Source organism: Coffea eugenioides, chromosome 7 (assembly GCF_003713205.1).
Source record: "Coffea eugenioides isolate CCC68of chromosome 7, Ceug_1.0, whole genome shotgun sequence".
In the NCBI taxonomy this organism is placed as follows: Eukaryota; Viridiplantae; Streptophyta; class Magnoliopsida; order Gentianales; family Rubiaceae; genus Coffea; species Coffea eugenioides.
The window spans coordinates 12,824,038-12,896,126 of NC_040041.1; the positions used below are offsets into that span (position 1 = coordinate 12,824,038).

The following is a 72,089-nucleotide window of genomic DNA, read 5'->3' on the forward strand; positions in this document are numbered from 1 at the left end:
GTGATAGTCAAAGTGCCATACACTTGACTAAAGATCAGATGTATCATGAGAGGACGAAACACATTGATGTGAAGTATCACTTCATTCGGGATATCATTGCTGAGGGAAAAGTCCTTATTCAGAAAATCAATACCAAGGACAATCCAGCCGATATGTTTACGAAACCTCTTCCAGTCTACAAGTTCAAGCAGTGCTTGGATTTGGTTGGTGTTCGTTGTTTGTGATTTTAAGCCCATTGGGGCTTATGTGAAGAAGGTGGAGCAGTTTTTGGGTGGAATCCAAAATTATACCAAGGTGGAGATTTGTTGACTTTTCAACGCCCACCACGGTTGAATTGGTGGCAAAATTTTGCATCCCACATCGACAAAGGCTTGAGGAAAGCCTTCTCTGGTTTCCTATAAATAAGGAAGCTTATTGAAGGAATTAACTCGCACCACTTAAGAGAGTTATATGGGCTATTAGCTTCTTGAGTCATTTAGCCCATTCAGTTAAATATTTTAGGCTCTCTTATTTTGAGTTTAGGAATATTTTCTAAACTCTTTTGTAAGTGCCTATTGGCCTAGGAACCACTTTCCTACGGTCTTTTGTATTTCTTCTTCATAGTAGAAATATTGCTCCTCCCTCGCCCGTGGACGTAGGTCAATTTGACCGAACCACGTAAATCTTCTGTGTCTTTTATTTGCTTTGTTATCCGTCTTTATATGGTCGGTTTTACCGCCTAATTATTATATGGCTGGTATCTACCGCCTATCTATTATATGGTCGGTTATACCGCCTACTTTGTGCTAACTTGAGTTTGTCTATTCCTGGCCCGGTCCTAACACTTTGTTGGTTCCACTTTCAGTGAATACACTGTGGTACATATTGGCCGTGTTGCAAAGATCAACCCTGAAGCTTCCCAGAAGTAAACATCAGTATGGCAAAGGGAAGTGAAGAGGATCTTCAGGCGAACTTCCATTGCCTGGGGTGGTGCAACCTCCACTTCCTCAATTACCAGACTGCCAGTGGCTTCCCTGGTCCCCATGCCACAGCAGCTGCAAATTGCAACAACAAAATTAGGCAAAAATATTTTAAAAAACCAATCAGTAGATGTAAACCAAACAATTGTTCACAACTCAATCAAGTTGGTTAAGGCATGTTAAGATTACTTTCCGCATTCATTAGCCAACAAAATATCGGAGTTTTATGGTGTTCGATTTTTTACTCAGCTAAAACAGAGGAAGGAAATGATTTGAAGGGAAGTACCTTTGCAGCGTATCACTTGACCTTCAGTACTGGAGGAAGTAGACATCTTGAATATTCTGAAAACTTTCCTTGTGACCAAATTGAAACTTAGGCAGATGGTTTTGTTGTGGAGAAAGTCGTTGAAGGTGGATAGATATAGCAGTAGTAATACAAGTTAAATGCAATAGGCTTCATTTTTTTCCCTCTTGGCTTCAGAAGAAAACCAGGATTGCTTCTGCAGTATTGGGAAGCAGAGAGAAAGCTGCAAACAGATGTTGCCTTGGTTTACAATATCCGGTTTCTGACTTTTTCCTTAAACCATCCAAAAAAAAAGAACAAAAAAAATTTGAGACCAATTAGGAAAAACTTGAGGTTTGGCATACAGTTTATCCAATTAGGAAAAAGAAACCATGAAAACGATGTAGAGTCCAAATCCGTTATTAAAAACTATAAAAAGTTTGAGAAAAAAAGCAAGCTGTTTTAGAGAAAAGAAACCACGGTCTCGAGTTGTTATATTTTATTACTGGTATCAATAAATAATTCTTGGTTGATTTGACCAGAAATGAAGATGCTAAATCCATGGTTTTAGGAAATGGGAAACCAGATTTGATTAGTTGGTTTAGTTTTGCAAATCCAAGTTCCTAGGAGTCTTTTCTGTGGCAAAGGAAAAAAAAATGGAAAAGAAGTAACTAACATTTGTCTATTTGTTCTTTATCAACTGTATCTGATTGGTTGATTTATGAACAAATGGACCAAATCATTTAGCACTGTTTGTAACATAAGCTTTGGCATCTATTTCAAGAGATGTCGACAAATAATAATGTAGGTAAGAGTGGCAATGGGGCGGGGACCCCTCCCCCATCCCCCGCCCCGTTGCCTATTAATTCCTCCCGCCCCGCTCCGTACTCATTCCCCTGCCCCCGACTTTCCCCGCCCTGCCCCGCTTCCTCCGCGGGAGCATCATGGGGTTAAAAAAATTTTATTATATAATTTTATTATAATTAAATTTTAGCAAATAATCAAATATTAAAATATTAATACATCACCAAATTATTATTCATTGTAACTTTACAATTGAAACTCATAAAAATAATTAAATAAAAATTATTTGAATACAACTTGATATGATAAAACAAATATAAATAAAATAATCAAGTTTTCACTTTTAATACAAATACAATCACTAAATTATTATTGTATTTTTTTTAGGAAAAAGTGTTATTGTATTAAGTGCAGTTAAGAATTTAATATAAATTTATTAATAAATTTAGTATAAATAATTAATAGTTTTTATTAATAGACATGTATAATTAGTAGTATAATTGATAATATCAATTATATTACATATACTAATATACATTAAATGATACATATAACTAATAATATCATTATTATAAATTTATAACTAATTAAATTAAATATTATATATATAATTATGTACATATATATATATCTTTATTTTTTTTAAGTGAGTGGCAGGCCCCCGCCCCATTTCTAAATTGGGGGGGGGGGGGGGGGGAAAATTCTCCCTCGCATCCTACCCCAACCCCAGCCCCAATAGCCCCCGCGCTGCCATCCTTAATTGTAGGCTTTGGTATCATTCGCTTTTATTTCCAAAGGTTTCAAAGGTTACAAATGAGGCTTATAAGTGATACAAGACCAAAGGTATATATACCAACATTAATATAGATACATGGATTGAATACTTTGAGTACATGAATTTAATAGTTTTATATGAATGAACTACGAGAAAATACGTAAGAGTATTAATCAACCTTATAAAGGAATGAATATTCTAATATATCTCTTAGAGAATGAGTAGACAGTCATACTTATCATTTTATTAATTTCATAACAGAATGTTCATATTATTTTAATTTTTATTATATGTGGTGATCTAAAAGATATTTTCCCAAATGTGATGAATTGGCTCTTGTTTTCTTCTAGTTGAATATTTATAACTTGCAGTCATTCTTTTTTCATTAGACTTTTATGGAACTAAATTTGAAGACTTGTTATTTGATTTTCTCAATTTCATATTGTAAATAAATCATTTGTATTATAGGGTATGTCCATTCTAGTAATGTGCGAATTCAAAATATATGGAATTGAACCGGACAAAAGATAAAAACTAGAGGTGGCAATATGGATAAATGGTTCATAATTGGTTTTGACTTAATGGATGGTGGATGAAATTTATCCAATCCATTTAGATCCATTTATTAAATGGATCTAAATGGATGGATCTAAATGGATTAAATAAAAACCAATTATCCATTTATAATCCATTTAAATATTTTGGTTACTTTTTTTTTATTACCATTTCTTATAATATGAAAATACTTTTTTATGTACTTGTAAATTTTAGGTGTTGAAAATGACAAAAATCAATAAATGACAAAAATAATTGGAACTAACCATGAAGATTGTTGTACAAATAGCCATATGGTAATTAATGAGGGATTAATGGGGACTAAATCACATCATAATCTAAGGAGAGAGGTTCAACTGGGCTTACGGAGGACTAAACCACACCCGTATGAATTTTTTTAAAAAATCACATATTGTGACAATTAATAGGAGGTAATATTTAAACTCTTGATCTCCCACCCATCAAGGCTTAATCCTTAAGTTGGCTTAAAACCAGAATGCAACACAAGCATTTGGTCATACTGGAAAGGTAAAGGCTGTCTTTCTGTATTTGTCACTTCTGAGCACAGACTTAAGCAGGCAAGGCACTAGTTGCTTTCTTTATTTTCTGTCCAAAATTAAACATTTTCACTGCGGTAAAAGAGTTAAAAGGTCGGAACTATTATATCATTGAATTAGCAGAAATTGAGACACCACGTTTATGATTTGATGGCGGCTGCTAGTTGCCATCATCATCAACGTGTTCATAAGGCCGGTGGAATAAACGCGGAGGAGGCCAACACTAAAGAACAGAGGAATGAGATAGAGTTGAAAAACATGCAACAGGTTTCTTTTATTTGGTTTTTAAGTAAATGGATATATATGGTTTTTGTGGATAATCCATATAAATCCATTTAATTTAATGGTTTTACTTTGGTCATCCATTTAAAACCAACATTATAAATGGATAATCCAAATCCATTTAATTATGGATTATATGGATGGATAAATGGATTTCAATCCAAATTGCCGCCTCTAATAAAAACTATGGAATTAATCAATTAAACGGTTAGTTCTAAACTTTTCAGCATATAAAAATGTTTGGGATTTCTTGTATTTTTCTTTAAAAGAATTCTTGTATCATTCAGACGGTTGTTTTTTTTTTTTTTTCATCGTCCTTGAATTAGGTTGAGGTAATTCCACTTTTCACCCAGTTGAAGGTCAAAATTAAGCAAATTAGAAAAATAAAAATGTTCTTAGTTTGTGAATTTTGGCACTTCAACGCTTGCTTTAGTTTTTGTATATAAATTAGGGGAAAAGAATGACAGTTCTTATACATTTACTTAAGTTTTGATAGTTTTTAATAACATAAAAATTAAACAAACTTTACCAAAAAATTTTGTACCTTTTGTCCTACCTAGAATTTCCTAATACATTTGATCCTACCCAGATATGATTCAAAACCTCCAATAAAATGATTCCTTATACATCCAAAGCCTCTATATGATTCAATGTATCAATTTTAATGCATATCTTAAGAAATTTATAAGACAATGAAATGGAACTTCTATACGTCTATGTGCATTCTAAACTCTGAGGCACAAATAAAAATAGAGTGTATTTTTTATACACTATCAGTTGATAATTTTTTTACACTAATAAAGACCTTCATAAACACCTTCCATAAAGACCTCACATTTTTGCTAACTTGGCTCAAGAGTGAGAAGCACTTCAAAACTGTGCAGCACCAGTTTTATAACATTCATGGACTTATCACTGGTAGCAGGTAAGATAAACAGATCGATCATGTCTAAAACATATATTATAACATTTAAGGTGAAAATCAAAACTACATTCCTCAATTTTGAAATCCGACAAAGCAGCAATATTGAGAGTTCGAAGTCTTGAACTTCTCGGATAGGAGAAGCTGCAAAGTCTGTTATTGTCACAGATCGGGTTGTGGTGCCGGAGCATGGAGCAGATGTTGGGCTGCAGACTTCGACTTTGAATCCACTTGAGGATGGGGAATTCACTGATCCAGAGTCTGAGAATGACCATTCCATTCAACCAACTAATGGCGCATTCACAGAGGCTGCATCAGAAGAGAAGGCGATGGAGGCTGGCGACTCCTCACAGCAAGGTAATGGAATTACGTCTGATGTGGCAAACGGTGCGCTCGCGAAGGTAGACCAAGTTCATGACTCACGTGATATGGTGTCAGTTGGAGACACACCCTTGTGGATACAAGTACAAGAACAGGAACGAAATCCTCTATGCCTCAAAATACATGGTTTAAAGATGTGTCACAATTTAAAGATGTGTTCGAAGAGTTTAAATGGGAGAGATTACATGGTAAGATCCCCCTCGTATATCAAAAGCCATTTCTTCATTCAAGTACAACATGCAATGATGACAAAAATGAAGAAGAAGAAGATGATTCACAACGCGATAAAGACAAAGACCAAGACCAGAAACTAGTTCACGAGCAATTTACCCAAGTGATTTCAAAGAAAGCGAGGAAGCAGCTTTCAAAAAAGGTAAAACAATGCAAACACGTCAAGATGTTAAATCAAACTCTCACGTTCACTCACAATCCCACAAATGTGGGGCACCCTCATGTGGATGATTTCGTTCGATTCATTTGTTATGTGTTTAGATTCGCAGATTTTTCTATATGTGCGTATTATTGTTGTCTTTAGCTCTTCCTTTTACTTTAACAGAGGTCAGGTTTGGTCCCCTCTAATTCGCTGTACTCTTTTCGGATATTAATAAATTAAGGGATGACATCCCTTAAAAAAAAAAAAAAAGCTCATTTTTTATCATTGTAATCAGCTTAAGACTACATCTGTGAGATGTTAAAAGCATAGAATCTAGTTCCATCATGAAGAAAAATGAATCTATCAAAGAGGTAAGATGCAGAGTAATGTTCTAAACTGTAAACGCAGTTGATGATATATGTGCTATTTAAGATGATTTAAAGGTCTTTATTTATGTATACAAAACTGGAAATAAAGTTGAGTTACAAGGTACTTTTCTGGTACAGGTGAAAACATGATGATTCCAACGTATCAAATTTAGCTAATTATTTGATTCGTCTACTTTGCCAGGGATGCTGCACTATGCTCCCATGTGAATAATGCAGCGCAGGCCCGCTCCTTTGAGCATGTACTCAAATGCCTTGTTGATCTCTGAGAAAGGCACTTCATGGGTGATAAACTTCTCAAGTTCAAGCTCCTGTATTTATTAAAAACCACCATTCTGTTAGGAACATAGACTCTCTATGGCAATTTGATGCAATTCATATTCCCATCAATTCACACAAAAACTAATCTTATCTGCTGCAGTAACAGACTCAAGAATTAGTTCAATGAAGAGAAGATAGTCTAAGAGGTTTCTAAAGAATGAAGTGCAAACAGATTATTATGCCAATTCCTTGTATATAAGACTAGAAGCATATACTGCTTGTCGAAGGATGAAGTACATATTTGGGGGAATGTCGTGTCAGTGCAACTGGCTAATTGATGTACACAAATCGGTACATAACTTCCTTCTCCATAAAGATGCTTCACATAACAGCCTATCAGTTTTGGACCCAAGAGAAATCAGCTTACCTTATTCATGTACTTCTCAACCACCGAAGGAAGGTCAGTGCGCGGTTTATAATTGCCAAAAAATGTTCCCTTGAGTGTCTTCTCATTCAGGACATTGATTGGATGAGTTCTGAATGCGTCATCCTTATTTGGTACTCCAACAAGTACAGCAACACCCCATCCCTGCAACGTCATTATTCAGTATATTCAGACTTTAAAATGACTAATTATCGCATTCAAATCTCATATTAGGTTAGCCACTACGTTTCTTAAAACAAAGTAAAGAGTAAGGAGATTACATCATGAACACACTCAAATGCAGAGATCATTGCATTGATACTTCCAGTACATTCAATACTGCGGTCTACACCCCCATCTGTTATCTCTGCAAGAACCTGAAGACAAATTGTTCAAGGCATCATGAGCTGAATATCTATTGTCAGGTATAAATTGCCTCAGAAACAAGAAATACCTCTTGCACAGGCTTGTTGTAGTCCTTTGGGTTCACAAACTCCGTTACACCAAATTTCTTGGCTGGTTACAGAAAAATGAGAACAGACAGAAAGCAATTAAAAGTAAGCCTAGTTTTCTTTCTTATTTAGTTTCTTTTGTGATTTAGGAACTCTATAGCAGAAGAAAGTATGAACATATGGAAATGTGTATTATAAGGGCTTGTTGTGTACCTTCTTCAAATCGGTTGGAGTTCAAATCAACCCCAATGATTCTTGATGCACCAGCAATTCGAGCTCCTTCAGCAGCCTATCATAGAAAAGTAATAGCATGAAATTTCCTGGAAGCAGCAGCCATAGTACAATAGTACTCGGTATAAAATTCATATGCAGAACAGATTCTTACAGCAAGACCAACAGCTCCTAGTCCAAAAATTGCAACTGTTGAGCCCTTCGGTGGCTTTGCAACATTCAAGGTAGCACCAAGACCTGTGCCCATAATATACGATGCCCATGTTATTGTAGGAATGAAAAGTTGAATCTAAAAGGACATCAAGTTATGGATTTTCAAACAAATTTCCAACCCGTGGAGATTCCACAGCTGAGAACACAAACTTTATCAAGTGGAGCTTCAGGATTGATCTTTGCAACACAGCCAACATGTACCACAGTGTATTCACTGAAAGTGGAAGTTCCAACAAAATGATAAATTGGTTTCCCGTTTATTGAAAATCTTGATTTCCCATCATTAAGCATCACTCCTCTATCAGTGTTGATCCTGAGGAGGTCACACATATTGCTCTCCTCTGACTTGCAGTGTCTGCATTCCTTACACTCTCCTGTGAATACAGGAAGCACATGATCACCAGGTTTGAGTTCCGTCACACCCTCACCAACACTTTCCACTATCCTGAAAAAAAAAAAATTCGTAAAGCACAAGTTGATTTGGCTTATGCCATCCAAGAACATTCTAAATTAGCAGTCAATCCAAGACAAATTATTCTCATACCCTGCAGCCTCATGACCAAATATTCTAGGAAACACTGGGGTCTGCCCCTGCACATTGACAACAATAATCTTGTTAAAACTGGCAAATATTTGTTTTTAGGTGCATGTACAACAAATTATTCTCATGTCATTAGAACCTTTGCTTCCCAGAAGTAAACATCAGTATGGCAAAGGGAAGTGAAGAGGATCTTCAGGCGAACTTCCATTGCCTGGGGTGGTGCAACCTCAACTTCCTCAATTACCAGTGGCTTCCCTGGTCCCCATGCCACAGCAGCTGCAAATTGCAACAACAAAGTTAGACAAAAATTTTTTCAAAACCAAACAGTTGTTCACAACTCAGTCAAGTTGGTTAAGGCATGTTAAGATTACTTTCCGCATTCATTAGCCAACGAAAAATCAGAGTTTTATGGTGTTCAATGTCGACACATCTAAAACAAGGGAAATGATTTGAAATGGAAGTACCTTTGCAGCGTATCACTTGACCTTCAGTACTGGAGCAAGTAGACATCTTGAATATTCTGAAAACTTTTCTCGTGATCAAATTGAAACTTAGGCAGATGGTTTTGTTGTGGAGAAAGAGTTTGTTGAAGGTGGATATATATAGCAGTGGTAGTACAAGTTAAATGCAAGAGGTTTCATTTTTATTTTTAAACTTAGGCAGATGGTTTTGTTGTGGAGAAAGAGTTTGTTGAAGGTGGATATATATAGCAGTGGTAGTACAAGTTAAATGCAAGAGGTTTCATTTTTATTTTTATCCTTTTTCCCCTTGGCTTCTAAAGAAAACCAGGATTGCTTCTGCAGTATTGGAAAGCAGAAGAGAAAGCTGCAAACAGATGCTGCCTTGGTTTATATTTTCCGGTTTCTGAAACCAGTTGACTTTTTCCCTTAAACCATCCAAAAAGAAAAGATTAAAAAAAAATAGTAGTTGACATTGCCAGGTACAGATTCTGAAAAAACAATATTTTTGAGACTAGCAAAACTTGAGGTTTGGCATACAGTTTGTCCAATTAGGAAAAAGAAACCAAGAAAACGATGTAGTGTCCAAATCCGTTATTAAAAACTATAAAAAGTTAAGAGAAAAGAAAGCAAGCTGGTCTCAAGTTGTTATATTTTATTACTGGCATCAATAAATAATTCTTGGTTGATTTGACGAGAAATGAAGATGCTAAATCCATGGTTTTAGGAAATGGGAAACCAGATTTGATCAGTTGTTTTAGTTTTGCAAATCCAAGTTCCCAGGATTCTTTTCTGTGGCAAAGAAAAAAAAATGGAAAAGAAGTAACTAACAGTTGTCTATTAGTTCTTTATCAACTGTATCTGATTGGTTGATTTATGAACAAATGGACCAAATCATTTAGCACTGATCGACAAATAATATTGTAGGCTTTGGTAAGAGCCCTTGATGGACAAATACCTGATTCCAATTGGTGGTGAGAACATATTTTTCATTCGCTTTTATTTCCAAAGGTATCAAAGGCTACAAATAAGACTTATAAAATTAATATAGATACATGAATTGAGTACTTTGGATACATGAATTTAATAGTTTTATATGAACGAACTACGAGAAGATACATGAATATATCAATCAACCTTATAAGGGAATGAATATTCTAATATATCTCTTAGAGAATGAATAGACATCCATACTTATCATTTCATTAATTTTATAACAGAATGTTCATATTATTTTAATTTTTATCATATGTGGTGAACTAAAAGATATTTTCCCAAATGTGACGAATTGGCTCTTGTTTTCTTCTAGTTGAATTTTTATAACTTGCAGTCATTTTTCTCATTAGACTTTTATGAAACTAAATTTGAAGACTTGGTATTTGATTTTCTCAATTTCATATTGTAAATAAATCATTTGTAATATAGGGAATGTCCATTCTAGTAATGTTCGAATTCAAAATAGGGATAATTTTAGAAACCTCCCCTGAGGTTCCTAACAATTTCACTGAGCTCCCTTGAGATTTAAAAAATTACACATACCTCCCTTGTCATTTAAAATAACAATTTTACCCTTAAATATTTTAATGAAATTCCTTTATTTGGTATGCTTATACTTAAAACGAGTTTTAAAATTATTTTTTCATTCTTTTTTCTTCTTATTCCTTTTTTTTTTTAATTTTTTGTCAATAAAACTGTAGAACTACCACTATTGCTTCTAGTTTCTATTGTAACCAAATGCCGAACTAGTGATTTTTTTTTTGACAAGTTAATTTTATATGTAATCCAATGTTTTTGTTTATATTTGTTTTCTATTTTTTGGTACTAAAATTAACAATAAATCAAAAATAAATGGCTCCAAATCACTACCAAATTATGATAATCCCACTACCCAAAAAATTCATAAAATTTAAATAAATTATTTCAACATTTTCTTTTCTATCTTATAAATATAAATCAATAATAAAGCATCATCAAAAGTATCTTATCATAGTGATAAATTTATTATTATAGTTGTTTATCAAATAGTAGATATGAACATAAAAAATTTGGCACCCTTTTCATTTATAATTATACTAGATAATCTTATAATTGTATAGAAAAATAAATTAAAACTCATTACATAAGGACATTTTTAGGTATTTATTTAAAAAATTGACCAAGTCAATATTATTTTAAGATTTTATTACTAAAACTATCAAATCAAGAGAGGTAAGTGTAATTTTTCAAACCTCAGGGGAGCTCAGTGAAATTATCAAAAACCTCAGGGGAGGTTTCTGAAATTATCCCTTCAAAATATATGGAATTGAACCGGACAAAAGATGAAAACTATGGAATTGATCAATTAAACGTTTAGTTCTAAACTTTTCAGCATATAAAAATGTTTGGGGTTTCTTGTATTTTTCTTTAAAAGTATTCTTGTATTATTCAGACGGTTGTTTTTTTTTTTAATCATCATTGAATTAGGTTGAGGTAATTCCACTTTTCACCCAATTGAAGGCCAAAATTAAGCAAATTAGAAAAATAAAAATGTTCTTAGTTTGTGCATTTTGGCACTTCAACGCTTGCTTTAGTTTTTGTATATAAATTAGGGGAAAAGAATGACAGTTCTTATACATTTACTTAAGTTTTGATCGTTTTTAACAACATAAAAAATAAACAAATTTTACCAAAAACTTTTGTAATTATTAACCTACCTAGAAATTCCTAATACATTTGATCCTACATAGATATGATTCAAAACCTCTAATAAAATGATTCCTAATATAACCCAAACCTCTATATGATTCAATGTATCAATTTTAATGCATATCTTAAGAAATTTACAAGACAATGAAATGGAACATCTATACATACATTATAAACTCTTAGGCACAAATGAAAATAGAATAGATTTTATTATACACTGTCAGCAAATAATTTTTTATTTTTATTTTTACACAAGTTGAGTTAGATAACGCCATGTAACATAAATTCAAATTTGACATTTAATCATACACGTGGCATACATCCAAAGTTGCTTGTGTAAAAAAAATTACTATACTGTCAGTGCATAAAATATTAATTCATAAAAATATATGTATGTGCATGTATTGTAAACTTTATGTACGATATAGCTGCACATAATTAATTTTTTCAAATTAGCATTGGTTAAAAAAAAAAAAAGCCACTTGTGGTGAAGTGAATATACAGGAAATCTCCCATGATTTCTAAACATACAATTCGACATCTCATGGTTTGAACTAAACTGAAAAGGCGACAAAAATTGTCAAGACTAACATGGGTAAACAAAATGACAAAAATACCCTAATACATATAAGGATAAAATGCAGAAAACCTCCCAATTGTTAAGCCAACTTACTGGAAAGTCCCTTGTGGTTTCAAAAAATATAATATTCATCCTTTCATGCATAAAACAGTTGCTCTAGTTTGGTTAATATCTATATATGGGATAATACCATGATCACAAAAAAAAATCCACAATCATCCATTGCATACGTAAAGTACATCCCTTTTGATGGTTTTTTCGACCTGGACAATTTTTACTTTCGCGTTTTGTGAACACTCATAAATCTTGTACTAGTATTGTAAGGTCTAGTTTTGCAACCCACTCGAGAGCTTGAGAAAGATATAAGCAACTATTTTGCAAAATTTTCCTTCACTTTATACAAAGAAAAAGTATTGAAATTTTTACTTTAAATTCTTAAAAAAAAGCCTCGAAACAATATTATAATAGCAAAAATCCAAAATTTAAACCTTTTCCCATACCCCAAATGTAGTGTACATAAGACCGATGGTTGATTTCTCTCAAGAAGCTTTACTCCTTTTTCAATATTTTCCTAAAAGTTTTGGATTAAATCGAACTTGTATGTTTCAAAACTACAAAGGGCATTTCTGTAGGTTAAGTTGACCATAGGGGCTCTTTTGTAAGGGGTAAAACGGGTATATCAAATGAAAATTAATTATAAAAAAACTGTTTTTAGGTACCACTTCCAACTTGTACGTTTCAAAACTACAAAGAGCTTTTCTATAGGTTAAGTTGACCATAGGGGGCTTTTTTGTAAGAGGAAAAATGGGTATTTCAAATTAAAATTAATTATAAAAAAACTGCTTTTAGGTACCACTAGTTGCAAAACAAGTGCGTGTGTTTCAAACACGTTAGTTTTGATGATTTCCGTTGTTTTTTCAGTTTAATTCAAATCATGAGGTGTTAGATTGTATGTTTTGAGATCACAGGAGGCTTTTCAGTTCGCTAAACAACAAGAGGCTTTTTTTTTTTTTTACCCAATTAGCATTTAATAAAGTAAGGCATCACTCGAGAATTGATCAGTGTAGTTCTAAATCACAAAGAAAGAGGTTTGAGCAATTGTGTATGTTGTCATTCTAAATCAATAACATTTACAAAAAAAATATTACGACGAAATAGTAATATCTTAGAAATGCTCAAATTTTAGTCATTTTAGAAATTCCATGCTTGGTTTATTTTCTTTTGCAAATGAATTAAGATCCTTTTGCAAAAAGAAGATTTTAGGAGTAGAATTGTTTATGACTAAAAATTGTATTACATATACATGTCTTGATTTTTCTCCTACGAAACAGAGGTTGATTTGATGTTTCCAGAGATTGATCATGACTTAAAAGGGCACTACTTCCTCGTCGAGACCAACAAGGAGCAACACATGGTGGTTTTCCAAGAAAAAGAAGTCCAAACAGGTTGAAAGCAAAGTAGCAAACTCGATTGCTAGTTAATCTGATAACCAACTCATGAGGGATATTGAACACATTGATCGTGAAATTCAAGAGATGCAAAGGAAAACCATTTTTTTTTTTAAATAGGGATCCATCCCTTAATTTATTTATATCCGAAAAGAGTACAGCGAATTAGAGGGGGGCCAAACCTGACCTCTGTTAAAGTAAAAGGGACAGCTAAGGAACAACAATAATACGCACATACGAAAAAATCTGCGAATCTAAACACATAACAGATGAATCGAACGAAATCATCCATATGATGGTGCCCCACATTTGTGGGCTTGTGAGTGAGCATGGGAATTTGATTTAACATCTTGACATGTTTGCATTGTTTTACCTTTTTTTGAAAGCTGCTTCCTCGCTTTCTTTGAAATCACTTGGGTAAATTGCTCGTGAACTAGTTTCTGGTCTTGGTCTTTGTCTTTATCGCGTTGTGAATCATCTTTAAAAGGTTTTGATATACGAGGGATCCTACCATGTAATTTCTCCCATTTAAGCTCTTCGAACACATCTTTAAATTGTGGCACATTTTTAAATCGTGGATTTTAAGGCATAGAGGATTTCGTGTCTGTTCTTATACTTGTACTTGTACTCACAAGGGGGTGTCTCCAACTGACACCATATCACGTGGGTCGTGAACTTGGTCTACCTTCACGAGCGCACCATTTGCCACATCAGACGTAATTCCATTACCTTGCTGTGAGGAGTCGCCAGCCTCCATCGCCTTCTCTTCCGATGAAGAAAACCATTGAAGAAATTCGAAGACGTCTGATTTTTGCGGACGAATCAGAGGTTGATTCAGGGGAAGATACTCACGGTTACTGGAGTTCTTCACTAATCTATGATCACTATGAAGAAGATGATGATAACAGAGTTTTTGATTTTAACACGATGCAAGAATCATATTCATATGAATCATATATGAATATGATGCATCCATCAACTAAATTCTGTTTAGACAATTATCTTAACGGCGACAAAAGTCCTGAGGTTGATAGAATAGTTGATAATATTCACTACAACAAAAATCCAGAGGTTGATGCAATAGTTGGTAATCTCGAGTCTGACAGAAGTCCAGGGGCTGATGCAATAGTTAATAATCGTCACTGCTACAAAGGTCCAGGAGTTGATGGAATTGATGCAATAGTTGAATGTAGTAATAATCCCTTTGTTGTGTTGGACAAAGGATCAGATGCTGATTTATGGGAGAATAAAGGAGTGGATTGTAAATCTGCACCAACTTATGATCTATACAAAAGGGTGAAGGAAGTTATGCATTTTAGTATGATGCAACCATAATCAGGATCCCTTTTAGATAATGAATTCAATGAGAACAAAAGTCCAGCGGTTGATACAGTAGCTGAAAGAAAGAATGCCTTTGTTTTTATGTCTTACTATGATGGTTTGAAGACCAGTTGGGGTTCAAAATTATTCCGAAAAGGGACAGCCGGGATTGTATTTCTTGTTTCCTTGCCTTTGCTGTTCGGTTTGATGGTTATGGTTTTTAGAATGTTATATTTTTCATTTGTAGCATAAACACTTTCGTGATGTTGCTTTCTTTTGTTCCGTAGTCGACTGCATCTTGGTTTTGTTTCGCAGAACATTCAGTATCCTGTATTGCAAGAAATCAGGGGTAGACTTGAGTTTTCTTTTCTCGTGCATATTGTAAAGGATACCCTGAGTTGTTCTTAGGTGAGTTTCATAGAACATTGTTTGGATCTAACTGCAAAGCATATTTGTTCCAGGGACCGCTGTCTAATCTTAATTCAGTGCCCGAATTCTCGATTTGGTTTCGGGTATATAATGTTTTTATATTTTCTTGTACTCCGTTGCCTCCTATATTGGCAATCCATATTCTCCTCTATTTCCATCAGGCCTTGCTCATATTTTTCTGCCTGTTGAATCCCTCCGCAGTTTAGGACCCAAAAAAGTTGGAAACTTCTCACAATTCAATTTTAAAATGTCAAGAAGAAAGCACTTAAATAAATTACCTACCCTAATTTTACTAAGTTGCAGAACTGGTAGCAAATAAGATTCTGTTTTGTTCCTTTGCCAGAAAATCTGAGCCTCCGGAGTATCAAGTCTTCTTCATCACAAGTAGTTTAGAATGGCATAATTGGTAGTTGGTTGTTTAAAGTTGCCACCACAACACCGCAGGATTAGCTAACGAGTAATGGGACTCTGATCTTTATTGTCCATTAGATACATTTTAATGTTTTCATGGAGGACGGGGAATTTTTGGCGTCATTGCTTGATTAATGTGAGAATCAGTCAAGCTGCTTTTCATGCCAAGAATGTTGCTAGATTGTTGAGTTCTTGGAAGTATCTTTGCTTTTATTGGTCTAATTCCAGCTGCACCGCCCTTAATTCCCAAAGAGTAGTCATTAAATCTAGAGAAGCACGATGGCGGAAGAAAAAATGTACTAATTGCTATCTGCCTTGAATATCAACTGTCCATTAGACAGAAAAGAAACTTTTAGAGACAGGTTCTTTCCACAGTTTCCTTTCATGCAATGTTCCCTTCTCATCTTTTTTCTGAATTCGATTCCAGCAGGATATCACGTTGTTCCTGCGTTCATAACTAATACTGTCTTGAGCTTTTATTACTCTCAATGCATGTTGATTAAAGATACTGATTGTGAAGATCAGAAATTCTAGTCGACATTTACAAATTGATCTAGTGCCAAAGGAAAATTCCAGTAGCATTACAGTGCTTTAAACATCTTGAACAAAAGTGATCAAGCTACCGAAGAATGAGAAACTTTTGTTGTCATTTTATTACATTTGTAGAGTGAAGGATAGTAAAGGAAAGTTACATGCCCTACATTTTCTGGAGAAAAGATAACTAATAATCATAACATCAAGCTCAGGACAATAGGTATTCATCGGATAAGCATTGATGGCCCTCTCCGTTTTATTCCAAAATACCTTGTTGCAGCTCTTGAAACTGGAACTTCATTGGTGACAAACTTTCAAGTTCAGGTTCCCGCAAGCATGAGTTTACTGAGGATAAGAAATCAGTGCCACATAATTGCCGTAGTTTATATGGCAAAATGAATGTATACGTTTTGCTGCTGGTCAGAAAGCAAATGGCACGACTCTGCTCAGCTTTGCTAGATTATCTTACTAGTTCAACAGAACCAGAATGAATTAGAGAAACTTAGTAATTCTTGCTGTCTTGAAGTTTCAGTTTGCCACGGGATAGCAGTACTTTCTCTTAACTTAACTCGCTTTGGGAAGCCAATATGGTAATATTACTATGTCTGAACCAGCTATTGTCATTACAATCCTGTTGAAGTCAAGAAGTTTCATTGTCTTAATAAAACTACCTTGTTCATGTACTTTGCAACCACTGGAGGAAGGTCAGACCGCGGTTTTTAGTTACCGTGGTTTAGAGTTGAAGTTGGCTTTTGCTGTGCAAACATCAGACCAAATAATATTTTGTCCAGGAGGAAAATAGAATGTGGAAATTTCATTATGAGCACATACAAATGCAGAGATCATTGCGTTGATGCTTCCAGCACATTCAACACTTCTATCTATGCTACCATCATCTCAGCAATTACCTAAAGATAAAACACTATTTTCACTGTGACCAGGAAGTTTAATTTTAGATTTTTTGTCTAAACACATTAAGCAAAAACAACAATTACCTCTTGAACAGGCTTGTCAAAGTCCTTTGGGTTTACAAACTCAGTGACACCAAATTTTTTAGCTGTCAGCAGATGAAAGGAAATAGATTATCAGATATAAATCAATAAGCATGTTTTCTTCCAGCTGTCTATATTTTCTTTGATTGATTTCGACATTTCCAAACCCAAACTCAGCGACACCAAATTTTTTAGCTCTCAACAGATCAAAGGTAATAGATTATCAGATTTCAATCAATTAGTGTGTTTTCTTCTAGCTGTCAATCTTTTCTTTTATTGATTTGGACAATTCCTTGAAGAATGTGAAATGGAAAGAGATGCAGCTGAAAGACTAATTTAGTCATCTTCATGAATCGTTCAGAGTTTAGATCAACCCCTATTATCCTTGAAGCACCTGCAACTCGCCCGTCTTCAGCCGCCTGATAACAAAAAGTGGTAGGCATGAGCAGCTGCCAGCAGTAACATGCATGATGAAACCAGCTTTCACTGTCAATTGAAGTTTTAAAGTACAGTAATGATTCTCACGGCAAACTCAACAGCTCTGAGTCCAAAAATTGCAACATTGGAACCCTTGGGCGGGTTAGCAACATTCAGAGTAGCACCAAGACCTGCACCAAATATACTTTCTCCATATTAAATTTTGCAAGAAAGATACATAAAGAAAAAAAGCATTCATTAACAGTTTTGAGCTTGCCAAAAATCTCCAACTTGTGGATATTCCACAGCTAAGAACACAAACTTCATCAAATGGACCTTCAGGGTTGATCTTTGCAACAAATCCCACGTACCATAGTATATACACTGAAAAGGGAAGTTCCAACAAAATGATAAATTGTTTTCCCATGTATTGAGAATCTTGACTTCCCATCACTAAGCAATGCATCACTCCTCTGTCACTGTTGATGCTCTGACTTGCAGTGCTTGCATTTCTTGCACTCTCCGGTAAATACAAGAAGCACATAATCTCCAGCTTTGAGTTCTGTCACATGCTTACTGACACTAATTTGATTTTATATATTGGGGCACAATAATCTTTATTGAAAAGCTCATCACTTCTTCGTACACCACCAGATGAGACAGTGGCGATAGATTCTAACGAAGATTTTGAAATTGCCACAGCCATTCACACCTCTACTGCTGTCTATTGAGTAGAATCATCTGAACATGACAGCAAAAAGATGACAGATGTCCATATAATAGAACCCGCTCAGCTTGATAACAGAGAAGAATCTACAATCAATATGTGATAGAATCTGCTGAAACTGATAAGAAGGAAGACATTAGTCTGCCTAGAGTAAATGTCATTGAACATGAGATCAAAGAGGAGATACCATGCAATGATGTGCCTGTTCAATGGTCGGAAGGTGCTTTTTTCACAGGCTTGACTTGAGAAACAAGAATGGTTGAATAGGATCGAGAGTGGAAAAAGTTGAGCCAGAATGTGGGAATGTGAGAAGTGTTGGAAACTTTTTAAAATTTGTATGATGTACATACATGTAATTAATGTATATTCATGTTTTTTGGTACATGTATAGTATTGTGAATGTTTCTATTATGTACATTCATTTATGAATGTGTTCATGTATATGGAATCCTTGAATGAAAGGATAGATTCATGTTTTGATCTTAAGATCATGAGATGCATGAATTAAAGTGCATGAATTTGTACACAATACTTTGAATCTATTCATACAAGTATTTAATGAGTTCTTTTGTTTCTCAAACAATCTTCCTATATAAAGAGGTCAAGTAGAGAGTGGTTTGCTGCAGAAAATCACTTTCCTACTATTGTATACTCTCCCAAAAGCACTCCTTAGTTCAAAAGGGTTTGTCTTGCTTTGTGCAAGAGTGTAAGACAAACAAACTTCATCTTATCATAAAGGATATTTGTCCAAGGTCTTTGCACATCATATCGGACAAATAAAGCCTAAAGGAAAGTGATCTTCTATCACGATTTGAAGCCAATTCTTGTCACGATATTCGCCAGTTCATTGCAAAATTCTAACAATCTTTAGGCTTTATTTCATACTTTACAATGGCTGGTACCTTGAAAGAATTGACATCCAACATTGTCAAGCTCGAGAGGTTTGATGGAGGAAATATCATTCGTTGGCAAAAACGTGTTCGTTTCCTTCTCACTGCACTCAAAGTGGTCTATGTTTTAACCACACCAAAATCATTGATCAATCCCGAGGAAGAAACTCTTGAAGACATCCGGAAACGTCAGGAATGGGAGAACGACGATGAAATATGCCGTGATCACATCCTCAATACCATGAGCGACAGCCTGTTTGATGTCTACCATTCAATTACCACCGCCAAGGAACTTTGAGATCGTTTGGAGTCCAAGTACATGCAAGAAGATGCTACAAGTAAGAAGTTTCTTGTCTCGTCTTTTAATAATTATAAGATGGTGGATAGTAAGTCTGTTATGGAGCAATTTAGTGAGATGAAAGGTTTCTTAATCACTTCACACAACACAATCTACACATGGACGAAACCATTATTGTTTGCTCTATAATAGATAAGTTACCACCTTCTTGGAAAGATTTCAAGAGAGACCTCAAACATAAGAAAGAGGATATCTCTCTTCAGGTTCTTGCTAAATCTCTTCGAGTAGAAGAGGAAATTCGCATGCAAGAAAAGAAGGATACTCAAATCCTTGAAGAGAATAAAGATTCTACTTCAAAAGTGCATGTGATTGAGGAGAGACAAACTGAAAAGTCTCAAGGAAGCAAGAAGGGCCAACAACCCAAGATCCAGTCCAAGAAAAGGAAGAAGGGACAATGCTTCTATTGCAAGAAAGAGGGACATTACAAGTCCGAGTGCAAGATTTTTCAAAACAAGAAGAAGAAGCAAGAGTCTTCCCAAAATACAAGCAAAAATCTTGTGGCAATGATATCTGAAATCAATATGATTGAAGATGATTTTGCTTGGTGGGTTGATTCTGGAGCTACGCGACACGCGTGCAACAATAGAATGTTCTTCAAGTCCATGAAATCGGTGGATGAAAGCACCGTTGTTTATATGAAAAATTCTGCTACAACTCTGGTTCAAGGCATTGGAGAAGTAGAATTAAAATTTACTTCCCGCAATGTTGTAACCTTGACAAATGTGTTTTATGTACCGGAAGTTAGGAAGAACTTGGTGTCGGCTGGTCTGTTAAATAAATTTGGCTTTAGACTTGTGTTTGAGGCGGACAAATTTATTTTGTCTGAAGGTGGTATGTTTGTAGGCAAGGATTATCTGTGCAATGGGATGTTTAATTTGAATGTACTTGCAATCAGAAATAATAAGAATGATATTGTTTCTGCGTATTTGGTTGAGTCTTCTTTAGAATTGTGGCATAATAGGATTGGCCATGTTAATTATAAAAGAATGCATGAAATGATGAGATTTGATTTGCTGCCATATTGTGATAAAATTAAAGGAAAATGCAAAACATGCATGCTAACAAAAATCACAAGAAATTCATTTTCTAAAGTTAAAAGGTCATCTAAAATCTTGGATCTTATTCATAGTAGTGTATGTGATTTGCATGGTACTCCTACTTTGGGTGGCAAAAATTACTTTGTGACTTTTATTGATGATTATAGTAGATACTGTCATGTTTTCTCGTTACACTCAAAAGGTGAAGCATTGCAAAAATTCAAGACATACAAATCAGAAGTTGAACTTCATTGTGAATCCTTTATCAAATGTCTAAGGACAGATAGAGGTGGAGAGTATTATGATATTACCTATTTTGAGTCTGTTGGGATAAAACATGAGGTGACTGCTCCTTATACACCACACCAAAATGGTGTAGTCGAAAGGAAAAATCGTGTATTGACAGAAATGGTTAATGCACTTTTGTCAAAATCTGGACTAAGTCAAGGATTTTGGGGTAAAACCTTATTAACGGCTTGTCATATTCTAAATAGAGTTCCTAATAAAAAAAGCTCTATAACCCCTTGTGAATTTTGGAATAAAAGGAAGCCCAACCTAAACTATTTAAAAGTTTGGGGTTGTAGGGCTGTTGTAAAACTCCCAGAACCTCAAAAAAAGAAATTGGGAGAAAGAGGTGTGGAGTGTATATTCTTAGAATATGCACAAAATAACAAGCATATAGGTTCATGGTAATTGAACCTAACGATTCAATTTCAGTTAAAACCATAATTGAATCTAGAGATGTTATTTTTGAAGAGAATAGGTTTACCTCTATAAAAGATGCCATTCCAAAATCAAGTGAATTGATAAAAGATGGTGAAAATGAAACCATTGAATTGAGAATGAGCAAAAGAGCTAGAAAATCAAAAGATTTCGGTTCAGACTTTTATATGTATCTAGTTGAAGGAACTAGAGATACAGTGAGCAGCCAAGTGAGCAGCCAAATTTCATATTGCTTCAATACAGAGGCTGATCCCAAGACCTATGAAGAAGCAATGAACTCACAAGATGCTCCCTTTTGGAAGGAAGCTATTAATGATGAGATGGACTCAATCATGGGTAATAAAACTTGAAAATTAGTAGACTTACCATCTGGTTCAAAACCAATTGGTTGTAAGTGGATCTTCAAAAAGAAAATGAAGATCGATGGAACGATTGATAATTTCAAGGCCAGGTTGATTGCCAAAGGGTTTATACAAAAGTATGGTATGGACTATTTTGACACATATTCTCCAGTAGCTAGAATTGCTACAATTAGAGTGCTACTTGCTATAGTTTCTATCCAAAATCTGGTCATTCACCAAATGGATGTTAAAACAGCATTCTTGAATAGTGATTTGGATGAAGAAGTATATATGGAGCAACCCGAAGGGTTTGTGATACCTGGTCAAGAGCATAAGGTGTGTAAACTTGTAAAGTCTTTATATGGACTAAAACAAGCATCGAAGCAATGGCACCAGAAATTTGATCAAATTATTCTTGCTAGTGGATTCAAAATAAATGAATCTGATAAATGCATTTATAGCAAGTTTAATGATGGCAAAGGTGTCATAATTTGTTTATATGTTGATGACATGTTAATTTTTGGGACTGACTTGGAACAAGTTGAAGTCACAAAAACTTTGCTTTCAAACAAATTTGACATGAAAGACATGGGTGAGGCAGATGTCATTCTTGGTATAAGAATTTTCAAATATGATAACAATATAATGTTGTCCCAATCACATTACATTGAAAAGATTCTTAATAAATTCAATCAAAGTGATTGTATTCCAGCCTCAACACCATTGGATCCCAAAATAAATTTTGTGAAAAATGAGGGGGACCCGAAATCTCAAATGGAATATGCCAAGGTTATAGGGTGCTTAATGTATGCAATGACTTGTACTAGACCTGATATTGCATATGCAGTCGGTATATTGAGCTGATATACAAGCAACCCTAGTAGGTTAGATTGGCAAGGTGTAACCAGAATTTTAAAGTATTTAAATGCCACTAAGGACTATGGTATATGTTATACCGGTTATCCTTCAGTTTTAGAAGGATTTTCAGATGCTAGTTGGATCACCAATAAAGATGATCACTCGTCGACAAGTGGTTGGATCTTTATGCTCAGTGGAGGTGCAATTTCTTGGGATTCTAAGAAACAGACATGTATCACCGATTCAACAATGGCAGCAGAATTTGTAGCACTTGCTTCGGCTTGTAAAGAAGCTGAGTGGCTACGTAATTTATTCTGTGATATATCGTTGTGGCCAACACCTTTGTTGCCTATCTCAATCCATTGTGATAGTGCAGCTACACTTGCTAAAGCATATAGTCAAGTGTATAATGGTAAGTCAAGACATATCGGTTTAAGACATAGTTATGTCAAAAATTTGATCACAAATGGAGTCATATCAATTGATTTTGTGAGATCAAATGAAAATTTGAGTGATCCTTTGACAAAAGGATTATCAAGAAATTTGGTGTCAAGGACATCAAAGGGGATGGGTTTAAAGTCCAAAATTCTTGATCACTAATGGTGGAACCTCAATTCAACGCTAGATACAACGTCTAGTCTTGAATTCAATGAGTGAAAGTACACCATCCTAGTGGTTGGTGCACTATGTGAAGTTTAGACATCCAAATGTTAAATAGTGCATGTTATTCTCGGCAGTGCAAATGTAAGGATGAGTCATTGGACTCTTAACGAATCTTAAAAGTACTATCTATGGCGGGGGCACTAAGATGTCGCCTATATGAATGTTGGTTTTTGGCAAACCACAAAGTTAAGGACTTTACTTTGTAACATTCATGAAAGGATAGTGATACACGACCGTAAAATGTATCATTGAAAAACTTATGGTTGTGCATTGCTCAGTGTGTGATGTGTTTATGAGGTTGGTCCAATGTCCAAGTGATTCAAAGCTTGTCTACCATCTTGAAGGATTGATTTCAAAGAACCTTCACTAAGATAGTAGTTTAATCGAAAGACACCATTATTTATGCATATGAGTGTCAGATTATTCGGTGACCTTTTAGAAATCCATTTTCTAAATTTTGAAAATGGTGGGGGATTGTTGGAAACTTTTCCAAATTTGTATGATGTACATACATGTAATTAATGTATATTTATGTTTTTTGGTACATGTATAGTATTGTGAATGTTTCGATTATGTACATTCATTTATGAATGTGTTCATGTATATGGGAATCCTTGAATGAAAGGATAGATTCATGTTTTGATCTTAAGATCATGAGATGCATGAATTAAAAGTGGCATGAATTTGTACATACAAATACTTGGTTGAATCTATTCATACAATTCTTTAATGAGTTCTTTTGTTTCTCAAACAATCTTGCCTATAATAAAGAGGTCAAGTAGAGAGTGGGTTTGGCTGCAGAAATCACTTTTCCTACTAATTGTATACTCTCTCCTCAAAAAGCACTCCTTAGTTTCAATAGGGTTTAGTCTTGCTTTTGTTGCAAGAAGTGGGCTAAGACAAACAAATTTCATCTTATCCCTAAAGGTTATTTGTCCAAGGTCTTTGCACATCATACCGGACAAATAAAGCCTAAAGGAAAGTGATCTTCTATCACGATTTGAAACCAATTCTTGTCACGATATTCGCCAGTTCATTGCAAAATTCTAACAAGAAGAGCCAGATGTTATCTACAGCCAAGATCCTATCGTAAGAGATTCTGTATCAGCATCGTTCCATTCTTAGTAATTCGCCTGCAGATTATGATCTTAATCTTTAACAGGAATGTGAAATTTACTTTCACCAAATGCTGTATTTCAAATTTTCAGGTCTTCTCACACATTTTACTATTTTTTCATCCTCATTTCTCTGCAAGTCTGTGCCTTCGAATGACATTTTTGGCAAACTCTACAAACTCAGATCTGAAAATATTTTCTCCCCACGAAGTAATGCATCAATAGGACACTAGAACTGAGGAGTTTGAGGCTGCAATGAGTTCGGATAATTGTAAAACTCAACATTGACAAGTATATTTGATGAGAATGTTTTTTTGTGAACGATGAATATAGCTTCATTCATAGTAATGTGGCAGTAGTTTATTATCACCTTAGTCCCTTCGGGGATATCCAATAAAAGAAAGGTATTGATTTTCTTGAAATATAATATTCCCCACCATTCAATTTAAACTTTCAAAAGTCAGAACCATCCGAGCAGACTGACAAAATGGGAATAAAAAAGGGTTAACAATAAAAAAAAGCCCCCTGTGGTTTAGCCACCATACAAAAAAATCCCTTGTGATTTCATATCATACAAGTCGATACCCCATGGTTTGAACTATTCTGAAAAGTGGACGGAAATCGTCAAATATATGGTGTGTGTCTTAAACGCACTGGAAAGGCACATATTTCTTGCAGAAAATAGATTTCTATCATAAACTTTCACCTGATATGCCTACTTTACCCTTCACACTTTAATAACAAGAGACGAGCTAGCTGTTTGACAAAATAACAGAAACCCAGGTGGAGGATTGCAATCTTGTGTGATCTTTGAATGCTAGCTGTTTGAAAAAATGGCCAAAAGACACTATCAACAGCAACATCTCCACCTGGGTTTCTGTCTCGCTCTCTCTCCGTCTCACTTAGCTTCTTTAACCCCACTTTTTTCGAGTCTTAAACTTAGTTTATTGCTTCTCAAATTTTCTTATTTTCCTTTCTGCTCTAGGTGGTTGGCCACTCCCTGGCAATGGACAAACACCATCAACAGCTGCAACTGGCCAAATGCTCGCGGCAACAGCGATGCAGCGAATGGTTAGTCTTTGGTCCCTTGTTTTTTCGTTTATCTAGCCGGACTTTTCTTTACCAAGTGCCTCCTTGATTCAACAGTTGGGTCTTATGTTCGAAAATACCCTTTGAATGCTGCCTTCAATTTTGGCTGAAGCCGAAGCCTCGGAAGACTCGAAAGCTCGTATGCTTAAACAACTAAATCAACAAAATCTTAAAAAGGAATGGACCATTTCTACAGTCAATAAGTAGTATGAAGATAGTGGGTTTGTTTTATAGTAGAGTGTATTATTCTTTTATCCATGCAGATAAAAAGGCGAAAAGGAAGCAAGGGACCGGCGCGGGGGAAGTGGTGGAACTTTGTTTCATTCATGAAAGAAAGTCAAGAACAATATGCTCTTTGCCTGAAGAAAGGAGGAGGCAAAGCAAAGGAAAGCAGAAAAGAAGAGGGAAGAAAGGCCGTTATTCTGTTTTCTGACATATTTTACTCCCGGTCCGGTTGTCCCCCTCAACTAATCCTACTTAGTTTTCTTATCCCACAAATAATCAATGAAAACTCTTTTCTCCCCCTTTTTTCAAGCTCTGTTCGGATACCTTTTATGGATTTTTTTGTTTTTGTTTTTGTGTAGGTGTTTTTTCTCCCCCGTTGGTTTCGACAGAATGAAAGTGCAAAATTACTTCTGCAATTTTCACTTATATCAAAAGGGTATTTTCGTCTTTTCACTCAATTCCATCTGTTTTAACGATTTTCGTCGATTTTTCAGAATAATTCAAACCATGGGGTATCGACGCGTATGATATGAAACTACAGGGCGTTTTTCTGTATGATAGCTAAACCACAAGGGGCTTTTTTGTTGATAACCCAATAAAGAAACATATCATAAGACAACTTTCTAATCGAGTTAAGCATACAATAATGTAAATTCTTGCTTTTAGAACATTTAATATTCACTCGAGGGAAAAAAATACACTATATCACTTTCGAAAAACAATGAGCAAAAACTAAAGACAAATGTTAAGCCAAGTTGAACTGCACAGACATAACCTTGATTTCCTTCCTCTTTTTTATTAGATTTTTTTTTTGCTAAATTATAGAAAGGGCATATTACTTGTTTCAAAAATTATATTATGATGTAATCATATTAAGCATCCTATTTTCGTTTTATGGTTTTTTTTCCTTTGTCAATAATCTTTTATGAGTTGAATAATATGATATTTAGATTGATAAGAGAACAAAATGGTTCAAAATTCACCGTCAATAAAATGGAAGATTTGTTTTTTTTTTTTCATTTAGCATATCAATAACATACCGAAAAAAAAATTTACACTATTTACCTATAATTATCAAAAAAAAATATCAGGCAAATTGAATTTTCAATGCAGGACTTTGAGATTCTTATTAGGGGTATAAATAATAAACAAGTCAAATTCAAGTATTTAAATTTAGGAAAATATGAATGACACTCAATTTTTGTTAATGACACTCCCATCATTTGTTTTATCATGTAGTATTATAAATGAAAATTATACGATAAAAATGATAATGGGAGTGTCGTTAGTGAAAAGTGGAGTGCCATTCCAATTCCCTTGAATTTATTTGATTCATTGAATAAATTTATAATTACAAATTATATCAAACTTAATGTTTTCAATGCAATAAAATTGAGCTGAAATAGAGGTTTTATCTACACTATGAATTTGATTAGGCTCAATTCAATTGTCTCGCAACCCTATTCCAAATTTTGATAAACAAATTCTTCAACAGCTATTGGCCATATTAGAAGAGAAGAGCATAAAACCCCATGACAACGAGCAATAAGCCTGAATCCCGGCGAAAGTTGGCTTAGAAGAAAACTGATGCTAGATATTTAAGATGATCAACCAAGGAAACCCATGTTCAAAATTAGTTCATTATCTCAAAAATTGTATCTTAAACTAATCAAAATAAGAAATATGCAACTTTGAATACAGTACTCCACCTACAGCATCAGCAAGGATTTTTCAAATTCTTTTCCTCTGTGAAAAGTTCATTGTTTGGGAGGTGAGCAACAGAACTTTATTCAGTCCTCTATACTTTGTTTTAACCGTTGAATCCAAATTGAGTCACCCAAATGCACCTATTGTGGTAAGTGTTCTTTTCTCCCCACCCCCCCAAATTTTTAAAATCAGAGCCTTAAAGCTCACACCTTTCTTTATACATGATCATGTATAGGAATCAGTAAAGCATGATATGAAATTTTGCAATGAAGATATGCTATGGATTTGTCTTAATATTCAGTAAACAAATTATAATTCAAAAAATTATGATTCAAAGTGTTTGAGTCTTAAATTAAAGAAATATTATTATCTACAGTTCTTCTATCAGAATGTAGTGGCTGACTGACTTAACTGAGCTACTTTTCGTCAACCATGAGAGAGAATCAAGAAGCAGAACAAGATAATGATCTTCTTGCCTTTCAAAGGTTAGTAAAATCTTTTTCTAATTTTTTGTGCTACATTTTGCCCAAACATTAATAAAAAAAACCATGCTTGTTCATTTAATTTTTATCACTAGTATTTTTATTAGTTTTGTTATAAATAAAACTAAGGTGCAATAGTTGTTTGACTAATAGATATGCTAAAGGTGTTCTTGAACTCCAATAGAATATTCTGTTAATGTGAGAAATCTTGTGGTGAAATGTTTAAATTATTCAATGTATGCCCTGGGCTTGACGCAAAGGAAGTGAAATCATACATCTTAATGGGAATGGCTGAGATTTATATTTATCTCTGTGCTTTCATGAAAAGCCAATCTGATCTTATGTCCAAGTATAGGGAAAGTCCAATAGGAATGCAATTTTTTTTATGTTGTTAAAAGGAGTGTATAGAAAAATCATTCAAATGTTACATGTCAATTATGCATTCAGTTAGAGGGTTCTAAGAAGATTTATTTTTGATGATCATGCAATTGGCTTCGATTACTCTAACTTGTTCATGCTTTCACTAGTGTACTAGTTGAATGTTGTGTTTTCCTAATTTAACAAGATCCCTCACCCAGGAGGACATTAAAAGAGACGTGCAGTACATGGAAAAGGCCACATGGTTGATATAGCAAATAATTAATTTGATCTCACATACCTACACAAAACTGGAAGTAAATCCACTAAAACAGCTAATACGCTATGAAGACTTCATTTACTGCTCCATTGACTTCTTTGAAGGAGCTCTACTTGATATCCATTTCTCCATTTATGCAAAGGATTGGACATGGTAGTATCATTCTCTATTGCTTATCCAACTCTATAGGTTTATTCAAAACTAAAGAACTATGCAAGAGAAATATCAAGTTTTACCTATGTGCTAGTGCTCTAAGAGATGACTATAAAAGTCTTGAAGGGACTCCTACTTCACTTGATCGCCACACTCATCCATGCTTTATATCTGTTAGCTTTCTATTGAATATTTCTACCTCTTGAGCAAGTTCTGCATGTAGTGCTTTTAGCCGCATACTTCCAATCGGAGTGCTAAAATAGTTGTCGTTGTGTAAGCCGTACATTTGTTTTGCGATCTAAGCCACTTTAACTCTAAGATTGGCTCTATCTTCCACGCTTTTAAACTTTCTTACTACATTTTGTGAGGTTGTTTCCACCTAATGGACTTGATTTGTCCAATTAGGACTTTTTATGAGTTTTTAGTATGCTAAATTAGTATATAAATGATTATCTTAACAATTCCACATTTTAATTAACCTCACATTCTCGTCGAATAGCTTTTTCCTCTTTCAGGGGTTAACTGACTATTTACTCAATTAATTAAACTTTCCTATTTTCCCTTGAGGTTTAATTGTCTTTATGGTGTTCTGTTGTCTAGATGCTTTGGTGTCTCCACTGCTTTACTCATTATACTTTCCCTATCACATATCTTGGCAATCTGTCGTTTTCCAAGCTTTTATGTTTCGATCTACCAACTAACCAGTTGTTATTTCTTTCATACATTAAACACTCTGAAAAGAAAAGCCTCGTTAGACCCCGCTGCCCTCCTTTCATGCCACCAGGTGTCAAGGCTCTGGAGAAAGTCAATCTCGTTTAGATTACACCGAGGTACTTCGGAATTTCTATGTGCATTATATAAGCATCGTCTGCTTTCTGATTCCTCTATCAATCTTTCTTATTTCTCTTGAACCTTTAATTCGACTGTGGTTTGCAATCAGAAAATGGACTCTAGGACATGCAACAATTCTATCTGGACGAGAGAGGAGGATAAAGCATTTGAGAATGCCCTGGCAATCTATTTAGCTGATAGCAATCTATGGGAGAAAATTACGGCTGTAGTACCTGGAAGAACAGTTGAGGAGATCAAAATGCACTATGAAGTCTTAGTTGCAGATGTAAATGCAATTGAGTTAGGCCTTGTACCTTTTCCTCGTTATGCTGATTCTTTCAAGAAGTCAAGAAAGCTGGTTGGGCATGTTGCTATTGACAGAAAGGGAAAACAATGTGAAAAAGTCCAGAGTGAATCCAGTTGTAGAGGAATATCATTACGATCTGATCCAGACTGCAAAAGGGCTACATGGTCGGAAGAGGAGCACAGGTAGGCTATGTTTCAAATATGTATTCTTACATGCATACAATTAATTTTTGCTAAATAGTCCTTGATAATCTTTCGTGGCTCTTCAATTTGGAAAAGGAGCACAGGTAGAATATGATTCAAATGTGTATTCTTACATGCATACGATTATATTTTGCTAAATAGTCTTCCACAATCTTTCGTGGCTCTTGAATTATGATGATCTCGAATCTCTTATTTTTATCCCTGAGAAACTTGGTCACCGACACATGTCATTAGACTTATAGAATAGTCATGCCAAGTAATTTCTCATAGATTAATGCATTTTAATTTTGTGATATTTATTAAGGTGTTTTTCTACATAGAGAATTTTGCTAATAGTGTTCTTTGCTTTCATATACTCTGGAATTGCACATTAGCACATTCCTCAATTGTATGGACATTTGACATTAATATATGTATATACTTTGTCATCAGGGTAATCTTGATATTAATATATATATTTATATGTATGTATAATCTTTCGTGGCTCTTGAATTATGGTAATCTTGAATCTCTTATTTTTATCCTTTAGAAACTTGGTCACCGACACATGTCATCAAGGTTATAGCATAGTCACTCCAAGTAATTTCTCATAGTTTAATGCATTTTTAATTTTGTGGTATTTATTAAGGTATTTTTTTGCATACAAAATTGTGATAATAGTGTTCAATGCTTTCATATGCTCTAGAATTGCACGTTGGCATATTTCTCAATTATATGGATATTGGACATTAATATATGTATACACTTTGGATATTGCACAATGGAATGAAAATAGACATTTCACAATGAGTTCATTTATCATTTTATCACATATGCTATTGATATATGTATAGCAATAGACCTGTTTTTACCATTGTCGCAATTGGCCATGTGCCAATATGACTACTTTGAGATATGCATTTGAAACAAGGTTTCTCAAACACTTATGTGAAGTATCTATGTGTAATCATTAATCGTTTTTTGCATTTTATGCGTTAACATGGTGATTCGCTTATTTATATGAGTTGCATCTCCGTTTTTACACTTAATCATGTGTTGCACATCAATATTTGAATTTGCTCGTAAGTGTCTAGTGAGAGACCTGTGTTCTTTTTAATGCTCTAGAGAATCAAGAAAATGTGTCCAATGTGCCTGAATGATGGTGAATGCATATGTGATGTTTTTTTCATGGTGTTTCTTTCTTTATACATTACAATTCGATTGGTTAGATGAAAGCAAATTTGTTTTTGATTGCATATTAATATATCTACATTGCTAAGATGATTGCATCTTTGATTGAAGGTTGCAAAGTATCTTTTTGGTAGAAGTATAGGGCCTGTTTGGAAGCCAGGTTTTTGGATAAGTTTTTTACTTACTAGTTTTTTAACAACTTTTACTACAGGAACCCCAAAAAACTTCTCAAAATTTTTTACCTACACACTTAAAATATCCAAAACACAAAAAAAAAAAAATTCCCTTTCCCTTTTCTTCTTCTTCTTCCTCCCCCACCCCAACCCACAACCATCTTCGTCGCCGGGCACCACCTCTGCCGCCGGTTCCGGCGCCGATCACCTCTTCCGGTGCCGATTTTTTTTTTTGCCCTTTTTCCCTCTCCCCCTCTTCCTCCCCTGCCATCCTCCCCTCTGTCTTTTTTTTTCTCTCTGCGTCTCTCCCACTCCTCCCCCACCACCCTTCCCCTTCCCCTCTAGCCAATCTGGTCGCTAGACCAGATCGCACGGGAGAGGGTGAGGGTGGCGGGGGAAGGGGAGGAGGGGGGAGAAGGAAAATTGCCCAAAAAAAAAAATTTCATTTCGCTGCTTCATCTGCCGACAAGAGCAAGGAGAGAGACGGGAGGAGAGGGAGAGGGAAAATGTGAAAAAAAGAAAGGGGCAGAGGGAAGGTGAGAAGCGGGAAGTGGAACAGGAGAGGGGGAAAGGGCAGAGATGGTGGCGGGGAAGAGAGGGAAGGGGCAGTGGGGTGGTGGGGCAGAGGGGGTGGCAGGGGAGAGGGGAGGAAAGGGATGGTGGGCATAGGGGGTGGCGGGGGAGGAAGTGGGAAAGGGATGGCGGCCCAAGGGGGGTGGCGGACAGAGAGGGGAGGAACGGGGAAGGGAGTGGGAGGGGGGTGGCGGGGTGGAAAGGGGTGGCGGGGGAAGGAGAGGGAGGAGGGGAGAGGAGAAAAGAAAAAAAAAAAAAAACAGAGCGGTGGGTGCTGGCGGAGGTGCTGGAGGTGGGAGGCAGAGGTAACAGGGAAGAGGGAGGGGGAAGGAAGAAGAAGAAGAAGAAGAGGAGAGGAAAGAAAAGAAAAAGGAAAGAAAGAAAAAGAAAGAGAAAGAGAAAGAGAAAAAGAAAGAAAAATAGAAAAGGAAAAAAAAATTTCACCTTACAAAAACTTCTACAAAATTTTTCACATTATAAAAACTTCTATAAAAAAAATTTTCACCTCACAAAAAATTCTACAAAAATTTTTCAAAAACTTCTATAGTGCACTATAGTAAAGTTTTAGACAAACTCCCAAAAAACTCAGGTTCCAAACAGGCCCATAATTTGAATGGTATACTGTAACTATACTACATACTTGACAAATGAAGAATCAAATTAAATAGCCTAATTGCCTATTTAGCTTGAAAAAGCTTAATCCTAGCGACAATAATGTTTCTCTTCACTTTAACTGTGATTTTCAAATTCCATTATATAAGTATGTAAATCTAAGTATTCTTAAAGATTTGAAAGATGCAATCTAGTTTCATTGTCCTATTTTACTTCTTGTTATTTGAAAGATGAGATTTCAAAGCCAACCATTTTTCTCTCCCCGCAATATTGCATAACAGATTATTTCTCCAAGGCTTGGACAAATATGGGAGAGGTGATTGGAGAAACATTTCCAGGCTCTGTGTCCGTTCTCGAACTCCTACACAAGTGGCCAGCCATGCACAGAAGTACTTTAAACGAACAGTTGTTGTTGATAAGAAGACAAGGTCGAGTATCCATGATGTAACAATTCTTGACAATGGGAAGATAGTAACTCAACAAGTTCAGACCACTCAACTAGTTGTTAGAGCTTCTGGCAATTCTATCATGGACACTGGGTTATACCAGTCAGTGAATAATAGAGTTAGTGGTGATTATCTGCATGGCTCTCTGATTGATAGCCAGTGCAATATGTTTTCGCATGTGCCGAGCACTAAGGATATTAGTGCGGGAATCGATTTGCTCGAGTCTCTACTTGATTCCCTGGCTGATACTCCAACTCCCAAAGAGCCAAGCAGTCAAAAAATTTCTGAATTTACAAGTGCCAGTTTGTGCACCCCAGTGAATGCAAACCAGCATATGCCAACTAATGGGGAGGTAGTTATTGAAGATACAATTACGCCTGCTGATTTAGAAATTTTTAATTCCCTATTTATTTTCCAGCATGACATGTCCAATTCGCAAGGATCTATCATCGGTGAAGTTATTGGAGCTGCTGAAAGTCCACAAATGCTCAATTTTGAAGCATTGCCATTTTCAGTTCACCATGATTTTGGAGTCCATGCTCCTCTAACTGCTAGCCAGCCAACTCTAGATCCCCTACTTTCAGATGGGATTCGGGGATTATTTCCCTATCCTGGGTCGTCAATGTTTGAAATGGACTTTTCAGATTTTGCAACTTTTTTTTGTGATGAACCTGATGAAGTGGCTGCCCGACTTACCCAGCACCTCTATCAGGCCAGAACTGAGTGAATCATTGTGAGGGGGATTTGTTGGCAATGTCAAAATTTAGAAGAACTCGCATGTTCTTCACAGAAGTTTATCCTACACAAATGTAATTCTCCCCTTGCTCAGCTCTCTCGGTGACTAATATTCTATTTTGGACTGGTTTTCAGAGTGTGTGTAAAATATGTACTGTATAACTATTAGGACGAATTTGCCAGTTACTTGTTATATTATCTGTTTTCGATATAGTATAAAGGTGTAAGTAAGCAGATAAATGGCACTAAGAACTTCAGTAAATTAGGGTAAACGAGTGTTGCAATCTAAATTAGTAATTAGCATCACGTACTTTGCTAATTACCAACCAACCCATGATATGGGTTTGCAATGTCCAACCTAGGCCCCAACTTAGCTTGAAAGCGTGGTCGTCTCTATTGGGCTAAACATGACTTGGTCCTCTTGCAACTTCAACGCATGAGTTTTACTTTCATTTTTCATTTTTATTTTTTGGAAAAAAATAACAGTATTAATCCTACTCTAGATATTACTTCTAATGAGGATCGAATTTGAGTTTTTGGGGTAAGGAAGCTAGAGGCAATGACATTAGTATGACAGCATTTTAACTTTTTAATGTGTAAATTGGATTAAATTACTTAGTTTCGTAACGTCTAATAGACTAAATACATATGAAAACTTCGAAAGGATACTATTTGATTCTCACTTTTTCAAAAAAAAAAAAAGAATTAAGACATGACATGCCAATGTAACACGTTTTTTCCTTTTTGGAGCAAATGCAAGGCGTGCATCTTCGTGTGTGTGTAACACCTTTGAAATCTCTTAATTCATTTATACCATATAAATTTGTTTGTCTCTGTGTGTGTGTGTTTCATATTTTTATCAATGATTTAACCCCTCTATATGGTAGGAATTTTTGTGAAGCATATCATATACTGAAGTGTAAATGGTTATCATTGACTAGCCAATCCTTTTCACGATTAGTTAACAATACAGCAGTTAAGAAGATATTCGTCTCTGAGTGATCGTAGTTGTGAAGTGTATTTACTTGGCTCTTTCCTTTTGATTGTTCTATGTTTCGCATTTGTTGTATTCACGTCACCTATGATTTAAGTAAAACAACGTTGCTATCAGTTCAACCACTACAAATCTTAAAGAGTTTTAGGTTCCATTCGATAAAAGTGAATCTGAATACTAAAATAATTAATTTGCTGAATTTTAAGTACTGAAAAGAAATATATGAATGTCTGAATTTTAATGCTAAACCTATTTATATTGTTTGCTAAACATTTATAATTGAACGTTTAATAAGTTAAATTTGACAATTTTGCCCTTATATCTTTTCATCCAAAAAAGAAATAGAACCTATAATTTAATTAGTTTAAAATTGTTAGGTATGAAAATGACAATATTTATTTTTAAATCAAATTAATATAAAAGATGAAATATATTATATGAGGAGTATGGAGAAAATGTGAAAGTCATTACAAATGGAGAAAAAAGAAGTAGAAAACCGTTAGATAGAGGAAATTAGGTTGTTTAATTAGATAAAAATTTTGAACATAATTAACAAATAAAGGTAAATTTAGTAAATAAGATAGTTGAAGTAATTCTATTGATTCTTATTAGAATTAAACATTCAGTTAGGATTCTTGTGCTGAAAAAAATACACACAAATTCAGCAATGCTTAACAAGTTCAGTAGATGGGTTTTTATTTATCAAACACCCAAAACATCTGAATACTTGAAAAGGTTCAGTTTCAACATTTTTGTATGTTATCAAACAGATCCTTAATCTTTCCATTATTATAGTAGTATATTTTACCACGACTAACTCCTCTTTTTCATAAACCAATACTATAACTTTTCAATTTAACATTCTATAACAACTACCTCTCCCAATTAAACCACAACCCCCCCCCCCCCCCCAAAAAAAAAAAAACCTACTAGGATTGTGAAAAGAAAAGGAAAAAAAATCAAGTTCAAAACACTGCCATTTCTGTTGAACAACAATTGCGAGTTATGACTTTTGTTGTGGTACTTAGAAATCGGTTGAAATGATGGATTTAATCTACAACACGCGTTATCTTACTTTATATCAGATTTAACTTTCAATTAATAGTTTGAAACGTTTGAATGATGAATACCATCCTATTGGCTTAGTCTAAAAGAAAAATATCCCTTTTCACTTGATTCGAATCTAGATGGAGTGATATATCTATTATCTAACTATTTGCTTGTAGTTAATACCGAAATAATCTGCAAGTTTTGTTAACATGTTACGTTAGCATTTGGAATTTTGTAATGAGCAGGTATTTCTCCCCGGGGCAGGCTTTGGACTAATAGAGCTAAGACATCATTACCTCTGTCCATAAAAGTAGTCAAGTGTTTTTTTAATTTTTTATTTTTTTTGGGGGTAAGGATAAGGTGGCAAAAACCCTAGAAAAGTCCATGGAAATTTAGATTCATCAAAATTATTACCAAGAGTGACGTGCCATTTAGCATGATCATTCAAATATTTGTTTTATATAATGGATTTATTTTTTATGTATATTAGATCCATGCTGTACTACAGATATGTTATATTATTACCAATTGCTGTATTCATATAAACAACTAATTTGGATTTAATGGTAACATGAACAGTGTCACATAGCCTAGCTCATTTGGAGATTGGAAAAACAAAAATCACTTTACTTATCTGATAAAATATCATTGATAGTAGTGCATTATGTGACAGTATCAAATGATTATAATTATTTGCTAATATCCTTTTAGGGTATCTCATATGTTAGTTCTTAATAAGTGAGATTAAATAAAATTAGAAAATTGCTCAAATTAACCCAAAAAAAAATCTACACCCGTTCAAAAAAAAATTTTTTGGAAAGTGAAATTAAAGGGCATCATTGGTAGTGGTGCATTATGTGGAGGTATTATACGGCATAGCATAATGAAATTCCTAATATTTTTTGGGAGTTTCATTTGTTAGTTTTTGAAAAGCGAATTTAAATTGGAAAACACACTCATTGTTAAATGAAGAGATATTTTTTTTAGTGCATTTTTTGAAGCATCACATAAGAAACATCAACATGTTTAAAGTCTTGTCTTCTGATACCGTGTGCCGCCTGATGGTAATTATGGAAGCTTCTTAAATAGTCAAATGGAGATGGAGTTTGACTCGGCTTCCTCGTCTCGACAAGCCCTGCAATTTCTTGTCATCGACGCGAAAGGAGTGGTTACCATCCAAGATTTGCGTGTAAACTTGTGTCGGCCATACCATAACAAAGGCAAAAGCATAATTTTTTTATTTTCACTTAGGATATCTCAACATTTTTGCCAGACTAATCCCCTAATACTGTATAGAGCCTTATCCCAAGCATACACAGTAAAATAGCATATGGGGATCAATCACAGGATCTACTAATAATTGTCAAGTTACGGAATCAATTAGACTACTAGCAAGATAAGTTAGAAGCATAATTACAAACGGCAATTTAGACCCAAAAAAAAAAATCAACTTCCTATACCATACATGTGATTTTGTGTAGCTCGATTGGCAGTGAAATTCTTGGAAAAGTTAAGACTATCAAATACTTTATACACCTAAACTCCATTTATTAAATTGTTTAAATACTAGAGTTTGTCTAACAACTGGGCATTCAAGTTTTGAGTATTTATTTTTTACAATATGAAATTAATTTGAGAAAATATCTAAATGTAAAGGTGCATCACATAATATATATAGGTACAATTTAAGGGAAGTTAATTCTGTGAGAACCCTGAAAATAGACATATAATTATCAGGGCATATTTTATTTGCATTTTAATTCTTTAATAAATTTTAGCACTAAGTCCAATTGTTTTTAAATAAGTACGTAGAAATAAACGTTATGTGCAAAATAAAAGAATTGTGCTAGACTACTAAATTTCTTAGTTTTGTTACATTAACTTCATATTTCGATGGTAAACTATTTCGTTGATCTAACAATTAATTTCTTTGAATTCTAGTATTGTAATTAATTGTTTTGAAATAAAAGTGTAAAGATAATTTCTATGTAATAAATAATATAATTGTGCCAATATTGAATTATTCGGTTTTGCTATACTAAATTAATATTTCTTGAGTTGGATTAATTCTATTACTTTAAAATAAATTCTTTGATTTCCGATAACTAGTTTTAATCGTTAATAATGTTAAATGTTAATAGGAATTTCCGCGTTATAATGAAAACCAATGAATTTTAGATAAACATGATACTAATATACTAAACATACTTAAGGCGTGAAAATTTCGATAATTATAGTTTTATCCTTCTTTGTTTTCACAATAAGTGCGTAAAAATAATTTTTATGTGCAAACTGACACACTTGTATTAAATTATTATTTCATTTGACTTTATATTACTAAATCGATAAATTTCGAGTTAGACTAACTCTATTTCTTGAGAATAAATAATTGGAAATTCTAATAACTAATTAATCGCTAAATAATATAAGAATTACTAGGAACCTTAATATTTAAGTTTAATCGATAAGTATTCGATATAAAAATGGTTTAGGTATATTAGGATATGATTAGGCGTTCAAATCGCACTTGGGGATAATTTCTAGAATTAAGTCGGAATTGAGGAATTAAGTTGAGATTAAGGAGCGAAGTGAAAAGACTAAAATAACCTTACCTTACCTTCCATGCAAACCAAACAAGACGTCTGACTGCAAATCAAATCACGCAGCTATTACCAAATCTGTACGCAAACCACTCTTACACGCAAACCATTCTTATAAACAGCGGCACCATAAAACCACCCTATCAATCACTATGCGTTTGGATTGAGTGTTTTTGCACCTGTTTTTGAAAAACTGTTTTTCACATTCCAAATACTACAGTAATGTGTATTTCAAAAACAACTTAAAAAACACCATATCCAAACAATATATCAAAAACAACTCCAAATATATTTCAATTATGTATATTTAATTTGTATATTTTAATAAGTATATTTCAATTTGTATATTTTAATTATGTATTTTAATATGAATATTTCAATTATATTTTAATATATTTTAATATGTATATTTCAATTATGTATTTTAATATGTATATTTCAATTATGTATATTATATATATATATTATATTAATATAAATATATTTATTTCAATTATGTATAATATTATATATATTATATCAATTGAAATAAATATTATATATTTATATAAATACATTTATTTATATATAAATTTATAAATATATTTATTCAATTTTGTTTTATAATATATATTAATATATATTAATATGTATATTTCAATTATGTATATTATACATAAATTATATTAATAATAATGTATATTATATATATTATACATTTCTAATATTATATATTTATACATACATATTATAAATATTTTATTTTATTTATAATATATTTTTATTTATTTATAATATATTTACATAAATATTATATGTTATATAAATTATATATAATATAATATATAATATATTATACATTTATATAAATGTACATTTATACATAATATATAAATATTTATGTATATTTATAATATACATTTATATTATGTATAATATATAATATAATACATTTATACATTTATATTAATATACATAATATTAATTTTACATTTATACATAATATTAATACATGTATATATTAATATTAATTATATTAATACATTTCTACATAATATTAATATATATTTATAATTTATTAATTTATACATTTATATAATATTCATTTATAATTTATACATTTTTAATAATATACACTTATACATTTATATTATGTATTATATATAATATAATACATTTATACATTTATATTAATATACATAATATTAATTTTACATTTATATATAATATCAATACATATATACATTTATATTAATTATATAAATACATTTCTACATAATATTAATATATATTTATAATATATTAATTTATACATTTATAATAATATACACTTATAATTTATAATATATTTATAATATTCATTTATAATTTATACATTTATAATAATATACACTTATACATTTATAAATATATTTATATTATGTATTATATATAATATAATACATTTATATATTTTTATATGAATATATAAATATATGTATTTATAAATATCTATAAATGTATTATAAATGCATATTTGTATAAAAATATATAATTTATAATTTATAATTTATACATTTATCTAATATTCATTTATAATTTATTCATTTATAATAATATACATCTATACATTTGTAAATATAAATGTATTATAAATGCATAAATGTATATTTATATAAAAATATAAAAATTATAATATTCTAAAAATACTCAAAAATATGTTTCAAAAATACCTCTAAAAATAATCCAAAAAAATCTACAGTAAAAGTTTTTCATATAGTTTTTGAAAAACAACCCCAAAAACAACTAATCCAAACGGACTTGTTTTTCAGATTCAAAATGCTACAGTAGTGTTTTTGAAAAACAAACCCAAAAACAGCTAATCCAAACGGCTAATCACATTTCATTCCTCAACCACAAGACACAATACCATTCTTTCGGTTTCACTGACACAAACCGCAAGTGTTAATTCCTTCTCTGCACAAGCAACTCCTCGGACAGAAGCTTCAGCACCGCACCATTCAACCAATCAAAATTCACTACCAACTTCACACTCAACCGTAAACCGCTCCTCTCCACAAACCGCGACTCCACCTTCATTCTTTCTCTTCACTTCGCACCAGCCATCCAAGAGCTGCTACAATTTTTCTTTCCTGCTGCTGTCCGTAAGGTCGAGGGACATAAGGGAAGCCGTAAGTGAATCCTTCATCCAGCTTCCACTTCCATCGGCTGCACCCAGTTTTCCAGCCGCAACAACCACCCCAGCTCCACCATCTGCTCAGCCAAGACAACCCAAACTGGAACTCGACCTGCACGTGAAGCCGAGAGAGAGAGGGAGCAGAAATTTTTCAGATTTTCGTGTGTGATCTTAGCTTGCTTTGAGATAAATTTTCTGGACTAAAAATGGATGATCAGAGGTAGTTATGCCAGCCGTGACCTTGCATGTGTTAACTTGAGTAATCAGATGATGAAACCAAAGCTGTGGAAAATTTTGTTTTGAGATGAAATGCTTTAGCCGAGAGCCTGCCTTGATTATTGCAGCTCCATTTGTGTTTTTCTGTGGCATCTAAACACTTAAGTGCCTTTAGCTGAGTGAAGACTTGAAGATTTAGATCCTGCATGTTGAATTGTGCATACGGATGAGATGTTTAAGAAAAGAATTTCTGATATGTGCTAGCATAGGAGCTGCCGTGAACTTTAGCTTGAATTTTGCAGCTTTAATTCGTGATTTTTGGGTTCAATTTTGTTGTTGACAAACTGATTTCTGGTCTGGAAATGATAGTTTATTAATTCAGCAGTTGTGCATGCGAGCTTTAAGTTCAAAACACAAGAGTTAGCCGTAGAAAAAAATTGGTTTGTGACTAAGCAAATGCTGGAAGAATTTCTGTTTTGGCCGAGAGCTTAGCTTCAATTTTTCAGCTTGATTTGGTTTGATGTTGTTGTTTAAGCTTATAAACATGATTAGATGGTTAATAACAAATTATTTAGGCCCTGCATGCCGCTAATTAGTTAGCTTAAACCAGAAAAATAAAATAAAAATGCAATCTGTGCAGGCATGTTCGTCCGAAGCTAGTTGTACAGAAATTCTGGAAATTTTTGGGTGTTGCAGCTGTTGGTTGAGTTAAATTTTGAACTGGAAATATTAAATAGCTAGACGAGTTTTTGCATAATTAATTTGGGTGTTTAAAACCAGATTTTAACCAAGGAAAAGTTGGATTTTTGAACACATAGTTGCTGGAAAGTTTCTGGATAGCCGTGAGGTGTGAACAGAAATTTTCAGTTTGTTTTCTTTTGGAATTTTAACCTATTTTTGGATTTTCCTTGGATTAAAATGGTTTAGTAATACAGGGAAGTTGTAGGTTTTAAGTGGTATAAGTTGTTTAGCAATAAATATTTGCTAAATTGAAGTTGGAACCAGAAATGTTGGGTTACATGCTGGAAATTTCTTATGTGAGCGTCAAAGGGTGAGTTGGAACCTTAACTTGACTTTTGAATTGTTCCTTGAATCATGATGGAAGGAAATGCTTGGAAAATGTTGTTTTGAAGTTCTATATGAGGTGTATAGATGGTTTGAATAAAAACATTTTGGTGTTAAAGGAGAAAAAGGAATTTTCACAAGTGAAAAATTGAAATTTCAGATTTTCGGATATTCCATGACCAGTCTCAATCAAATGTTGATATCTTGTTGTAGGAAAATCCGTTTAAGGCGCCGTCAGTGGCGTTTGAAACTAGAATCATAGGCCTTTGTCCTGTAGAAATTTCGTATTTTTCCTCCATGTGTACTACTGTCTGTGAATTTTTAAAGTGGACTGTTTTGCATGAATGTCCTGTTTCTTTGTGAAATAGAAATTGGGTTTTGGATTGAGATTTTAGCCTACTTGTGGTTTAAATTCTTGATTAAATTGTGGTTGGAAGTAATTGATATTGTCAAGGGCTAATGATTGATGAAGCCCTTGGCCATTTGAATGATTGTATAAGTACTACAGGGTGACGAAAGTTAATTGCTGGAATGTCTTGGAGGCTTTACTTTTATTTTTATTTGCTTATGATGGGCTTGCTGAAACCAAGTGCTAATGATTGATGAAGCCTTGGTTGATCATTTTATTTTATTCAGAATTGCACTTGTTGAAATCTAGGGCTAATGATTGACGAAACCCTAGTAATTTGCTATGTGATTTTTGCCATATTTTGATCTATATTATAATTTAGGAACGGAATTGGAGCTGTGGAAGTTGTATCGATCTGGTGAACTCGAGTGACTGTGGTCAAAGTAATCAAAAATATTTTCCAGCCAGTATTATAATATAAAAACTCAATATCTAGTGTTTCACCTAAAAACTTTTCGAATCCGATAAGTTCCTTTAGCTCAAACTAGTCTTGATAGCTATAGTATTTTAATCCTATAGCTTTTGAAAATTCTAAGTCTTATTTCAATTTCTTTTCTTTCCTTAAGCTTTACATTTGGATAGCTAACTTTAGGAAAAATTTTAAAATACGAGATTTACAAATTTTAGTGAAAAGCCTGGGAGTCTTGCTCGGCAAGAAAACTCTATTTTCAGGAAAAATAGTTTTTGGGAATAAATCTTGCAAAAGCCGTATCTTTAGAGAAATGTTCAAAGTAACTTTTTAGCTTTGATATTCAGAGGTTTATCGACTTATTTCAATAAAATAATACTAGTTACTTCATTCTAGGAAAGTACCTCAAGGAAAACCATAGGAAATATCTTTTCTACTTTTGTCAAGTTTTAATCTAAGGAACTCTTGATATTTCTAAGGGAAAGTGAACTAGTAATATATTAAATATACCTTAATGACTACAAGCTTAAAAACTAAGTAGAAACTTATAGTTTCAAATTTTGGTTTTTAGGGTTTTTCGAGGACGCGGATTTCGATCCCCAACTTGATATCTGAACTCCACTCTTGGTGAGTGTCCCTGCTTGTTCTATGCCTAATCGTTTAAAGTGCTTCCTTGACTTGTTATGTGATAAGTTGAAAAAAAAAATTTGGTTTATGATCCATCGAAGTGAGCTGTGTGTACTTTATCACACTAGCCGTTCGAGTGGTGACTTGTGAAAAATATTTTCTCCTAAATCCTTGATTCAAAAATGGAGTTGCGTCGTTGGGTGAATCCCTCGACTTTTGTATCCAACTACCATGAATCTAAATGTAGTTACGTCGTTGGGTGAATTCCTCGACGCTTGAATCTAACTACAAAAGTCATTTGGGTGAATCCTTCGACGCTTGAATCTGATTGCAATCACGTCCTTGGGTGAATTCCTCGACGCTTGAAGCTGATTGCAATCACGTCTTTGGGTGAATCCCTCGACTAAATTTATACGGGTATATCTCGAGTATACTGCGTCGGTAGACGAAGTACGGGCCCGAAGCAGAGGTATGAACGGTGACGGGTTAGGATTAAAATAAGTGGATCTACATGGACCATAAGTAGTGAGAGTTGACGGAGGGTCAACTACGATAATTGGTGATCAAGCGAGGGAAATGGCTCCTGAGAGCCCACGTATCCTACCTTGTGCTGTTATACGCTTTTCTAACTGTTTAAATTTGTGCAGTTATTAATCGCTGTTTGAAATTATGTGATTGCATGTTTTGGGGCACCACTGAGCTTTAGCTCACCCCACGTTTATTGTTTTCCTTAACAGGTTATGGAAACGGAAAGCTGGATATTTACTTATGTTATTATTTTGGATTGTATTTGAATACTATGACTTATTTTTGTGGGCTGTAATGAGTTATTTGGGGATACTGTACTTTTCTTTTGGATTGCCACTTGAAGTTGGAAAATGTGTAAACCCTAATTCGATTGCTTGGCTTGTAAATTTGTATTATGGATTTATGTATTTATCTACCCGGTTTGGTACGACTTTGTACTTTGGTACGTAGCACGTGGGTCGTTTAAGGGCCTCGACTGGTTATTTTATTATTGCTATCTCTGAAGTTAATGTGGCTTTAGGTATGATTCTATTCGGGGAAAAACCGTTTTGTAATAGATTAGTTTATTCTTCGAAAGGTTTCGGGTTAGATTGCTCGTGTGAGTCCTGGCGAGAGCTGGGCAGACGGCCCGCCAACCCTTTGGTTCGCCTCAGGGGGAAGTGGGGTCGCCACAAATTCGATATGAGATATAATACCATTTTAGAAGGTTTAGGATCAATAAAGAAAATGACAAAATCTATGTGATCAAGCCCGATCCGATCTAACAACAGAACAAGTTTATAGTTGGCTTAGTGACTACGGGTACTATTGAACTGAGTCGAGCTCGAGTAGCACCATACTCGAGCTCGAACTCTATCAGAATCAGTGCTACTCGAACTCAAACTCGAACGAGTAAATAAATTTGGACTCGAGTTTGACTCGATAAAATAAAATTAAACTCGAGCTCGACTCATTTGAGCTCGATTAAATATCAAGCCCGACCTACTCGAGCTCGAATTTTGAACTATATCTATAAATTTTTTCTCAAAATATATAATATAAATATAATATGAAAAGTCGATTAAACTCGTCGAGCACTCGAGTATTTATTTTTGGAGCTCGAACTCGACTCGTTGAATGTAACGAGTAGCTCGAGCTCGAGCCAAGCTTTTGACCAAGCGCTCGCAAGCTACTCGCGAGCGGGTTGACTTGATTGCACCCCTATTAGTGATCAAGCGATGGTCACACAAGCAGTGACGGAGCCAAAATTTTGTTCTTGGGGGCAAAATTTTTCCTAACAAAATTATCTTAATATATTATGTTTAAAATAATTTTCATCTATGTAAATATATGATATCTAAAACATCAAATTTTAATTTTAATTATAAAGGTATGTATATTTCATAAATATGTAGTGTAGCATAATAGAAATTAAGACAAGAAATAATTTTTGATTAAATATCTTTTAACATCACAAACTATTCAAGTTGCACATTATGAGAAGATACTCCAATATGTCACCTATAAAAAAAATAACTATACAATATAAATATAGCTATTTTCAATTAAAACAAGATAAAAATTATGTTAATATACTTTGAAATTTCAATCTCTTTTATTGAAAGTAAATTGAGTTTTATGTTCTTTCATAGAAATAAATTCATTCTATGATTGAATCAGTGTTAAAGTTTTCAGCAACTTCCTTTCGTACCCATACCTGCATCCTCGTGACCAAATATTATGGAAAACATAGGTTCCTGGCCCTGCAAATTGACAACAGCAAATCCTGTTAAAACCGTGAAACTATGATTACCACAGGTTCATAACGCTAAGGTATAAGATGTACTACATTTATTTCATTTTCATATATGAGTATAACCTTTGGCTGTTTGGCACCCCAAAAGTAAACATCAGTGTATCTGTGAGTGGCAAAGGGAGGTGAAGAGGATCTTCAGTCTTCAGGCAAACTTCCATTGCTAGGGTGTTGCTACCTCCATTTCTTCAATCACCAGTGGCATTCCTGGTTCCCATGCCACAGCAGCTGCAATATATATTGTACGACAGAGGAATTACATTAAGCAGAAGAGTACATTGTATGCGATCTAGGAGGTAAATTAGACAAAACAATTTGTCAAAGCCAGTGATTAGATCAAAACCGAACTTCTAAATGGGTAATTCTGAAATTGTTCCTGATTTTTGAGCCCGTTAAAGTCATCAAGAGCGGATATGGACACAATTTACAGTGCAAGACGATCAGTAAATGCAAGGCCCGAAACTCGCTGGACAGTTTGATTGACTTAGGAAAGCTTCCTACCATCTTGATTTCCGAATCAGAGACGGAATTCTTTGGCTTTTTAGTTTCAAATACAACATAACTATGAATATACATAAAATAGTTGTGGAAGTACATTTGCACCGTATAACTTGACCTTCAATGCTTGACATCTTGAATCTTCTGAGAACTTGGCTTTTGTTGAAAATGATTGTTAGGCACTAGGCAGGCAGTTTTGTTGTGAAGGGCGGAGATGTTCAACGCTGATATTTAGAGTAGAAATTCCATCCAAGAATCCTCATTTAAAATATCAGTGTTTCTATTAGTGATCAACTTGTGATTTCAGCTACACATCAACTCAAGGGAAACTTACAAAAATTGTATCTTACCTTCCAAAAACTGGGTTTTTAAATGAAAAATAATTACAAAATTATTATAATTATAATTATTATAACTATGCCTTACCTTTTCTATTTTCACATTCAACGGAGTAAAATGATCACTTACATATAAAAAGTGTATCAATTTAATCCCAAAACTTATAATTGTCGTGTACATGTGCGTCTAATACTCTAATATCACAAATGCCACAAGCTGTGGTTACTAGTTAGCTTTTCTTTTTAGTTCATACAGAAGCGAGCAGTCCAATTCTAGAGACGATTTCCTGTAGTAGTTTTAGCAGGAATTGATTGTAAAACAACGGTATAATTAGGAATGGCAATCTGGACAGCCAATGGGCACTCTCCCCACTAAAGGCTAAATGGGGCTGGGGGAGGAGGGGGATGAGGGCAGAAATTCCCTTCCCTGCCCAATTTTATAAGGGATGGAGAGTAAGGGAGGCTACCTCCGCTCCATCCTGCAAAGTATGTAGTATATGTTTTATATACTTCCAATAGATGAATTTCAAATCAGGGGCTGTTCAGTGCAAGGACTTGTGGGGCGTTACTAAATTCAAGAAATGAAATAGGCTATGAGAGCTACAAAGCAACAAAAAGAAGGAATAAACATTGATGGAAGATGATAAGAATCGTCTGCCCATTCTGATAAATATGCAACTCCGCCATCATTCTGATATGGACTTGTGGAGTTGCATATTTCTACCATCCATCCATAGAAGAGTGTAATACGTTGGCTGTCCAATCTATAAAAGTGGAAGAGGGTTCTCAATTGAAGGATTTTAAAGATGAATCTAATTCATTTAAATCTGATTTTGATGATCGAGCATTAATATCTAGTATATCTTTATTATCTAAGTTTGATCACTCATTAATTGCTGATTGTCATGTAAATTTTGGAGCTTATAATTCACTAAGAATGGAGAAAAAATGGACTGTTCATTTGTGGATAGTGCTAATCAAGAGCATATTGAGTTGAATAAAATTGGTAAATTTGTTATTGGTTAATTAGCCGGTAATAAGGTAACTTTCTTACCTAAAGTTCTTAGTTATCATGGTGACATTAAAGACTTTAGCTGCTTGTGATGGTTTGGTTTCTTTCTAATGTGTCTTTGCAAGCATTTAATCCTTACCTTGGTGAATTGTACGAGTGTTCTTCATGCATATTAAGATCTATGTTTCTTAATTCATTGACACGTGATAAAATGTTTGACTTAATTGGAATTGTTTTTAAGGTAGTCTACTATCATAATCATCTTGAGTTAATAAAGTTTGATAGAGCTGCTTATTTACATTTTGTTGGACATGTTCAAGTCAATTTGCGTCATCTTGTGAGTTGTCTTTGTCCTAATTGTAGGAGTCTAGTTTCGAGTCCTTATGCGTTGTTTGTGATCATCTTATGGGTTTCCTAAAGTCGTGTGATCATTACGTGTGCTCTTGTATTGTCCCTATTCACTTGAGTTGGATTGTGTTTCTAGTTGTTTATTTGCATGCGGTTCGCTGTCCTAGCATACATGTCGTCCATGCAAATTTTGTAGTGTATCATCTTGATGCTTGCGCTAACTTGAGTGTACTTTCAGGTCATGTTAAAGCAATTTGGATGGTGCATGGCATCCAAATATTTCTTTCTTTTTTTTTCTTTCTTTTTTTTTAGGTATAATCCACAGGGGTCCGCATCCGTTTTACGGTCTGCGACTAATCCTGTTCGAGCCGGATCCAGCTCCTTGCAGGAAGAAATTCTCCCAACATTGTTTTTTCCATTCCCATGGGTTTCGAACCCGAGATCTCATGGTTAAGGGATGCAAGCCCCTTCCACTTGCACAAACATCCGTTGGTTCCAAATATTTCTTTCTTGTTATCAACTTAGTGAGTTCGGTGTTTATGAGTATTCCATCATCATTCATTCCTCGTCTTTTGTGTTTGACCCAGACATCGATTCAAGATCATGGTTAATGCAGCGTGAGCTGGAATGTAGGGAAATTGGTTCGAATTCGGGGCCATGATTCTTAAAAACAGAAATTCTGATTTTGAATTCACAAATTAAAATCGGAATTCGGTTACCTAATTCGATTACAATTTCGTATATATAATAATATATAATACATGTAAGTCATTATATTATATTAAAAATAGTAGTATAACACCTCAAACTAACTAATCTAGATCGTTATAGTAAATGCAAGTCATTATATTATATATAATAATAATAGGATAATACCTCTAACTAACTAATCTAGGTTATTTTTTAAAAATAAATTCCAAACCAGTTTTTTTAATATAAATTTGGTGAATTCAGTCGAAGGCAAAATTCTAAATTGAATTCGAAGCAAAATTGTATTCGGAAGTTTTGAATTTGAAATCAAAAGAGGTCGAAATTTACCAAGTTCAATTTACCGAATTTTTTTGAATTCAACTTCCGAATTACCGATTTCGAATTCGATTCACATCCTTACTATAACATGTACATTGAATCGTGTTCATGCTAAAGTTGTGTGGGCGACATGCCATGTGGATCATTTTAAGTTTGAAATGCCATGTGCATCCAAATGTGTATTGTGAAAAACGCTAAAGTTGGGGGGCAGAATATGCAATTTAAGGGAAAAAATGTCCTAGTTTCCATGGAACCTCTGAAGAGTTTTGGCAAGTTCCCTTTTTTGTCTCAAGCGCCATTCGGCTTTATATATACTTGCTGTTATCTTTCGATGACTAACTAAAATTTAGAAAAAGGAAATGTTGAATGCCTAGTTAAGTCCCTATTACCATAACTGTAACTTGCTAAAAATTGATTCACTTTCTAAAAATTTCCTTTTTCTTTTCTTCCTATATATTACATTTAGCATTTCTCCGTTTTTGCTGGTTGAGATTAATGTGTAAGATAGCCCCATAGCAAGAGAGAGTCATGTCTACGTCCAACTTGTCAAAATTCAAGTGCTGGAATTTTTCCAAGAAGAAGACGAATTCTGGCTCCAAGAAAGAAGCAAACCAATCGTCACATTCACCTGGTAAATCCGAGATGGAGGTACAAATTGAGATGTTCAGGACCCATCAGAGGATTGTGGCAGATTCGGATCAGAAATTGAAGGATTTGAATGAGAAATTCAATGGTATGAACAAGAAAGTGGATGAAGTGCTATATCTGGTTGAGAAGGTTCACTCAAGATCAAGAACGGCTGCTTTGAAGGATGTAATTCAACCACGCTGATTTTATTCATATATTCTTAGTTTTTTTATTTTTAGGTAACTATAAGTAGGCAATGGGGCAATTATGGTGCACGTTATATTTGTATGGGATAATTTCATAAATTTCCTGTAAGGTTTCTAATAATTTCGCTGAGTTTTGTTGAGGTTTTGAAAATTACACTTGCCTCATTTGATTTGATACTTTTAATAACCAAACCTTAGGCTTGGTCAAAACTTTAAATGAGTAACCTAAAATACGCTCAATTTATAAAGTTTATATTACTTTCCAAAATAATTGTAAAATATATAGCACAAATATAAGGAAGAAGTATCAAGCTCCAATACCCATATTTATTATTTGATAAGCTATAATTACACTAATTATTAGCACTAGAAAAATGATCAACTAAAACATTGAATCACATTCAAAATTGTCATAAAAACAAAAGTGACCAGTTCAATATTTGGTAATGATAGTGACAAGGGTCAATATTTATAGTTCTGTGATTTTACTCGCAAAATATAAAAAAAGAGGAATAAGAAGAGAAAAGGAAAATAAAAAATAATGATAAATCCCAATCTTTGTATATCATATCCAACAACGGAGTATTATTAAAATGTTAAGATTAATATTGTCATTTAGGTGGACAAGGGATGTAAGTATAATTTTTGAAATCTCCAGGGAACTCAATGAAATTGTTAGAAACCTAGGAGAGGTTTCCAAAAGTATCCCGATTTGTATTGATGTTCTTACCTAGAATTTTTATGCGCCACATTATTATTGAAAACTATTTTGTATTAATTACAATAGCTTTTTTTTGTGATTCTTTTGAATTTAGGAAACGACTCTTAGATATCTTGATATATGTGAGCAAAAAACAATTGGTTGGAAAGATAAAAGGGTCATTCAAAACATATTTGTGATACAAGATTTTTTTTTATTTTTGTGGCCAATCTAAACGCACTTGTGTTGGTAATTTACGTGGATGTTTAGACATATATTAGGATAAATTACCTTTTGCCTCCTATGATTTGGTACTTTACCACATAACTCTCTTATGGTTTAAAAACATGCATATAACCCTTTCATGGTTTGAATTAAAGTGTCATCGATAATTTTTTCATTAAAACTAACAATCAATGCAAAAAGTTAAAGTCAAACTAATAAATTGATAATGAGGCTTATGTGACATTGAGGGAGTTATATGTAGGTTTTTAAATTATATGAGACTTATGTGATGAAGCACTAAATCCCAAGGAGTAAAGAGTAATTTATCCAATATCTTAAGAGGTATATTACCTACTCATATGTATAGGACAATTTCAAGACTTCATAGTAAACTACATCAATGACTTGGCAATCAATGGATAGTTGAATGTATGTCAAATAAAAAAGTGATTGAGATATGAGTCGAGGAATATTCTAAAACATTTTCTATGAAAATTGACAATCCAAAACGAGGTTCAAAGAATCTGCATTTTTACGAGGTTAAGATTATTCAGTTTATACTGTCTTCACATATCAAGTGACCTAAAACTGTCTTGCATAGAAATCATTAGGCTGCATGTAGAGCTGTTAAACGAGCCGAGTCGAGCTCGAGCATAGGACAATCGAGCTCGACTCGAACCCCTAATCGAGCTCGCTCGATTAGTCATTCGAGCTCTACAAGGCGCTCGAACTCGACTCGACGTGTTCATAGAGAGCTCGGGCTCGAGATCGAGTTTTGAAATCGAGCCGCCGAGCTCGAAGCTCGAGCTCGAGCTCGCGAAAAAACTCGAGTCGAGCTTTTCGAGCTCGAAGCTCGAACTCGAGCTCGTTTACGGGAGAGCCCAGATCACAAGAAGATACACTTTCTCTGATTTATTATTTGAAGCCAAAATGACAATACTCGTATTTCTCTGATTCAATTCAACAAGTCATGCCAAATGACAATACAAGGCAGAGTCTAAAGTTAAAACTACAGCAAAAACCATCAAATGGAGAAACAAAATGTCCACAGGGGGATTACAATGTCCAAACCACATCAAATTACAAGAAGTTTAAACTGCAGCAAGAAGTTAAAACTACACCAAATGACAATACAAGAAGTTAAAACTTCAGCAAACCAGGTCAGATTACCACGTCCACACCAAAATGTCCACATTACAACATGAAAAATTATATAAACAGCCACATTACGATATCAACAGCCACCAGTAATCCAAACCAGATCAGATTACCACATGTCCACACCAAAATATCCAAATCAGATCAGATTACAACATGTCCAACCCAAAATGTCCAAACCAAATCAGATTATAACATGAAAAATTACATAAACAGCCACCAAGCAACATCAACTGTCCAAACCAGATCAGATTACAAAATAAAAAATTACATAAACTGTCCCCAAGCAACATCAACGGACAACAGCCACCAAATTAGTCATTGAATGATTCAGGAAGTTCAACTTCTTCATATGTGATTGATTCGGCCACATCAAGTGATTCCTACAGAATAAAAGTATGAAAGTTAAAAAAGTCATCAAAATTAGAAATAAGGCAACTGTAACAACAACAAAAACATCCAATCAATTACTTACACGAGACTTATTCTTTAGGCCATGGAGACTGCGGATCCAATCATTGCCGCAAAGCAACATTTGCACCGTCTCAACCGACATAGAAGCTCTTCGATCATCAATTACTCTCCCTCCAGCACTGAAGGTAGATTCTGAAGCCACAGTGGTAACAGGAACGGAGAGTATATCGGCAGCCATCCTCGACAAGATGGGAAATCTCAATCTTTCTCCTTTCCACCAACCCAAAACATCCAGATTTGCCTTTGCATCACAAGCATACCTACTTTCCTCTAAATAAACATCTAAATCTGATTTTTCTGGTGGAGCCCTATCAATTTCACTCACATGCATGTGAAACTTTTCTTTGCCAGTTAAAACGGTGGGTGCAGTCATTTTCTGTTTCTTACTAGAAGAAGTAGAACCTTCATTTTGTCTCTTTTTTACAACCTGCCTTTGTTGTTCAGAATGGGAAACAACATGACAATCAACATATTCATTGTAAAGCTCATAAAGAATGTCTCTAATCTCAGCCATGAATCTAGGAGCTGCATCCTCACCATAAATCACCGGAAAAGCATGATTAATAAGGAACATTTTGTATCTCGGATCCAAAATTGCACCCAAAGATAGCAGCACATTACTTTCCCCCCAATACTTATCAAATTTAGCAGACATACTTCCAGCCATAGCCCGAATATGGTCAAAAGGATCAAGAGCTTTTTCATTTAAAAGCTCTTTAATCCTATAGAGCTCCACAAGAAAAATGTTAGATGTTGGATACTCAGACCCGGAAATCATATCAATGATTTCATGAAATATTCCTAGAAATTTGCACACTTCTTCCACTTTCATCCACTCAAAATCAGTAGGAACATAGTGAAATCCAGGGTCTATGTCTGCATATCTTGGAAAGACATCCTTGAACTCTAAACCTGAAGCTAACATCAAATAAGTGCTGTTCCACCTTGTTGGACAGTCCAAAATTAGTTTTCTAGAGGGCAACTGAAGCTGTTTTTTAATTTTGGCAAATTCAATAAGCCTAGATTCTGAATTGTTCAAGTATTTTATCCCTTCTCTAACAACATCAATCACACCACCAAGTTGACCAAGACCATCTTGCACTAAGAGATTAAGTATATGTGCACAACATCTAACATGAAAAATTTTTCCTCCAATACTTAATCTTTTTCTTAGAGAAAAATCCTCTCTAAGTCTCCTAATGCACACATCATTGTATGAAGCATTATCAACAGTTATGCTAGAAACCTTATTCTCAATCCCCCAATCAATGAAGCACTTACTTAGAGCATCAGCTATAATAACTCCAGTATGAGGAGGAGGAACATTGCAAAAATTCAATACACGCTTTTGAAGCACCCAATCAGAATCAATAAAATGACCAGTCACAACCATATATTGAATTTTTTGACCAGATTTCCACAAATCAGTTGTAATACTAATCCTACCAGGACCTTTCAACAATGATTTCAGCTTCCTTTTTTCAATTGTATAAGTACTCATACAATCTTCCTTAACAGTCTGCCGATTAATCTTTTTATAAAACGGAGAAACTGCTTTCATGAATTTGTTGAAAACTACATGCTCCATCATAGAAAATGGGTACTCATGTGCAAGAATCATGTGTGACGCAAGCTCTCTTACCTTGGCATGATCATACGAGAAATTTGTGATGGAAGTGATGGTCCACCTTCGGTGAATGAAAGCACTTGTTGCTTTTGTTTGCTTTGCTCCCCAATGGCCATCTTTCTTTGGAGGCAAGAAGTCAGGTGTCTCTTGTGCTGAGATGTGGCTCCGGTTGTACTCTTGGTGAAAACTCCTTGCAATGGTTGCACTTCACTTTGACCGTCCCATTATCTAGCACTACTTCAGTCATTTCATCCCATATGCTGGATTTCTTCTTCCTTTGCTTTTTCTCAAAAGGACCAGCTCCTCCATCTCCATCTACTTGTTGTCCTCCTTCATTGCCATCATCTTCTATTATTTCTATTTCTTCTTCACTCATTTCATCAGCTCTTTCTTCGTTGTAATTCAATTGTTCCACGTTTTCATTATTTTGCTCCATCGCAGGACTTGATGATGAACCTTGAAATGAGTTGTACATTCCTTAATAAAAAACATTTAATAACCAATACAGATTCTGATTAGTTAAAACAGAAATTTAGAATAACATTTCTAAGAAATAAGGTACAAAAGTAATAAAACAGATTTCAAAAAATAATGCCCACTTCAAGCTAATTTTAACATTTCTTTAACTTGTTCCTATCTCAATTCTCAAGCTTACATTCAGATTAATGAAATAACAGAGAAAAGCTCTTAAAAACTCTTAAAATGGCAATCCAAACAAGGGACAGCGATGAATTCCAGGGAAATACTGAATTCATAGTTCCAATTAGTTTGTGCATGGGGACAGTATAGTGGCATTTCTAGTAGACATTTATATTAAACAAGGAAAGAAATGATATATCCATCTAAGAAATGTCAATTCCAATTAGCTCAAGAAAGGTAATATGTGTGAAGTTCCCAGGTTGAAGGTTGTCTCTTTCTTTCTGACCTGTGGAGTTGATAGCTGGTAAGTTAAAGGGTCAAGTAAGGGATCTTGAATTGGAACCCACAAGAAAGTGATAAATGTATAAATAACCCACAAGAAAGTGATAAAGATATAATAATATTAGGGTCAATGATTAAAAAATATTTGCTAATCGAATTATTCCTCAGATTCTGAATTGACAAATGACAAATGAATCTTCCTTTTTTAAGGAGTAAAACTGAAAAGGGCAGAGAATAATCCAGGTGCGAGGCGCCAATCAAATGTTGAAAGAACCTATCTGTTCAACTATCCAAGATGGATGGTAGACATTTATTCACATGCTAAGGCCATAATTAATCATAATAAAAGGGCTTTTAATAGTCAATTTGCTGCATAAAAATCCACCTTATAATTACAGAATATTTAGGAAAAGAATTCACCTTATACTTAGAATCTCTCTTGATGAAGTGCATAAGATGCCATATTCTAGGACAAAGAAGTTGATTCTTAAAAATGCAGAGAACCAAAGCTTCAAAATAGAATGGAAAAAATCAGTTTATGATGCTATCTAGCCTCTTTGATTTTAATAACTTTTAATATACTACGAATAGAACTATATATGTTTACACATACATATACAGTACGGCCTTCAACCCACACTTGTCTCCGAGACTCATACCTGACTCCACTCAAAGTGCCCTTAGCTAAAGGTTTTCTCAAAAGATTAATGTTTCTTCTAAATGTGTTTCAATTTTAGGTAGCCATGTAAATACTATATGTATGCCTCTGTGATTTATGTCAATTTCACTCTAAACATTTTAAAGCTTGGGATCCTCCTCAAAACACCAGAGTATCTTAATCTATAACTAACATGGTCTTAATTGGTTGGGCAGAAAACAATCACAAGCATAAAATGTAATTATCCTACTCATGTTAGGGGTTAGCATTTTTGTATTTTCAGAGACCCTATCCAAAGTTACTCCCCCAATTCAAAGAATTTCAGACTCTCTTGCAATTACTCATGCACTGTTAAGCTGCATCTGTATATTAGCATAACACCAGAGAAGCCTAAGCAGTATGTCTCTCATAATATAACATAAAAAGGTTTGCTGATACACAACAAAGTCACTTAGTACCTGCAATTCACTAAAACTTTTGCACGAAGAGTACTTTAAAGTATCAAGATGTCACTAATTTCAACCACGGCAAATAATTATCAAAACATCAAGGCTACGATAAAAAACCATCAAGGCTACTTACCAGAATGCAGTGAATCGGGGTATGGTAGAGCCGTAGAGGGCCCTGGCGGCTGGCTCTACCGAGATGGCTCCGTATGGCGCTGCTCCGTATGGTGGCTACGGCTGTGGAATGGGAAAGAGATGACAGAAAGGGAAAATAAAAAATTAGGGATGGCGCCTGGCGGTGAGAATGAAGTCTGCGGGATGCGGCGTGAGAATGGAGGCTACGGGGTGCGGCGGCGTGAGAATGGCGGCTGCGGCTGTGGAATGGGAAAATAGATGACAGAAAGGGGAAATCAAAAAATTAGGGATGGCGCCTGCTGGTGAGAATGGAGGCTGAGGGATGCGGCGTGAGAATGGAGGTTGAGGGATGCGGCGTGCGGTGGTGTGAGAATGGAGGCTGCGGGATGAGTCGGGTGACGGCTGTAGGAGGAGAAAACGAAAGACCAAAGGAGGAAAGAATGAATTAGGGCTACAGACAGACGGACGGGAGATGCCTTTGAGTCTTTGACTAGATTACCATTTACCACATACACGTGGAAATGACGAAAATGCCCTTATTTTTCGAGCCTACCGGGTTTAAACGAGCCGAGCCCTGCTCGGCTCGTATATTAAACGAGTACCTATTAGAGCTCGAGCTCGGCTCGTTTCTCTCTGTTAACGAGCCGAGCCGAGCTCTTATCGAGCCGGGTCGAGCTCGGCTCGCGAGCTGCCCGGTTCGATTAACAGCTCTAGTTGGATGCTAAGCTTTCAAGTTTCAACCAATGCCTTCACATGTCAAAGTAACCTAAGCTCCCATTGTGAGATTAAACTCCACTTTACAACAATTTTGTTATTCTAACATCCATTACTTTCCAGAAAAATTACCAAGTAAAAGCTCCAGAATCAGTGTTTCAGCTGTTAAACATCTAACAGCACCATTGAAATCCAGAAAACTAACGTTAAAATGCATTTGGCTTCTGGACGTAGTATAGAAATCACATGTATTAAAGAGATAATGACTTGAATTGATAATCATTCCTAACTTGGACTGGAAAATATATCGACACAAGTTTGAAAGGCAGGCTACGGTGAGCCATGGAGCATAATTTTACAGGTTAAAACACCACCTAAACAACACAGAACATCCCAAAACTGCACCGTTCTATTCGCTATCGGGTAATTCTCATGCATCGTGTTTCTTCTTCTTCTTCTTTTTCTCCTTCTTTTCACTGGGAGCTTCGACTTCTTCATCTGCTTCAGGGTGCTTTCTCTTCTTTTTCTTCTTCTCTCCCGCTTCAATATTTTCATTCTGTAGCTCAGCATCTTCAGCAGCATGTTTCTTCTTTTTCTTCTTTTCCTTCTTTCCAACCACTTCACTTTCAGGTCCAGCAACACCATCTTCTGCAGCATGAGTATCCTCTATATCAGTCCCCTTCTTCTTCTTCTTCTTTTTCTTCTCCACACCATTCATAGGAGTGTCATCACCTGCTTCTTCATCCTTCCTCTTTTTTTCCTGCTCATTTTTCTCTCTCTCTGATGATAACTCAGTTGGTCCAAGAACAGCATCAGCCGCAGGATTGTAAGTCTGCAGACAAAAAGAAAAAAATAGTGAAAAAAAATTGCGACTTAGCGAACTAATAGAATGTAAAATATATGGCAGACCTTCCCAGGGGTTATCAGTCCCCCTGCACCCGTCTTTCGATCCTTGTCATAAACTTCAATCTTTGGTTTGCCTTTAGCAGAACCAGCAGCACGATTCAATTCTCTGCCTTCTAAACTCCTCAATCGTGCTTCAAGCTACAGAGAGAAGATGATTTAACAACAGAAGGGAGCCGAACACCTAAAACCTTAACTTAATCATAATAAAAGAATACCTTTAACCGATTCTCCAATCCCATTGTATTGTCCGGGTTATCTCCTAGAGCATCATATCTAATTGCCAACGCAGTTTTAGCGGCAAGAGATCTTGATATTTTACCCTTGTGCTTTGGTGCTGCCTGACCAATCAGAGATGCATGGTATATAAGACCATATTTAGGAGTTGCATGCTTTGTCTTAAGAGCTCTGAACAGAGCTTTCTCTGCACCAAGTATCTGCACTGTGCTTCCTGGTTGCTTAGCAAGATTGAGCAAGCTACCTCCATGGGCAATAAGGCGAGCACCAACGAGTTCTCCAACAAGAGCAGTAAGATTTGGGGCAATAGTGTTCATCCTGCTCTTTAGATAATCATACAGTTGAGCTCTGTACTCGGCAAAAGAAAGAACTTGGTTGCACAGATCTTTTATGTTCATCAAATCCAGGTCACTAATTTCAGTTCCCATGGATATCAAGGCAGCTTCTTTAAGCTCTGTTTCAACTTCTTCGGGGAGTATCTAATAATTCAAGTGCAAACATAGAATGCCAATGTCATCACTTCAAAAATAACGATATAAGAGGGAAAGGGGGAGGGTGGTTTTGCTGGTTTCATGCAACATTTGACCAGCAAAGCAGACTGAAAAACCAAACTACTAAACAGCAATTTTGATCTAAACCAGACTATCATTCTAACACTGCCTTCTTATGGAGGAACATTATAAACAATACCACTACCTATGCGTTGTGCCTAAAAGTCAATAGGAGCAGCAAGTCCATGGATGGGTCTAGCAACAACCCACAAGGCTCAGATAAGATTTTTTAACAAGGAGAAACCCTATGGTATTATATTGCTCATAATCCTTCACTGTCCCATAATAGAAAATAAATAATTGAAGCTCTACCTCAGAAAAATCAAGCTTCGCAGCATTTGAACGGTCACCCATCAATTTTGCTGCCTTCGCATACAGTATGTTGTCTTGTACAATCTTTGCCAGCTCAGGAAAATGCCAACCATACCACTCTCGAACTCTCATTGCATAAGTGTTTAGCTCCTTATCAATATCATCCAAAAGGCCGATAGCCTGAATGATCATTGTGTCCACCTAATAAAATCAACATGACACAAAATTAACTTCCTATAAGATGACAAGAAATCAAAAGGAAACGCAGCAGTAAACTTTTCAATCAAGTACAGTTATCTGATTTCTACATTTCTTCAATCTAAACTGAAGGAAAAAACAACATTACACAAATGGAACAACCAATTATTCAACCCAAAAGGAAACAAATCATCAGTGAAAACTTGATATAATCAAGTTTAGCTTATCAAGTTTACAGCAAATACTGAGGTACACAAACTTACCTTATCAGGGCTGAACTTTAGCTTGTATCTAGACAGGCTGTGGGACAGACCCAAGCTCATTGGACTCAAATCTTGTGCAGCTAGACCAGAAATGAGTTCAGACAATTGACTTCTCACACCTCTCATCAATTCCATAACAGCATTGTTGTGAACACAGTCAATTTGCTGCAAACACAGAATCAGTCTCTTGAGTTCAAAAAAAAATCAAGGAATACATTATAAGAACTGCTATACTTGCAATCAGAAACAGTAATTATTAGCTGACCAGCTTCTCCTTGATTGCATTTCCGAGTTTCGAATCAGCCACAGCTAAAGCTTCACCTTCGCAATGAGCACGTAAGAACTTGCGGAGACCTTTGCTCGGCTTGCTATCAATCAACAAGGTTGCTGCTGACAATGCCTCCGAGGTATTCTCAAACTTCGAGAAAGCTTTTAGCTTTACAATCTAATCATAAAAATCAAAACAAAAACACAAATTAACCCAGATAAATCATCAATCCACGCCTAAAAACAACAATCACAGAATACAATTTCAAACCAACAAAAAATAGCCCAAAAATCATCCGGGAAAAGCCAGACTACTACAATCAAGAACTCTTCAATAGCATCTACTAGAAATACACAAGATGAAGAAACAAAAATAAACTTGTCATCTTAGCTAGATATTCCCAAAATAACCCAGAAAAATTCATAAAAAAGGGGGAGGGAAAAAACCTTTCTTGCGGAATCAGCAGTGGAGAACTCCTTCCACAAGTCCTAAAACGAAGGGGGAAAAACCTTTAGCAGTTAAAATCAATCAAAATCATTAGAACCACAGATTAAATAAATAACAGCCACAAATGATCACCTCAACTTTGGAGAGTTTGCCTTCGTCCAAAACTTTGAAGAGGGCAAAACCCGCTGGGGTTTCAAAAAGCGCAAGCATGTTTGCTTCTTTGTCCCTATAAACTCAAACCCATTAATATAAATTTACACAAAACCAAGGCAAGGAACATAAAAAGCAAGTAATCGAGAAAACACAGAAACAGTCCATTCTGCAAAACAGAAGTGCGTGAAGGCAGAAAAGGAATTGGAAACTAGGGCTGAAAACTCACCGATTGGATATACAGCAGGGGAAGAGTGTGTGTGTCTGTGAGAGGGAGAGAGGGAGGGAGGGAGAGAGAGAGAGAGAGAGTAGGGTTTTTCAGTCAGCGGTGGCGTTTTGTATTGAAGGGACTGAGACGGAGGATGAGTCTAGGGTTTAAGGGGTTTCACTTCTACAGAGCACACTGAAGCGGGGCGGGTCTGATCGGATCGGGTATCCGATTTGTGTAATAAATTTTTTTTTTGAAATAAATATTCTTTTGCATATTGAGTAAGGCAATAAGTTAATCAAATATACTCGAATATTTCGTTCTTAATCAAATATTAGCTGCTGCTCAAATATTGGTTGGAGCTTGAGTATTTTTGGATTTGAATCGAACAAGTAATGGATTGAGTCCATACTAGATTAAGATCTTGGTTTCTCGAATTTGATTGGAATTCGATATTTTTTGATTCAAATAAAACAAGTTATGCATCAAGTACAAACTATTCGATAAGAGATCACTTTATTTACATCTACTTTAAGATATTACAGTAAAAATCATAATAAATTAATAATCTCTATTGAATAATAATTTTTTTGGATCTGGAGTTGAGCTAATAAGCTAAATTAATAATTTCAATAAAATAATAAGATAATAAAAATTTTTGAAAATCTTAGATAACAATTTGGTCCCATTTATATTATAAATTACTAATTCATTAATATTACATATCATGTTTTCCTAAAATATGAGTTTATTGTTGATTTTTGAATACCTTTTAGATGGAATAAGAAGACTTTGCGTTTGTTTATTAGAAAAAGACTTTCTTGTCATTTATACACATAATATTGCAATCTAATTCACTGTATGCATTTATAAGAAGGCTTACTTGTTATTTATATACATAATATTCTTAATCTGATTCACTGTATGTATTTAATAAAATGAGGATGGACATGCATCATTTAGTATTTCTAGTCCTTTGGACCTCATAATGATAGGAAAATGGTATCAGTTATGTATGTACATGAAAGATATTAATAAAATTAAATTATATTTGCAAATCAGTAGATATTAATTGGTTTATATCTCTTAAATTTTTTGATTCATTTTATTAATAGAATAATTTTTTATAAAATGAATAAAACTTTAGTTGATTAAATGAATGTTTTTTGAACAGCAAGTATACTCAATAAATTAATAAATTATTAATTTATCAATTAATTAATACCTCTTTAAATTAATAGAATTTGTATGGTCTCATGGTTATTAATTTATAGAGGTTTTACTGTATCTGATTATTTTTGTTAAAACCATTAATGCCACCTTTTTATTTTAGACATAATAAATAAAATTTTCGCACACTACACGTTTGTCAAAGTTCAGTAAAAGGGGGGAGTATTTCAAATAGGATAATTTACCTCCATTAGTTTTCACTAAAAAGTACGTGGTTTTGTGAATGGTAAAGTTTTTATTTAGGTTTTAATTGTTAATTATAATCCACTATGGTAGATGAAAATGTTTTTATTTAGGTTTATTTTGATTACACGTCAGCCAGAATCTTTTTTCCTTTTTTTTTTCTAGCCAGAGTCTTCTTATGGGCCTTGAGCCCTTGACCATCTCCACTTGTATATCTTAGACACTTTATCAGGGACGTAACAAATGATATGCAATCAATACATATTGGTTCAATGGTAAGGATAAATCACTTTTTAAAAAAAAAAAAAAATCTCGAAAGCGCTTCTTAATTCGTAATAATGATCAGAACTGAAACTATTATTAAAACTTTTTTCTTATTAGGAAAAGAGAAGGATAATTGAGAATCCTACATGCAATTAGAGGATTACCACCTCTCATCCAATCAAAACTCGCCACATCGCCATTTTCATATACAATTGGGAGGTACTATCACTAATTGATCAATCACAAGGTGACACCTCGTCAATTTGAAATCAATTGAAGGACTACAACCAATTGACCAATGAGGCTACGACACCTCAACAATTGAACTCAATTGGGAAGTCTCCCATTAGCCCAATAGACTAGATATGTTAATTACCATGCATAGGCCTCATTAACAAAAAACTAGAGGAAATTCTTAATTTGTTATGAAAAATAAAAGTTATACTACAAAGGGGGTGATTAGTGAAGCAGCTTCCACAAATGTGATCTTCGCATTTGTGAAATGCGAGTTCAGGTACCTCGCATTTCACAAATGCGAGGTAAGTGCTTTCAAAAAAAAAAGAAAAACAAGCTCGCATTCTTCGGTTGCGAGCTCAAGAGCTCGCATTTGTAGAATGCGAGCTTTTTTCCTCGCATTCAAGAAATGCGAGGTACTCAAGCTTTTTTGACCGAAAATTCAATTCTGACCGCAATTGTCTAAACCCAAGCTTCACCTGTTGAAGCATCAGTTCAACCGGCTTCAGCCTCCAAGACACTCTTCGATTTCCCGCTTCAGCTCAATTTCGAATCTCATTTCTCAGCTGCTACCCATCAATTCATCGCAGCTGGGTTTTGGTTGTCCCTCTTTCCGTCTATTTTTGTTTCATCTTCGCCGCTTCACCAAATGGTGCCAACCTTGGTAGCCTTCACCGCTTCATAGCCGTCCCCCACGCCGGCCCTCCTCCTTCCCCTTCGCCGGTTACGCTTCAAGTCAGTTCATCTTCGCCGGTTCATAGCCTTCGCCGCTTCACCACACTCTTCGCCGCCGCTTCATTTCTCAGCTGCTACCTAGCTCAGATTATACCAGGTTTGTTTATCCTTGTTCCCTTTTTTTGTTTAAGTTATGTTGTTGTTGATTACTGGCTTTTGGTTGCCCTTCCGTCCCTTCGGCCCTCTGTATAATGAATATGTACTGCTGTAATTTTTGGGCGTATGATCCGAGCTCGAATCGTATAAAACCCAGAAAGATCCGACCTCGGATCGTTTGAAGCGCCAAAAATTAAAACAGGGGATCCGAGTTCGGATCCTACAAGTTCCTGTTGGATCCGAGACGTCGGATAAACTTCTGGTATAGTGGATCCCGAGCCATGTCGGATCCGAGGACTTCAAGAACAGATACGACCTCGGATCTATTTTGGTGTTGGTACTAAACAGCTAAATTCCAGTACTTCACTGCTAAATTCCACCAAAGGCCTAAGTAAAAGCCTTTTTGTTTTGGTATTATCTGAAAACTTGAGTAAAGTAAAAAAAAAAAAGTCCTCGGTCTTGAAGTTCGACAGCCTATCTAATGGTCCCTTCTGTCACTTAATTCAGTAATTGATAACCATGCCATTGTGGAGTTGTAATATAATTTGATATTGAAGCATGTAGAAAGTTTCCCTTGCTTCAAGTACTTTCATTTGGTTCATTGGGACAATATTTTGACACGATTGGTTACTTGGTGAAGTGAAGTGAGAATTTGACAGAATCTTCCAAAACATGTTTTTCAGTTGTTGAACACATCTTCTTGTTTGTCTTGCTAGGTTAGTATAACAGGGTAACATAGATATAATAAGCATGACTCATTCAATAATAATCTCTGGCTACCATTTGTCATAGTTGCCGGTCTTTCAATCTTTGGCTGTTATAGGTAAACACTTAATCCTATAATTAGAAAACTTTATTAACCAAAGTACAGTGACACAAAGATTGTATGATGAAACATGATTTGATTTTCTGTACAGGAAGGTTCTTTTCTTTCTTTATCCAAAGCTTTTTGTGTATAAGACAAAATGTTTATACATATGCGGTTTCTGTCGTTTTGTTTATTTTCTTTTTAATGGACTGACTATAACCATTACTTGCCAATTGTCGATATGAAAATCATGTTATATATATCATATTCAAGCCATAGTTAAATTAGTGGGCATCAAAAGTGAGGGGGTTCCAATTTCATACTACAAAATTTTTTAATATGTCAAGATACAACTTTTGCACCAGTCCGGCCAGTCTGATCTTTGCAATTCTAATACTTCTATTGGCTATTGGATTCTCTATGATGCTTTTCACGTATAGAAACAATAAGCAGCCGGAGGCCTTTGGGAAGCCATCTCTGGTAGCTAGCTCCATTTAAGTCCGGCATCCAGCTTTCTCCATTTGCCATTGCTATCACCAGAAACAGCACAAGAGGTAAGAATTAAATTCGATTCATGAGTTGAAATTTTTTTCCCCAATTATGATGAATTTAGAGCATTAAGTAGTAAAAGTTGTAGAAATAATTCTAGCAACTCTGTATCGATTTTTATAATTTGCAGTGCAATCGTAACGCAAGGGAAAATGGCATTACAACCCTAGGGAAAAAATCATGGTTTATGCCTAGATTCGGATTCGTGGAAATAATCTTAAGATGGTAAATAGTGCAAATGTTGGCTCCAGTCTCATCACTCACTTGGACATGGCCTGTACGGACATGAAAATGTGAGGTCACGTAGTACCTCGCATTTAAATATTTTTTGGGATTTTTTGTTTTCCAAATTGAAGTGGCTTTTCTGATTTGGCAATTTATTGGACACTGTTGTTGTTTCGGTTGGGCTCTTAGTTGCATGCCGTCATTAGTTTTCTATTATGGTGTCTTCTTGTACTTCTGCATTTGATCTTCAATTCATTGAACATCAATGAAGTCGACCCTTTGAGTTATGAAGTTGACCTTGAACATCAATATGAAGTCACCTTTGTTGTGTAATTTGTGTTTGACAAATTTGCAATTTGATGACGAATTTAAAAAAATCTCCGCAACAAGGGTGTTTTAAGTATAGACTAATATTACTTAATTGGCCAAATGCTTCCACATACTTGAGTAATTCAACTAAATCGGTAACCGAAACGCCATAAACAAGCTCAATAGCTCTTCTTCTATCATACCAAGCTTTCATATAAGGAATTTTAGCATTCAAATTTTTCATCATGGAGGATATTATTTAGTTTTAACTTGACAGTCCTTAAAAACAAACCCCATTTTTGGGAAGAGAACAACTCATCCACAATTCTTTTTTTTTTAAAAAAAAAAAGGTGAATGTGAGGACTCACCTTTCTTGGGATTTTTGGTATTTTATTTTTTGTGAAAACATTATGGTTGGATTAAATGTTGGGCGTTCATCTGCATTTTATAGAATAGTTGAAAAAATGATAAAAACAAGAAAAGACAATCATCATGATTTAGTCCTTGGCATCAACAGAAAGGAAACAAAGGGTTTTACAAAGTAAGAACAAATAATGAGATAAATATACACTCTTAAGTTGTTAATATGTGTGAAGGAATTGGTAAGGAGCATAAACTGAGAAATACGAACCTAGCACAGGTCGCATTTAAAATGCTTGAACACCTCCCTTGTCGGAATGGGACACCAAAGCAACCCCCTTGCGTGGACATTTTTTTATTTTCTATAAGTATGTTTTCTATACCTATGTTATTCAGTTTACCAACGCATATTTTCTTTGAATTTGGGTGAATAGATCCAAAAAGGTATATCGGAACAAGCAAGATCTACGGGAACGAGGTGGTTCATTTGAACAAATCCCTCATTGCACCCCAGATCCTCTGCTCCAGTACCTTATCTTGGTTCTGTGTGATCTCCATCATATTCATATAGGTGCATTTCGAGTTTTCGACACAAGCCAGGAGACTTGAAGAGGCTTTGATTGGTACCACTAGGAAGTTGTCTGCACAAGTGCATCTCCAAAATCTGAGGCAAATCATTGGGTAAGTCATGTAGTTTTCAAGTAGATTTAATTGTAGACTTGCACATGTTCTAATTTATAAAACTTTGCTTGGATTCGTTTTATTTTGAATTCATGAATGTAATGTGAGACACTGTAGTATAGTATATTTTTTAATTGCATATTATGGTGGTTGACAGTGGAGTATACGAAATTATTGTTGTTTCACATTCTATTATGTACATTATATTATTATTGCAGGCTTAAGGAAAGTTCGCAGTTGCTTGTCTTCTATAAGATGCTTATTGTATGTCAAATTATTCTACCGTATTTGTAGTGCTGTAAATTATCTCATATTTGATGTCTTGTTTGAAAATCGATTTGCCTATGTTGGTTGGCAGGGAGTTTTAGCCCAGTTACAGGGGAGATTCTGTCAAAATTTTTTTAACATCTTTTTGGGTGTTTTGGTTAGTGATTGCCTTAAGAGTATAATAAGACAAATTGGCGACAATATGGACTCAAAAGGGGGGGGTGCTTCTTTCCGTTAAATAAAATAAGACATCCTCGGAGATATTACCTACTATTCAAATTAATTAGGAGTTGTTGAATAACTTTTTGGCATGATGCGTAATGATATATAGGCGGTTAGAGGGAACATTAACTTAAAATGTTAACTAAAAATATGTATACAAGACAAACATGTATCACATTTGCTTGTACTACTACAAATGCTCGTATTTATTTATGTATTTGGTGTATTTATTTGGATGAAAACGTAATGTGGGCTGTGCTATTGTGTTACATTTTTCTTGGGTAATTCAGTGATAAATTTGGACCACATAATTATGTGTTTGGAAAACTCAGTGGGTGACACAAACACACATGGAAAATGACATGCTGACTACAGCACACGATTACTAACTTGTACCTTAAACGCACATGCATAATGATTAAGGTGAGTTGTCCTTTGTATCACACTTGAAACAGTAACAATGGATAGGGATTATTATTTGATGTATACTCTTGTACCACATGAGCTAACTTATTTTATTCCAAAATAGGGATTCTTTCCACACGTATGTTTATAGAAAGACCTCTGCGCGTGTCTCTTTATTGGGGAGGTAAAATACATTACGAGGATGGGTCAATTTGTTACTTGCCTCATACCTGCAACCGTACATTCTCATTACGATGCAGGATTGGATATGATGAGTTGATGGATAGAATCTATGAATATATGGGGGTCGATAGGGGGCTATTTAAGTTGAATATATTTCTCCGCCAACCTTGTGGCCGGAGCTCTTATAACGTGTCCCCAGTGGTTGATGATGAAACTCTTGCGATAATGTACGATGTATGGAACGAAATTGTTCCATACACCGCAGAACTGTATATCGAGAAGGATGAAAAATTCCAAAATCCTCGAGTCACCGGGACATTCATTTCACCAAATACTAATTTAGGTCCGATGATGTCGCTTGTCCATGCATGCATGGATCTGACAAGATTTCGACCAAACTCTAGTACAGCAGTACCTAAGACGGCATCGGTATCACAATGGGCACAGGGAGATTGTGATAGGGACTCGTTAGAGCCACGTCTTACATCAGGCTTAAGAATGGATGTTGAATCTGTTCAGGGCCTAGACTCGATTCAAAGTTTTAGAGATCCAGAATCGCTGGATCATCTTGGTAGTTATGGCTTGGATTTCAATGCCGGTCCAAGCCATTGCAACAGCCCCCTAGATGATGATTCGGAGCATGACGTGGAAGATGTAGAGGAATCTGAGTCGATTGATGTGTCAGGCAGTGACTCAGATGGCGAAATTGGACAACATGGAGTCCACCTGGATCTTGAGAACCAACAGCCCTTTGATGCATCTGGCAACCCCTTGTATGCTCCACGAGAATTGAAATTCTTCTCTAACCTTGGAAACATAGATGATGACGAGTATCTGACAGATGAAGGTGAGTTAGAGCGCATTGTGACATTTAGTGAGAAAAATAATAATATAAGGCTGCATATGAGATTTGAGAGCAAACAACAGCTGAGTAGGGCTATTAGAATGTGGTCTATCACTCATAATAGGGAGTTCAGGGTTGTTGAGAGCAAGAGAAACACCTGGGTTGCCAAATGTAAATCCGCAATTGAAAGGAGCTTCACCACTGCAGCCAACTCATCGGAACCTCCATGCGACTGGTGTGTCCGAGCAGTGAAGAAAAAGACACACGGATTGTGGCAAATAATCAGGTGGGTGAACGATCACAATTGTGTGGGTGATTTGATGAGTAATAGCAATGCTAGTCTAACATCTTCGGTTTTTGCTAGACACGTTGTTCATAGCATTGAAGACGATCCTGGGTACAAAGTAAAGAACATAGTCAGTCATGTTAAAGAAGTGCTGAAGGTGGATGTTTCTTATAAAAAGGCTTGGTACGGCAGACGCAAAGCTATTGAACTTATTTTTGGTTCTTGGGAAACAAATTTTGCCGAACTACCAAAATATCTTGACGCGCTTGTGAAGTTAAATCAGGGAACCGTTATCAGGTGATTACACCATTCTGATAGTACGGATCCCGTGAAAATATTTAAGTATGTGTTCTGGGCCTTTGGACCGGCTATTGATGCATTTCACATGTGTCAGCCGGTAATATGTGTTGACGGCACTCATTTGCGTGGCGAATATAAAGGCAAACTACTTGTTGCCGTGACGCAGGATGCCAACAACCACATTATTCCAATAGCTTATGCCATAGTCGACGAGGAGACCATTTCTAGTTGGTCTTGGTTCATGGAGCAATTTAGATACCACGTCGCCCGCGATCGGTATCCCATTTGTGTCATTTCAGATCGGCATCCCGGTATTATTCATGCTATGACACATTTTGACTATTAGCAAGAACCTTTGGCCTTTCATAGGTTTTGCCTACGACACGTTAGGAGTAATCTAATGACTCACTTCAAAGGTTTGAACTTAAAAAAGTTGTGTTGGGCAATGGGAAGAACCAGACAGTTGCACAAGTGGAGGGCATTCAAACGAGAATTAAGGAGCACGTTTCCAGATGCATGGATCTATCTGTCTAACATTGAAACCGAGAAGTGGTGTCTAACTCATGACGGTGGCCATCGCTGGGGTATTCTCACAACTAACATGTCCGAAAGTTACAATAATGTACTTAGAGGAGCACGTCACTTGCCTATCCGGGCTTGTATTGATTTGACTTTTCATCGGACAGTAGAGTTGTTTAGAACAAGAAGGGAGGATGCCAGACATTGCCGTAATCCATTTCCTCTTCGGATTTGGCGAAAGTTTAAAAATTCGGATCAGAAAGCGGGATGCCACCGGGTTGTTGAGTTCGATGGCTCTTCCGGGGTGTATAAAGTGGTGACAGGCCGCCGTGTGGACGGCAAAGGGGGCAATATACAAACGGTCAAGTATTTTGAAAAATCTTGCTCTTGTGGTAAGTGGCAGTGCTACCGACTTCCCTGTTCCCACGTGTTGGCCGTGTGCAGGCATCGCAGGGATAATCCGGGGGCGCTGGTAGATTCGCAGTTTACAAAAAGGTGATGGACAGTTCAGTATTCAGGAAAGTTTAACCCTTTGCCACATCCGGATACTTGGCTCCAACCAGATTGGGAGTTACAGGCAGATCGCAGTAAATATGTTGCCCGTCGGGCGGGGAGGGTACGAGTTAGAAGAATTCGGAATGAGATGGACGAGAGAGACCCGGAGGAACCAAGAAGGTGTACAAATTGCCAACAGTCGGGTCACAATAGAAGAAATTGTCCTAATTTTAGAGTTTGACATCATCCGTTTTAGGGATAGGAACCAGTGTACTCCGAGAGCTATGTCATTTTTTGGATTATGGAATTAATATGATTTATGAGACGATATTTTGTTTATCAGTACTTTACTCGTAATATTTCAGTGTCATTTTTAGCATCCCTATATTTAAAGTGTTGCATTAGTTTTAGCAACTCCCAATCTACTAATTAAATGTGTAGTAGCCTTATATGTTACATAATGCATTTGCAGCTATTATTTTCTGTATGGCCGATATTCCTACACATGCAGCCTTGCATCCGGGGCCATTCATGTATGATATTATCTCAGCAGGCACTGCACACCGGGCACATTCTATATTTCACGGGCACATTGTTGGTGAGCAGCTTGATGTCAGGCGATGTGATAGGCACTTTTGGGAGCATACACCTATCCCTGAGACTGTTCGGCAGTATATTCGATTGGCTGGCTTTGAAGGGGTGCTTGACTGTGGATATATGATGCTCGATCATGCTTTGATCACTAGTTTGGTGGAGCGGTGGCGGCCCGAGACGCATATATTTCATCTCCCCGTTGGAGAGACTACGGTTACCTTGCAGGATGTGGAGGTTCTGTGGGGTCTACCCATAGATGGTCCTCCAGTTATAGGGATTGATACATCTCATAGTGTTGAGGAGTGGAGGAATTTATGTGAGGAGTTGATTGGGTTTTATCCAGCGATGTCAGATTTTGATGGGCAGCGGCTCAAATTAGGATGTTTAGCTAGAGTATTAGATACAGAGTTGACACCTGATGCTTCGGATGTCCAATGTAGACAGCGGGCCCGTGTATACCTGCTCCTGCTATTAGGCGGTCATTTATTAGCAGATAAGTCCGGTAACAAAGTCCCCCTATTGTATATGCCATTACTCCGAGATTTGGAAACTGTTGCGCAATATAGTTGGGGAAGCGCGATATTAGCAACTCTGTATCGATCATTGTGTAGCGCCACATCTCCCTCTAGATCGGCAATTGCGGGACCATTAGTTTTGCTTCAGGTACATTTCCTCCAGATTCAATGTGTTTAACTTTAACTAGGTGATGATTATACGGTCAATTAGTACATTCAAATATAATAAATTACAGCTATGAGCGTGGGAACGTATACCAACAATGCGCCCTGATCGTGTGCAGCCGTTAGAGCACTATCCTGTTCCATATGGAGCTCGGTATGTATATCAAATATATTTATGTAATACTAATACGAATCAACTATCTCCTTTAATGATTATTTTTCCAACATGTTCCCTCAGGTGGAATGTTCAATTTGATGTACACAGAGTGGCAAGACATGTTGTATCTGTATTCGAGATCAGTTGACCAGGCTTACGTGCCCGAGAGGTACACTAATTGTCTTTTGATGTCATTATGATTGGTCTTTACCGTTATATTTCAGTAAGATGTTTAAAATTTATATATATATATGTTGGTTTGTTATCGGCAACAAATTATGCCTTCAGTATCGTCAAAAATGGTTGGATTGGCAGGGATTTTCATCCGGTTAAGGGGAGGTGCTGGGAAGATTTTTAAATTTTAGACGAAAAACGAGAATAACTATTGTGCATGTAACTGTATGTATGGCGAAATTGAATAAGTATTGGTCTTGCAGTTTATATGGCAGCCGTACTCGGACGATATTCTCGCATCTCTGCGGCATATTGTACTGCAGGACGCGGCATTTGGAGATCTGTCACGTATCTCATATGTTGGGAAGTTGTCGAGCCACATCTTCCGAATCGAGTTATGAGACAGTTCGGATATCATCAGCCCGTGCCTGATCTCAGATTGACCGATAATCAACAGGCACTGCATTCTCTTGATCGTCGTGGCAAGGGGAATCAAGACTGGATAACTAGACATGCAGCATATATTGATGTGTGGACTGATCGGTCTCAGCATGTGGAGGACGGTGCTGTAACTGAAGATCCTACCTATCCGTCCGATGAGTATCGTCAATGGTATCGCGAGCGGACAGTGCTATATATTTCAAATCCTACTAGGCATCCCGTTTTCCGGAGGGCTTTCAGGGTGATAGCGCTAAAGCACAATATCTAGTAAGTTTTCCTTACAATTACTGAAAGAGATCCTTCGGTCATCCAAGTTGTTAAGATTTAACTCTATTCTATCCTTTTGCATCCCAACATTATATCTCCAGATGGATGCTATGTCTCAGGTATATTACATGGCTGAGACCTGTCTCGCACAGAGCGACGAACAGCACACGAATTATTTTAATGCAATGAAGGACTTTGCATCCATGACTCTGGAAACTGTAGGGGAGTCATCCCGACTTGCATTTCGCCCTCCACGAGTACCCCAGCAAATTCCGCAACCAGCAGACCCCCGTCGCGTTGAAAGAGCTCCTAGGAATGTTCACGGAGGTCAACATGGTGGTGGACGCCGTCGTAG

The 72,089-nt window shown here is 35.3% G+C and overlaps 3 protein-coding genes and 1 pseudogene across 3 annotated transcripts; all 4 read right to left on the reverse strand.

Annotated features, from left to right (window-relative positions):
• Positions 1 to 6,471: 6,471 nt before the first annotated feature.
• On the reverse strand, positions 6,472 to 8,909 carry LOC113777874 (alcohol dehydrogenase 1-like). Its single transcript, XM_027323093.1, has 10 exons — positions 8,864 to 8,909; positions 8,539 to 8,675; positions 8,403 to 8,449; positions 7,978 to 8,303; positions 7,800 to 7,882; positions 7,628 to 7,703; positions 7,417 to 7,478; positions 7,244 to 7,339; positions 6,966 to 7,127; positions 6,472 to 6,588 (listed from the first exon to the last, which is right to left on the reverse strand). Exons 1-10 carry the CDS (start codon positions 8,907 to 8,909, stop codon positions 6,472 to 6,474), a joined length of 1,152 nt encoding a protein of 383 aa, XP_027178894.1.
• Positions 8,910 to 15,824: 6,915 nt separating this feature from the next.
• LOC113776946 lies at positions 15,825 to 46,205 on the reverse strand (annotated as a pseudogene).
• A 5,823-nt stretch (positions 46,206 to 52,028) lies between these two features.
• Positions 52,029 to 53,809, reverse strand: LOC113776947 (zinc finger BED domain-containing protein RICESLEEPER 2-like). Its single transcript, XM_027322000.1, has 2 exons — positions 52,190 to 53,809; positions 52,029 to 52,097 (listed from the first exon to the last, which is right to left on the reverse strand). Exons 1-2 carry the CDS (start codon positions 53,807 to 53,809, stop codon positions 52,029 to 52,031), a joined length of 1,689 nt encoding a protein of 562 aa, XP_027177801.1.
• Positions 53,810 to 56,920: 3,111 nt separating this feature from the next.
• On the reverse strand, positions 56,921 to 60,398 carry LOC113778095 (probable nucleolar protein 5-2). Its single transcript, XM_027323370.1, has 9 exons — positions 60,248 to 60,398; positions 60,001 to 60,094; positions 59,868 to 59,909; positions 59,419 to 59,598; positions 59,154 to 59,318; positions 58,693 to 58,893; positions 57,811 to 58,308; positions 57,599 to 57,733; positions 56,921 to 57,521 (listed from the first exon to the last, which is right to left on the reverse strand). Exons 2-9 carry the CDS (start codon positions 60,076 to 60,078, stop codon positions 57,120 to 57,122), a joined length of 1,701 nt encoding a protein of 566 aa, XP_027179171.1. The 5' UTR covers positions 60,079 to 60,094; positions 60,248 to 60,398; the 3' UTR covers positions 56,921 to 57,119.
• Positions 60,399 to 72,089: the final 11,691 nt, after the last annotated feature.

Bases quoted from the DNA above. Each gene is read 5' to 3' on its own strand.
- LOC113778095 (XM_027323370.1), bottom strand. From the start codon at position 60,078: ATGCTTGCGCTTTTTGAAACCCCAGCGGGTTTTGCCCTCTTCAAAGTT. The intron at 58,894-59,153 runs GTAAGTTTGTGT...TGATTTTATTAG, and splicing joins TAAAGTTCAGCCCTGATAAG to GTGGACACAATGATCATTCA. The intron at 57,522-57,598 runs GTCTGCCATATA...TTTTGTCTGCAG, and splicing joins GACTGATAACCCCTGGGAAG to ACTTACAATCCTGCGGCTGA.
- LOC113776947 (XM_027322000.1), bottom strand. From the start codon at position 53,809: ATGATTCTTGCACATGAGTACCCATTTTCTATGATGGAGCATGTAGTT. The intron at 52,098-52,189 runs GTAAGTAATTGA...TTTATTCTGTAG, and splicing joins GCCTAAAGAATAAGTCTCGT to GAATCACTTGATGTGGCCGA.
- LOC113777874 (XM_027323093.1), bottom strand. From the start codon at position 8,909: ATGTCTACTTGCTCCAGTACTGAAGGTCAAGTGATACGCTGCAAAG. The intron at 8,676-8,863 runs GTACTTCCATTT...TGCAATTTGCAG, and splicing joins TCAAGTGATACGCTGCAAAG to CTGCTGTGGCATGGGGACCA. The intron at 7,479-7,627 runs GTACACAACAAG...TTCTGTAACCAG, and splicing joins CTCCAACCGATTTGAAGAAG to CCAAGAAATTTGGTGTAACG.